The sequence below is a fragment of the Nicotiana sylvestris genome, chromosome 4 (genome assembly GCF_000393655.2).
Source record: "Nicotiana sylvestris chromosome 4, ASM39365v2, whole genome shotgun sequence".
NCBI classification, from domain to species: Eukaryota; Viridiplantae; Streptophyta; class Magnoliopsida; order Solanales; family Solanaceae; genus Nicotiana; species Nicotiana sylvestris.
The window spans coordinates 20,865,249-20,937,337 of NC_091060.1; the positions used below are offsets into that span (position 1 = coordinate 20,865,249).

The 72,089-nt window shown below is 39.4% G+C and overlaps 3 protein-coding genes across 3 annotated transcripts; 2 read left to right on the forward strand and 1 right to left on the reverse strand.

Moving 5' to 3' along the window:
- Nucleotides 1-18,899: 18,899 nt before the first annotated feature.
- Nucleotides 18,900-23,048, reverse strand: LOC104235716 (disease resistance protein RPP13-like). Its single transcript, XM_009789528.2, has 2 exons — nucleotides 20,196-23,048; nucleotides 18,900-19,188 (listed from the first exon to the last, which is right to left on the reverse strand). The coding sequence occupies exons 1-2, from the start codon at nucleotides 22,767-22,769 to the stop codon at nucleotides 19,177-19,179; spliced, it is 2,586 nt and encodes an 861-aa protein (XP_009787830.2). The 5' UTR covers nucleotides 22,770-23,048; the 3' UTR covers nucleotides 18,900-19,176.
- A 4,788-nt stretch (nucleotides 23,049-27,836) lies between these two features.
- On the forward strand, nucleotides 27,837-28,831 carry LOC138889316 (uncharacterized). The gene is made up of 2 exons (XM_070172610.1): nucleotides 27,837-27,992; nucleotides 28,085-28,831. The coding sequence occupies exons 1-2, from the start codon at nucleotides 27,837-27,839 to the stop codon at nucleotides 28,829-28,831; spliced, it is 903 nt and encodes a 300-aa protein (XP_070028711.1).
- A 3,395-nt stretch (nucleotides 28,832-32,226) lies between these two features.
- LOC138889317 (secreted RxLR effector protein 161-like) lies at nucleotides 32,227-32,775 on the forward strand. Its single transcript, XM_070172611.1, has one exon. It carries the CDS (start codon nucleotides 32,227-32,229, stop codon nucleotides 32,773-32,775), a length of 549 nt encoding a protein of 182 aa, XP_070028712.1.
- Nucleotides 32,776-72,089: the final 39,314 nt, after the last annotated feature.

Here is a 72,089-nt window from a genome sequence, read left to right on the forward strand (position 1 = left end):
TGTTATACATTGATATAGTGAAAAATAAAAAAATAAAAACAGAAGAGAATACGTATGCTAAGATACTCAAGCAAAAAATTTAATGAAAATGAAACCTAATTTCTAGGAACATGGAGTTCTAAATATTTTTTGCTATAATTAAGGAAAATAATTTTGGTTATTGGGTGTCAATTTTTTTATGCTTATGTTGTAAAACCTAATGTAAGGCTAAAAGCTTGTCAATTCTCTGTACGCATTGTCATACAATGCCATTTTCTCTTCTTCTTTTTTTTTTGGCTGTGAAAGAACTCGGATTAGAGTTCATGCCCGAAATATCGTAAAGTTAATTTTAATTTTGTTAGGCCCAACTTACCTGAAAACTTAAAATTGAAATGGAGTATTCTTCAGGATAATGTTGCGTTAATTATCATGACTAAATGTTCAGCTTAACTTGTACGTGGTAACAATATAAATTCTTACTTAGAACGTCATGATTTTTACTTACAATGTCAAGTTAATTAAAATAGTCATGCATAAGTTCTTAGGAAACGCTACCTACGGTCTAAAATAAGTGTTACTTAAAATTGTTGCACTCCCCTTAAAAAAATCATTTAGTATTAATAATATAAGAGTTACTTTAACTTATTTTTTGTTATATCTTTTAAATTACTCTTTATATATTCTCATAAAATTGAAATGGAGCTTTCTTTATGATAATGTTGCATTAATTAGCATAAGTAAATGTTCAGATTAACTTATTCATGTTAACAATATAAATTCTAACTTATAAAGTCATTAATTTTACTTACAATATCAAGTTAATTAAAATAGGAATACACATATAGTTAATGCTATCTCATCTAAATCATGTCAGTATCGTTTAAAATTTTTGCATACTCATTAAGAAAATTATTTAGTATTAGTAATATAAGATTTATTTAAAAATAATTCGTTGTATCTTCTCAAATTACTCTTTATATATTCTCATATTTTATAGATTATTTATTGGATTAAGGATAGATTTGAAAAAACATAATAAATTCGTTCTTGCTTTTTCAAACGAACATTTATTTTTGCCAAATTAATTAAGCTGAAATAACACTTATTCTCTACTAAAGAAGTTCATAGCTATTTGAATATGAATAAGGAAAATAATATCTTTAAGACCTAAGCGTTTGATTACATGGGCTACATTCCTTCCCATTTTTTTGTTTATATCAATTTATGCAAATAGAACAACATATATATATATATATTTATTAAAGGAATACATACTCAAATAAAATAGTTATGCCAACTTTTTTAAGGTTTTGAGAGTGCTTTTGAGAAGTTTACATAATAGTTTTCGGGAAGCTCCTTTTTATCTGTTAACTAAATACTAATCCTTAAATTGTTATATATATGTTTTTTTTATCCAAACAATGGCAGTGAGTAAAGAGCTGCCTCAGTATTACTCAAAATTTTGAAGTATATAATACATCATTAGGACGTACATTGATTACAGGTGATAGTATGCTTTTGTTTAAACTAATAGTATTATCATATATCTATTTTTATTTTCAGGGAAAGATCTTCATAATTATCTCAGCCATCGCACTTCATATTATGTGATTCTTTTTTTCAATTTCTAATTAAGTTTCCCATTTGTGCAATATTTATACTATATTAAAAGCACGAAGGCCCTTAGCGAAATGTCGCTCGCCGTTTATACCCCTTAAAACTAGATCTTACATTGGACAACATTGTCATTTAAACTAGATTTTACATCGGATAACATTGTCATTTAATAATTTTCCTAATATTTAAGACTTTGAAATCAAATAAAATTTAGTTTATTGAATCTTTCCTTATTTGCATTATTTAGACCTTTAAAATCCATTAAAAGAAATTTAAAACTAAAAAAGACATAGAACGTGAAATTAAAAAAACTTACCTTATGTTAATTATTATGTGTGTTTAAACATGGAAACTTGAATTATTCTAATTTATTGCTTTCGACATAAGGTCCCAAATAGTTGTTTTGCAATTAATGTGTCAAATTGTAAAATATTCCGCCGACGTAAACAGAGATTCCGCCTGGGTTTACGATTTAATGAGATTTGAACTTATTTGCTATAATCATCTAGAGAAAAGGGAAGCCAAACACTTCTATAAAGTTATTATTCTACATTCTCCATCAACATTTCTTTAAAGAGTATTAATCAAAATCTATGTGGACGGCTGCAGAATAAAAGAGCAAAATTTAGCAAATCTAAAAAAAAAGGTATTATTAGTTCTCTATTGATTTTCTAGCCATACGCATAGAGTATACATTGATTATATACAATTATATACATATAATATATAAGTTATGCATATATTATACATTTATTGGCTATTTTTAGTTTAAGCAGTTGGGCGGTCGGCTATTTCGGTTAATTCTTCTACTCTTTTTTTAAAAAAAATATATCCAATGTTATTTTTATTAATTTCAACTGATTCTATTCTATTTTGTCCGTTTTTAGTTCATTGGTGAAGATAGTAACTTTAAAATATGGCCTTGTATCTCTGTATATTGTAGTTCACTTATAAATAAAACACATCTTTTAAAGAGTTCGCTACAGGATTCATTATGATTCCAAATTTAACAAGATACACATAAATAGTTTATAGTTTAAAGTTTTATTCTTCTCTTGATGTTATGGATTTTGCAGTAATTACAATTTTGTTTTTCAGTATGATTAGTTTAGATCTTTTATGTGCTCTTCAGGAAACACTTATATTTTGAGTTTTTTTTTATGAGCCAACGAGGTCAGATTTTACTATAAATCGTGAATTCTATAAAAAAAATTGTATGTTAAGATTAGATATTATTTTGTAGTTTTTTCTTATTTATTACAGATTCTTTGATCATGACAATGCAATCAGATTTGAAGGAATAATGTGTCCCAATAACTAAAACTTTTGAATTTTATTATTTTCTTTTTTATACTTAAACAAATTTGTATTTTTTTTTTAAAAAATTGACAGTAAAGAATTTATAATTTGTAAAGATAAAAATTTGTAATAATTGAAATGGGATAACACATAAAATTATTTAAATTGCATTCCTAATATTTAGAATTTTAAAATTAACTAAAATTTTAGTCGGTACGTCTTTCCTTGTTAAAATTATGTAGGAATTCATAAATAAATCGACTAAGATTCTACCTAATATAAAATTCTTTTCTTATTACAAAAAACTTAAAAATATATTTCATATTGAAGAAGGGATGTTACAAACCAAAAAAAAAGAGATTTTTTCTTTCCTATACCATATATGAAACCTTATTACCAAAAAATGTGCATAGTTTCTAATAATCCCGCCCTGTCCATATTTTTTCTACAGTTATTATACCAATCATTAAATACTAATTAATAGTAGCTGAATATTCCTAATTTGTAAAGCTAAAATTGAGGAACAGAATATTCTAAAAAGATTTGGTGTAAATCAGATCAAATCATATTCTTCCAGATATTCCTATTTAGGCGCACTACAATTATGGAAGTAAATATTCTTCCACATATTTTCCACCATTGATAGCCATTAAAAAACTTGAAAGCTTTGAATTCAAATTTGGATTTTCAAAAATCATTATTTGTTTGGATTGGGTGTTGTTGAAAATAATCGGGAATATGGTTTGGAGTTTATATCTCAATTTTGAGGGATTTTGGTGAAGAATAGACTTGGTTTTGACTGAATTTCAGATTGAAACTTGAAGAAGAAGACATATTGCAGAAATTGTAGATAAATTATAAATTATTTGTATTCTGATTGTAGATGCTTTATTTTCCGTTTTCACAAATAAAAAACGGCTAAAACTCCTACAAATCTTCTGAAAAAACGCAATTATGTCAAAAATCACAATTATGCTACAATTGGATGGGAATTGGGATATAAAAATTCAATGTACCCAGTTTGTAGATATTTTGTAGATAAATTGTAGATTATTTGTATTCTGATTGTAGATGCTTTGTTTTTTGTTTTCACAAATCAAAAACGACTAAAATTTCTATTAATCTTCTGCACAAAACGTAATTACGTCGAAAATGCCAATTATGCTACAATCGAATGGGAATTGTGACATTAAAATTCAATGTACCTAGTTTGTAGATATTTTGTAGATAAATTGTAGATTATTTGTATTCTGATTGTAGATGCATTTTTTCTGTTTTCACAAATCCAAAACGACTAAAACTCCTACAAAATCTTCTGTAAAAAATGCAATTATGTCGAAAATACCAATTAAGCTACAATTGAATGAGAATTAGGATATTAAAATTCAATGTACCCAGTTTGTAGATAAATTATAAATTATTTGTATTCTGATTGTAGATGCTTTATTTTCTGTTTTCACAAATCAAAAACGATTAAAACTTCTACAAATCTTCTGCAAAAAATAGTCTACAATTTATCTATAATTTTTCTACAATTGCTGCAATTCTTCTTCTTCTTCTTCGAGTTTCAATCTGAAATTCAGCCAAAACCAAGTCTAGATCTTCACCAAAACCCCTCAAAATTGAGATATAAACTCCAAAAAATATTCCCAATTATTTACAACAACACACAATCAAAACAAATAATGATTTTTGAAAATCCAAATTTGAATTCAAAGCTTTTTAATAGCTGTCAATGGTGGAATTGCTGCTCTCTTGTCTCTTTGAAGGTTTGTTCTTCTTCATTGAGAAAATTTGAAGCTGGAGGTAAATGTGTATATGAACTTTGAAGATTTGACTTCAATTTTGATGAACTTTGTTGTTCTTCATTGATGAACTTCAACTGGAGTAAAATAGGGAACCAACTTTGTTGAAGGGTTTCTTTAATTTTCTTTGAATTTAGAGGGAGAATTTGGTTTCAGAAGATGGAAAATAGTAAAAAGAACGTGGGTATGGGTAAAACGTGGGTGTGACTGAGGGGTTAGAAGAGAGAAACGTGCAGATTCTTTTATTTAAGGAGTAAAAAATGTACAATTAATTATACCCTTAATTAATTATAGTATAGAATTGGTAATTTGGTATACTAAGTGTAATTAAATCAAACCTTAAACATTGAGGGTAATAAGGTTTCCTATGTGGCATAGGAATGTAAAAATACGACTAAGAATATTAATTAGTCCGTTGAAATATTAGTCCATGCCGACACCAACTTATAGCCTGTCTGGCCAAGCTTTTTTTTGGGGCCAAAAGTGGTTTTTTTTTTACTAAAAGCAATTTTGGCCAAAAATTGAGGCGTTTGCCCAAGCTTTTGGAAGGAAAAAAAGTGTTTTTGAGGAGAAGCAGAAGCAGTTTTGAGGAAGCAAAAAAAAATAGTTTCTCTCCAAAAGCACTTTTCTGAGAAGTACTTTAAAGAAAAATATACTTAAAAGCAGTTTTCAAAAGCTTGGCCAAACACTAATTACTGCTCAAAAGTGTTTTTCAAATTAATTAGCCAAACACAAACTACTTCTCAACAGAAACACTTTTAAAAAAGCACTTCTCAAAATAAGCTAATTTTAGAAGCTTGGCTATTAGTCTCATAAAGAATACGCGATGATTACAGAATACTAACATCCATTGTTGGAGATTAGTCCATGAAAATATAAATGTTTATACGAAATGATTTAAAGTAGAGTTATTTCATAAATAATTACAACTTAAATAGAACATAACATTTTATTGGATAAGAATATGAGATTCAAAAGTTACGGTTTTATCTCCCTTTTCTAATGACTATTCTAGAAAGTATTTTTTTGGAGTTTGTTTTTAGGTAATGGCTCCAAGAAAATATTTTTGTCATACCAATACATTTTACTACGTTTTTTTTTGTGTGTGTTGTTGAATTCGCACAGAACAAATACCTTGAATTTTGTAATATTTTGAGGAGGATTTACGGAACGAATGAGATGAAAGAATGCATGGCGATGTACCAACGATAAACTATGATATAAACATGATGGATCGGCTTTGTTGCTTCTAATTCGAGGACTTTTGTCGTTTTAATATTCATCAATTTTAGAAACTTTATTTTTTTTAAACTTTACTTTATAACTTAAATCCATTTTAATATAGTACTATCTAACAATATAATTTTAAGAAATTTATATTCACTAATATAAGGTACACGTGCAATGCGTGTACCCTAAAACTAGTATATATAAATAATAGTAAATATGTATTTTGAGAACCAAACTATGCTAACAACCATGACTAAGTTTAAGTGCAACGTGATATCTAAACTTACTTAAACATTAATTAAAATATGATCTGCTCCTTTTATAGAAATAATATTCTTTTTATACTGCACTAATTAATTTTCTTCCACAAGGGTTTCTCACTACCATTAAAGCTATTACCTTTTTATTTTGGTACAAAATAAGTGTCCATTTATATAATCAAGAAGGAATTAATTTTATTTTTCCAAAATTTGCCTTTATTTACATATTCTAATGTGTCAAGGTAACAATTAATTAAGGTTAATTTAGTGAATACATTTTTTTTTCTCTAGGAGTTCGTATTTCCTTAATGAGTGTGTCAAAGATAAAATTGTCACTTATTGTGGAACGGAGAAAGTACGGTATAAAAATATAATGTGGTAGAAAAAAGTATACACATTGATAACTTGTCAAAGAAGTGGATCATTGAAACATGAAACAACATGTAAAGGGAAAATAGTAATTAAGACAAAGTTTTTCAATACTTCCATAAACAAATTTGATACACACGACATTTCTTGCACTTTCTAAAATATTTTATACTCCATGAATGTCCTGTCATCTATTTCAACTAAATTTTCTCAACAATCAGGTGTAAGCGATGGCATTTTATTTTGTTCATCATCTTACAACCTGCTCATTGGGAAAGTAATTCTTATTAACTCGTCATTGCGAGAAAGAATATATTCCACTAACATACTTGAAACATGGGAAATACATCACATAATAAGCAGAAAGTGAGCTACCTATTATCGGCCATACAATCAAAATAATTTGTAAAGTTCTTTTTTCTTTTTGTGGTGCATTATGTTAAAATTTCTTATAAGATTTTAAAGTACCAAATAATTCAAATAGATTTTCAAATAGAATCAATTTTAATAGCAAAAGAAAATAAAATCTTAATGTTATGCTCCACTTTGCACAAGAAAGTTTTGGAGAGAAAAAAAATTAATCTCAAATATTTTATTATTTAATTATTAACTAACCTTAAAATATTTTATCATCTTTCTTTTCTCCAACGTTGAGAAGTAAATTAAGTCGAAGTTGATGCAGGTAAAATACAAAATTCTAAAAAGAGCCAGGCATAGTAATTCTTTACAAAGCTAGACACGTACCTCGACAACCTAAAAGCTTAATGAAGGTAGAGAAGTTATTGTAGAGCCATCATTTTTGTGGACCCCGTGTAAAGCAGCTACTGCCACGTGCAGAAGCTTTAAATTAATGGATTCCAACAGATGGGCAAAATAGTCCGGACATGCATAAGTTAATGAAAAAGTTACTTTACCAACACAGAGTAAACCAATCAAAATTAGACAAGAAAGTCACTTGTCGACTTTGTCCCTGAATGACAAGAAGCATACATGACGACCCTAAGCTCCTCTAACTCCCCCTTATTAATAGTAGGAAAATAATAATAATAATAATAATAAAAATAATTTCCTCACCACTTCTCCTCGCTTTTCCATTTCTGTACAAACATATGTAAATCCCTCAATTTCACTCTCAATCTCAACTCCAATGGACGACATATCGATCATTTCTCCATCTCTCCACCAGAATCCGAAGAACTCCCCCGTGACCACCCAAGGGTATCACTGTAATTTTTCCTTGTTCCGTGTTTCCGAGGCCTTGAAAACCTCGCTTTTAGTTACCTCGATTTGCGTGCGCAGTCCGGGCGCGTAGCCGGAAAGCTTTTATGTTGAAATATGCGAATTATGTGAGAAATTTGATGAATTTTGATATTAATATGCATAATATTGACTTCGGTCAACATTTTGGGTAAACGGACCCGGACCTGTGATTCGACGGTCCCGGAGGGTCCGTAGAAAATATGGGACTTGGGCGTGTGCCCGGAATTAAATTTCGAGGTCCCAAACCCGAGAAATGAATTTTTGTGTGAAATTGTTTTCTGAAATTAATTAAGGAAAATGAAGAAGGAAATTGATCAGAAAACTGTGGTATCGGGCTTGTATTTTGGTTCCGACGCCCGGTACGAGTCTTAAATATGTTTTAAGCACTATCTGTAAAGTTTGACTAAAAACGGACGTCATATGACGTGTTTCGAACTTAAAATGCGGAATTTGAGTTTTATGAAAGTTGAAAGAAAATCATGTGTTTCGAGTCTTGATCCTATGTATATGATGTTGTTTTGGCGATTTGATCGCACGAGTAAGTCCGTAAGGTATTTTCGAGATCATATGAATGTTTGGTTTGGAGCCCCGAGGGCTCGGGTGAGTTTTGAGTGGGGCCCGAGAGGTCTTAGACATTAAAAATGCAGGTTCAGATATTGCAGGCCTTAGTGGGGCCGCGGCCATTTCCGCGCGGTCCACGCTGGCAGCCACGCGGCCGCGGTGCTTTTCTGTGCGGTCCGCGTGGTGGGGTTCAGAGGGTCGACCAGCGCGGCCGCGCACCAAATCAGCGCGGTCCGCGCTGGGTGGGTTCAGAGAAAGCCCACTTCTTTCCTCCCTCGGCGCGGCCGCGGTACATTTCTGCGCGGTCCGCGTCAGCCCCTGCAAAGTATATAAACTCGGGATTTTCAGTCATTTTTCCACTTTTCAAAAACCCAAAACCTAAGAGGCGATTTTCCAAATAACTTTTCTTCTCCAAAACGATTGGTAAGTGATTTCTAACTTAATTTCTTTATTCCTTGACATCTTTTAACATGATTTCAAATTCAAATCAAAGATTTTCATGGGGGAAATTGGGTGTTTTGGGTAGAACCTAGGTTTTCTACAAATTGAGAAGTTGGACCTCAATTTGAGGTCCGATTTCAAAACAAATCATATATTTGGATTCGTGGGAGAATGGGTAACCGGGTTTTGGTCCGAACCTCGAGTTTCGACCACGTGGGTCCGGAGGTATTTTTGATCATTTTGGGAAAAACCTTGTAAAATTTATTTTCATGCATGGGGAGTGATTCATTTAGTAATTATTAATGTGATTAAGTAACTTATGACTAGATTCGAGCGGATTGGTGGTGGAATCAAGAGGTAAAGCTATACTAGAAGCGTGAGTTGAGTTTGGAGCATTCGAGGTAAGTGTTTGTTCTAACTTTGGCTTGAGGGAATAGGATTAGGATGATATTTGCTACTTGCTAATGTGGAGTACGGTGTATAGGCATGGTGACGGTTATCTATGCACCGGAGTCTAGCATGACCGTGAGTCTTGATTGCTTTTAATTCGAATAATGTGACACAAGCTCCTTGTTTATTTGATGAGTTTCATATAATGTGAACGGTTGAGGTAAAATTGTGATTGGTGTACTTTTGGAGCGTTAGCTCGAACATGAATGTGTTAGTTGAGGAAGAATGGATTTAAAAAGGAGAATGTGTTGTGAATACTCCCTTGCCGGGATGTGTAGACTGATATATATATTCTCCCTTGTCGGGATATTTTGGGCTGTTAGCTGTACCCTTGCCGGGTTAAAGGTATTGAGTTGTTATTCTCCCCTGAAGGGGTCTACTACTTACAAAATCAGATGTTTCGAATTATATTATGGGATCGTGCGGCACGCTGTCCACTTATATATGATATTATGGGATCGTGTGGCACGCCGTCCACTTATATAAGTCCACTTATATATGATATTATGGGATCATGTGGCACGCCGTCCACTTATATATGATATTATGGGATCGTGTGGCACGCCATCCACTTATATATGATATTATGGGATCTTGTGACACGCCGTCCACTTATATATGATATTATGGGATCGTGTGGCACGCCGTCCACTTATATATGATATTATGGGATCGTGTGGCACACCATCCACTTATATATGATATTATGGGATCGTGTGGCACGCCGTCCATGTATGATTTTACGAAATGGGATCGAGTGGTACGCCTACCACAAATTAGAGTGATTATTGGTTATTGGCCTCCGTTGCCGGTGACATATTGCGCACTGTGATAAAGATTCGACTGGTAGGCTTTATGGAGGGCATTTCTAGAGCGGGTTTGCTTCCCGTAGCTCCAGCCACATCTCAGGCTGGGGGAGGAGTTCAGACTCCCGATACTCGTACTCCAAAGCCGGTAGCTCCTCAGGCTCAGGTTCCGGTAGTTCAGCCAGCCGTGGCAGTTCAGCCAGCTATGGCAGCCCAGCTAGGTATTGCGGCTCAGTCCAGCGATGGTGCGGCTATGTCCGCGGATACTTTGTGGAGGCTTGATCGTTTCACCAAGCTCTTCACAACCACATATAGTGGCACCCCCTCAGAGGATGCTCAGGATTTCATATTCAGCTGTCATGAGGTTCTACGGACTATGGGCATTGTAGAGACCAATGGGGTCGACTTCGCCACTTTTCGCCTGGCAGGATCCGCCAAGACTTGGTGGAGGGATTTCTGTTTAGCCAGGCCAGCAGGGTCGCCATCATTGACCTGGGATCAGTTTTCAGAGTTATTTCTGGGGAAGTTTCTTCCAGTTACTCAGCGAGATGCTCTTCGCAGGCAGTTTGAGCATCTCCAGCAGGGTCCTATGATGGTCACCCAGTATGAGACTCGGTTCATTGATCTTGCTCATCATGCCATTGTGATACTCCCCACCGATAGAGAGAGGGTGCGGAGGTTTATTAATGGGTTGGCCCAGCCGATCCGTGTTCAGATGGCCATGAGTGTCGGTAGTGAGATTTCATTTCAGGAGGCGACAGATGGTGCCCGCCGGATAGAGATGGCACTTGCTCAGGGAGGTGGTCATGGGTCTGATAAGAGGCCCCGTCATTCTAGTAGATTCAGTGGTACCTCATCTGGAGGGAGGGATTCTTATGGTAGAGGCCATCCTTCGAGGCCCTTTCAGTCAGCTCTCCAGGCTTCTCATGGTACACCAGGTGGTCGTGGTTCTCAACTGCAGTATTCTGACCAGCAACTCTTCAGTTCACCATCAGCACCTATCAGTGCACCACCACTTCGTTATTCTCAACAGCCAAAGGCTTGTTATACTTGCGGCGATGTGAGTCACATTGCCAGATATTGCCCTCGCGCTTCCAGCAGCTCGCAGCAGCAAGGTTCTCGCCTGATGATCCAAGCACCAATTGCCCCACAGCCTGCCCAGCCAGCTAGAGGCGGGGTAGAGGACATAGAGGTGGAGGTAGAGGTCTTAGAGGTGGAGCTCAGACCGCTAGAGGTAGGGGTCAGCCAACAGCAGATCATCCCAGGGATATGATTCAGGGAGGTGGGGCCCAACCCCGTTGTTATGCCTTGCCAGCCAGGCCAGAGGCTGAGTCATCAAATGCTGTGATTACAGGTACTATTCTGGTCTGTGATAGGGATGCTTCTGTGCTATTTGATCCCGGATGTACGTATTCATATGTGTCGTCCTATTTTGCACCCTATTTGGTTATGCCTAGTGAGGCCTTGAGTATTCCTGTATATGTGTCTACGCCAGTGGGGGATTCTATAGTGGTGGACCGGGTTCATCGTTCATGTGTTGTGGTATTCAGGGGTCTTGAGACCCGTGTTGACTTGTTGCTCTTGGATATGGTGGATTTCGACGTCATATTAGGGATGGATTGGTTGTCCCCGTATCATGCGATCTTGGATTGTCATGCCAAGACCGTGACCTTAGCCTTACCGGATTTGCCCCGTTTAGAATGGAGAGGGACTCCTGGTCATTCTTCTCGTAACGTTATTTCTTATGTGAAGGCTCGACGCATGGTCGAGAAGGGGTGTCTAGCTTATCTGGCTTATGTTCGCGACTCCAGCGCTGAGGTCCCGTTTATTGAATCTGTTCCTATTGTTCGGGAGTTTCCTGAGGTCTTCCCTTCAGACCTGCCGGGCATGCCGCCCGACAGGGATATTGATTTTTGTATTGATCTGGCTCCAGACACTCAGCCCATTTCCATTCCACCGTATCGTATGGCGCCGCCCGAGTTGAAAGAGTTAAAGGACCAGCTTCAGGATTTGTTTGAGAAGGGTTTCATTAGACCTAGTGTTTCGCCATGGGGCGTACCAATGCTATTTGTGAAGAAAAAGGATGGTTCGATGAGGATGTGCATTGACTAAGGGCAATTGAACAAGGTGACGATCAAGAACAAGTACCCACTGCCAAGGATCGATGATTTATTCGACCAGCTTCAGGGTGCGAGGGTGTTTTCAAAGATAGATTTGAGATCTAGCTACCACCAGCTGAGGATTAGGGCGTCTGATGTCCCTAAGACAGCATTTCGCACTCAGTATGGGCACTATGAGTTTTTAGTCATGTCATTTGGATTGACTAATGCCCCAACATCGTTCATGGAGTTGATGAACCGAGTGTTCAAACCTTATTTGGACTTGTTCGTGATAGTCTTCATTGACGATATTCTTATATACTCCCGCAGTCAGGAGGAGCAGAAACAGCACCTCAGAGCGGTTCTTCAGACCCTGAAGGATAGTCAGTTGTATGCTAAGTTCTCGAAGTGCGAGTTTTGGTTGAGTTCGGTCACATTCCTGTGTCATGTCGTATCAGCAGAAGGTATTCAGGTAGACCCCAAGAAGATAGAGGCAGTCAAGAACTGGCCTCGACCAGCTTCAGCTATGGAGATTCGGAGTTTTCTGGGGTTAGCAGGTTACTACCGTCGGTTCGTGGAGGGGTTTTCATCCATTGCAGCCCCTATGACCAGATTGACCCAGAAAGGTGCCCAGTTCAGATGGTCAGACGAGTGTGAGGCGAGCTTTCAGAGGCTCAAGGTAGCTCTGACCACGGCACCGGTGTTGGTTTTGCCCACAGGTTCAGGGCCCTATACAGTCTTTTGTGATGCATCTCGTATTGGACTTGGTGCAGTGTTGATGCATGATGGAAAGGTCATTGCCTATGCTTCGAGGCAGTTGAAGGTTCATGAGAAGAACTATCCAGTACATGATTTGGAGTTGGCAGCCATTGTTCACGCATTGAAGATTTGGAGGCACTATCTGTATGGTGTGGCGTGTGAGGTGTTCACGGATCATAAGAGTCTTCAGTATTTGTTCAAGGAAAAGGAGTTGAATTTGAGGTAGAGGAGGTGGTTGGAATTGTTGAAATATTATGACATCACTATCTTATATCACCCGGGAAAGGCCAATGTGGTGGCCGATGCCTTGAGTAGGAAGTCAGCCAGTATGGGCAGTCTTGTTTATATTCCGATCGGTGAGAGACCGCTTGCTTTGGACGTTCAGGATTTGGCCAATCAGTTTGTGAGGTTGGACATTTCTGAGCCTAGTCGAGTATTAGCTTGCACGGTCGCTCGTTCTTCATTATTGGAGCGTATCCGTGATCGGCAATTCGATGATCCCCATTTGTGTGTCTTGAGAGACACAGTGCAGCGTGGAGGTGCTAAGAAAGTAACCTTAGATGATGATGGCGTATTGAGATTGCAGGGGCGAGTTTGTGTGCCCAATGTTGATGGGATTCGAGAGTTGATCTTAGCGGAGGTCCACAGTTCTCGGTATTCTATTACCCCGGGTGCCGCGAAGATGTATCAGGATCTGAGGCAGCACTATTGGTGGTGTAAGATGAAGAAAAACATCGTTGCGCATGTGGATCGGTGTTTGAATTGTCTGCAGGTTAAGTACGAGCATCAAAGACCTGGTGGTCTATTTCAGAGGATTGCACTTCCCGAGTGGAAGTGGAAAAGGATTACGATGGATTTCGTTACTAGACTTTCGATGACTCGGAAAATTTTTGATGCAGTTTGGGTCATTGTTGATAGGCTGACCAAGTCAGCGCATTTTGTTCCTGTTGCAGCCACCTTTTCGTCTGAAAGGTTAGCTGAGATTTATATCTGGGAGATTGTTCGCCTTCATGGGGTGCCGCTATCTATCATTTCGGATCGGGGTATGCAGTTTACCTCACATTTTTGGAGAGCGGTTCAGCGAGAGTTGGGCACCCAGGTTGAGTTGAGTACAACAATTCATCCCCAGATGGACGGTCAGTCCGAGAGGACTATTCAGATTCTTGAGGACATGCTCCGAGCCTGTGTCATTGATTTTGGAGGCTCGTGGGACCAGTTTTTGCCTTTAGCAGAGTTCGCCTACAACAACAGCTACCAGTCCAGCATTCAGATGGCTCCGTATGAGGCGTTGTATGGTAGGCGATGTCGGTCTCCAGTTGGATGGTTTGAGCCGGGAGAGGCTCGATTATTGGGTACGGATCTGGTTCAGGAGGCCTTGGACAAGGTCAGGATTATTCAGGATAGACTTCGTACAGCTCAGTCCAGACAAAAGAGTTATGCAGACCGCAAGGTCAGAGATGTTGCTTTCATGGTTGGGGAGCGGGTATTGCTTCCGTGTATCGCCTATGAAGGGCGTGATGAGATTTGGGAAGAAGGGCAAGCTCAGCCCTAGGTTCATCGGTCCATTTGAGATTCTTGATCGTGTGGGAGAGGTGGCTTATAGACTTGCCTTGCCACCTAGCTTGTCAGCTGTGCATCCCGTGTTTCATGTATCTATGCTCTGGAAGTATCACGGAGATCCATCGCACGTGCTAGATTTCAGCACTGTCCAATTGGACAAGGATTTGTCATATGAGGAGGAGCCGGTGGCTATTCTAGACCGGCAGGTTCGACAGTTGAGGTCGAAGAGTTTTCCTTCGGTGCGTGTTCAGTGGAGAGGTCAGCCTCCTAAGGCATCGACCTGGGAGTCCGAGTCCGATATGCGGAGCCGTTATCCTAATTTATTTCCTGACTCAGGTACTTCTTTCTTTTGTCCGTTCGAGGACGAACGATTGTTTTAGAGGTGAAGAATGTGATGACCCAAAACCGTAATTCTTCCTTGTTCCGGGCTTCCGAGGCCTTGGAAACCTTGCTTTTAGTTGCCTCGATTTGCGTGCACAGTCCGGGCGCGTAGCCGGAAAGCTTTTATGTTGAAATATGCGAATTATGTGAGAAATTTGATGAATTTTGATATTAATATGTATAATATTGACTTCAGTCAACATTTTGGGTAAACAGATCCGGACCTGTGATTCGACAGTCCCGGAGGGTCCGTAGAAAATATGGGACTTGGGCGTGTGCCCGGAATTAAATTCCGAGGTCCCAAGCCCGAGAAATGAATTTTTGTGTGAAATTGTTTTCTGAAATTAATTAAGGAAAATGAAGAAGGAAATTGATCAAAAAATTATGGTATCGGGCTCGTATTTTGGTTCCGATGCCCGGTACGAGTCTTAAATATGTTTTAAGCACTATCTGTAAAGTTTGGCTTCGGACTTAAAATGGGGAATTTGAGTTTTATGAAAGTTGAAAGAAAATCATGTGTTTCGAGGCTTGATCCTATGTATATGATGTCGTTTTGGCGATTTGATCGCACGAGTAAGTCCGTAAGGTGTTTTCGAGATCATATGAATGTTTGGTTTGGAGCCCCGAGGGCTCGGGTGAGTTTTGAGTGGGGCCCGGGAGGTCTTAGACATTAAAAATGCAGGTTCATATATTGCAGGCCTCAGTGGGGCCGCGACCATTTCCGCGCGGTCCGCGCTGGCAGCCACGCGGCCGCGGTGCTTTTCTGTACGGTCCGCGTGGTGGGGTTCAGAGGGTCGACCAGCGCGGCCGCGCACCAAATCAGTGCGGTCCGCGCTGGGTGGGTTCAGAGAAAGCCCACTTCTTCCCTCCCTCGGCGCGGCCGCGGTACATTTATGCGCGGTTCGCGCCAGCCCCATCAAAGTATATAAACTCGGGATTTTCAGTCATTTTTCCACTTTTCAAAAACCCAAGACCTAAGAGGCGATTTTCCAAACAACTTTTCTTCTCCAAAACGACTGGTAAGTGATTTCTAACTTAATTTCTTTATTCTTTGACATCTTTTAACATGATTTCAAATTCAAACCAAAGATTTTCATGGGGGAAATTAGGTGTTTTGGGTAGAACCTAGGTTTTCTACAAATTGAGAAGTTGGACCTCAATTTGAGGTCCGATTTCAAAACAAATCATATATTTGGATTCGTGGGAGAATGAGTAACCGGATTTTGGTCCGAACCTCGAGTTTCGACCACGTGGGTCCGGGGGTGTTTTTGATCATTTTGGGAAAAACCTTGTAAAATTTATTTTCATGCATGGGGAGTGATTCATTTAGTAATTATTAATGTGATTAAGTAACTTATGACTAGATTCGAGCGGATTGGTGGTGGAATCAAGAGGTAAAGCTATACTAGAAGCGTGAGTTGAGTTTGGAGCATTCGAGGTAAGTGTTTGTTCTAACTTTGGCTTGAGGGAATAGGATTAGGATGATATTTGCTACTTGCTAATGTGGAGTACGGTGTATAGGCATGGTGACGGTTATCTATGCACCGGAGTCTAGCATGACCGTGAGTCTTGATTGCTTTTAATTCGAATAATGTGACACAAGCTCCTTGTTTATTTGATGAGTTTCATATAATGTGAACGGTTGAGGTAAAATTGTGATTGGTGTACTTTTGGAGCGTTAGCTCGAATATGAATGTGTTAGTTGAGGAAGAAGGGATTTAAAAAGAGAATGTGTTGTGATTACTCTCTTGCCGGGATGTGTAGACCGTTATATATACTCTCCCTTGTCGGGATATTTTTGGGCTGTTAGTTGTACCCTTACCGGGTTAGAGTGATATGTTGTTGATTTCCCCTAATGGGACTCTCCTTACAAAATCAGATGTTTCGAATTATATTATGGGATCGTGTGGCACGCCGTCCACTTTTATATGATATTATGGGATCATGTGGCACGCCGTCCACTTATATATGATATTATGGGATCGTGTGGCACGCCGTCCACTTATATATGATATTATGGGATCGTGTGACACGCCGTCCACTTATATATGATATTATGGGATCGTGTGGCACGCCGTCCACTTATATATGATATTATGGGATCGTGTGGCACGCCGTCCACGTATGATTTTACGAAATGGGATCGAGTAGTACGCCTACCACAAATTAGAGTGATTATTGGTTATTGGCCTCCGTTGCCGGTGACATATTGCGCACTGTGATAAAGATGAAATGGGAACGAGTGGTACGCCTACCACGTGGTATATGAAAATTGGGATAGTGTGGCACGACGTCCACTTATATATGATATTATGGGATCGTGTGGCACGCCGTCCACTATATATATATATATCATGGGAACCGGAGTTTCTCCTGTTTATTTCCGATATTTCATTTTTATCTGTTACTCCCCGATAGCATGTCCCCTCCTAGCTTTACTTTGTATTATCTTGTTATTGTTTTCTTGCACTTGTATATATATCTGTACAGGTTAATTGTGGTAGGTCCTGTCTAGCCTCGTCACTACTTCGCCGGGGTTAGGCCAGACACTTACCAGCACATGGGGTCGGTTGTGCTGATGCTACACTCTGTGCATTTTTGTGCACAGATCAGGGAGCAGCTTACTGACCACAGCAGTAGGACTTCTGGGAGCTATCTTCAGTCCAGGGACTCTCGAGGTAGCCTAGCTGGCGTTCGCAGGCCGAAGTCCCTTTCCATGTTTTTCGTTTGTTCATCTTGTATCAGACAAACATGATGTATTTCCTTTCAGACATTGTTTGTAGTATTCTGTAGTAGTCCGTGAGCTAGTGACACCAGACCTTGGGTAGTGATGTGTATTAAACTTCCGCACTTTTGGTTTTCAGTTGCTTTAGATTTAAAGTCTTCCGCTTAAATTTTGTCTCGTTTATTATATTGTTTGAAAGAAAGCAGGAAAGGTGTTTTAAATATTTGGCTTGCCTAGCTCCGATAGTAGGCGCCATCACGACACCTTATGGTGGGAAATCCGGGTCGTGACATCCCTCCGCCTTCTTCAACGCCACCCTCCTCCGCCGTCATTCTCCGGTGCTCTGATCTGGGAACCCAATAACCTTCCAAATTTGAAAATAATAGTCTAAACTGTTTACTGGAATACTGAAAAAGTATTTTTCTCTTCCCTACCTTCGTCTCTCAACAGCGTTAAACCCCCTCCAAATCTCGCTCTGTACAAATCTATGCCAATCCAAACATGCGTCCAATGTTGGAAAGTCTAGAGCTTTTTTTTTTTTAAAATAATTATAGTTGACGAATTATTATGATGAAATGATCTATTGATGATTGACCTATGGATTGAATATGCAGAAATGCTAAGGAATTGGTTGAGAATATCTATGAAAAGCATAATTGAGGGAACCTTGTATTAGCCAATACATTAGGTAAAGTGCATTGTGCCTTTCCATTACTTGAATTAATTAAAACAATGAAGTTGATAGGTTGTAACTCTAAACTATTTGTTGCTTTATAGATTCGTTGACGAATTGAGTAACATGGTTGATCGGAAGTTGGACCTGAGTAATTGGCATCTGGAGGTGAGTGATGACTTGAACTATGATTTTTTCCCCCATAAAAGAGCATGATTTGGACATATAATTTTTAATTGAGCTTCTATGTTCGACAGAATTGAGTTTTTCTGTAAAGATATATGCATCTGATATACTTTGGCATGTTGGGACAAGTTTGAGATTCGTAAGTTGATACTTGAAATATGTATAAAGTATGTCTTACGAGATTGTTGATATGATATGAACTTATCTTATTTGAGATTACTATAGTAATTTTTTTCATATTTCATTGAGTTACATTAAGCTGATGTTAACTGCATATTAACTTTTGGATTGCGACTTGTGATGAGATTGGCCTCCAAGCTGAGTCGCTATATATGTGTCATGGTATATTTATCTGAACTTATGATCCAAATGTTATGTTCAGAAATGCTGAAATGTTTATACAGATGCTGAAACATATTACAGAAAGCCTTGCCTTATATGTGGATAAGCAAGATAACAGTTGAACAATTAAAACAATAGAAAATAATTTTTCGAGTATAATCCCAAAAACAATTGTCTTCAAACCAATTTCAAACATTCAAAAAGAAACTAAACAGAGAACACTGAAAGTTGAGATAAGCTCTCATTGACAGTGCTGAAATACTCTGTATAGACAACTTCGATTAGTACTTCTAAAATCCAACTGCGAATGTGTCAAAGTACTTGGCAAAAATTCCGAATCTAAAATCCATTAATAGCTGCTTCTCCTGTTTCACCTAAATCCAAAGCTATTTAATATTCATAATTAGTCTTCAAGAAAATACAAAAAACTATGAATTACCTGAAATGACTAATTATAATCTTCATGACAGTATCAAGTGTCAACCAAATAATAGTTTTCCAATAAAACTGATTACCAAAATAAAAAGGATTTCCAAAAAACTCGGGTTGCTTTTTCACGAGATGTTTTTCACTAGGAGTAATTTTCTAGTGTTTGCCTATCAGAACATTTTCCAACAAAATGGGGAAAATGACTTTCTCCTTAAAACTATCTTAAATTTTACCTTCTTATTAGTTGCTCCAATTACTCAGACATTTTTATTAATCTTAATTAGCATATAAATATGTCATTAAACAGTTTTCAATTTGATAATATTATTATTAATTTTTAATATATACGAAAAATACTTTGCATTCACCAACCAACAACAACCCAGTAAAATCGCACAAGTGGGGTTTGGGGAGGGTAGAGTGTACGTAGACCTTACCCCTACCCCAAGGGGATAGAGAGGCTGTTTTCGATAGACCCTCCTCAAGTACACGAAAAAGACAATATATCAGTACCAACAACAGAAAACATAGAAATAATAACAGCATATCATAAGTACCAGAAAATAGATGAAAAACAATAACAGTAACACGTAAGAAAGGCTCGGTACTATGAAAAGTAAAAGAAAAGTGTGGACACAATAATAACCACTAGCAGTCTAGAACACAACCCTATCAAACTAGCAGACTAGCTCCACTACCTTCACTAACCAACCGGCGAAAAACATATTTTAGGAAAATGACTTATGTTATACCAAGCACAGTCTCAGTCTTAATTAATTTATTTATAAACAATTACTTATAGTTGATATTTTAGTAAGTTGATAATATAAAAATTCTTTGAATTGTCATGGATATACAAGTAAATGTTTATAAAAATGTCAAACAAAACATTTTGTTGGATCATTTTTATTCATTAAATTTAATGGTCATTATGGATAAGAATTAATTTGTAAATAAAATATACCTCAACAGGAATTGACTTCAACCTCTCCAGGATAGCAACGTCTTTCATTCTCTTGGGAATCTCCTTGAGCTTTGGACAGTCATGGATACCAAAGCCTTTAATCAGAGGCATAGCATTTGTGGCTAAATGCCATCTTTCTAGGTTCCAAAGACTATCAAGACGAAGGAACTCCAGTTGACTAAAGCTGTTACCTTTGCAAGTTATTTCTTTTCCTTCATAAGCTTCCACTAGATCGAGATTCCTTAGGCTTGGCAACATTCCCAGCATAGGCATCGGATCTTCCATGAGTTTCGAATACAAAAGGACCACCATTGTGATGGAATTTGGAAACTGAGGCAGTATTTCTATTCTCCCATCTAACCACAATTCGTGTAGATTTTGACAAGTAGTAAGATATTCAAGGGCTGGGAATGATTCACCACTTGCACAACCCAATATGAGAGTGCTAAGGTTTTTCAAGCTGCTAATGTTATTCAAGGAGTAAGATTTCTTAATATTACGCATGTCTAATTCTCCAAGATTGACTAAATCTACAGGGTCAAAATCTTTCCACTGATCACAACAAATGTATTTAAGAACTTGAAGGCTAGTGAGTTTGCTAAGTTGCAGAGGTGGTGAATAGAAAGCAATTAAATGTCTCAGCTTAATTAGGTTAGATGTCTCGGGAGGTAGTGAGCCGTAGGCTTTTGAACCACTTCCATCATCAAAGAGATTGATGAGTGTCTGTAAATTCTTGAGATTGCCAATGGAGGAGGGGAGATTAATCGGATCGGGAGCTATCAAGCTTAAGAACTTGAGGTGGTACAAACTTCCTATGGCATCAGGTAGTTTAGTGCAATGACAAATCGTCAGATCCAAGTTCAACACATATAAATGTTGGAACACATTACGAAACTTTAAAAGATCCAGCTTACCAAAATCTCGATCTAGAAACATAATTGACCTTAATTTCAAGTTGGAGAAATCAAGTGAGAGATACCTTTGTGCTTGACCATGAATGACATGTCTTAGAGATAAGGAGGATATGGAGTGCTTTCTTCGATCATAAATGTCAAAAAAGTTCACCTCCAATGCCTTTTGCACGGCAAGATCCCGAACTAGATCATGAATCTTGCATTTAATAACTTTTTCCCAAAATGTATCTACGACTTGAATCAAGCTTCGTCTTATAAGCTCATGTAGGAAGCATTCAGCAACATCCTCCATTCTTTCTTCTCCTCTTGGTATGAATCCTTCGGCCATCCACAACCACATTATCTTTTCAACACCGACCATACTATCTTCTGGAAAAATACCAAAGTAAAGAAAACACTGTTTGAGTGAAGTTGACAAATCGTTGTAGCTCAATGAGAGTATATAGGAGATTTCAATCGAGTCATCTTTCATATGCTGCCAAAGGTGGTCCTTCACCTTTTGCCATTCTTCTCGCCCCCTTTTATGAGAAAGTAGCCCGCTTAATACAACAATTGCAAGAGGTAAGCCTCCACACTTGTCCACCATATCTTTAGCTAACCTTCCCATTGCTGGGACCATTGCCTGAACATCAAGTAGTTTCCTGCAAAAGAGGTCCCAACTCTCTTCTTCGCTAAGGAAACGAAGTTTATAGACAAAACCTTTGTCATCTGCTCTTTTAGCAACATCCTCCTTGCGTGTGGTAATAATAACTTTGCTGCCATTCTTGCTATCTGGGAAGGCTCTTTTCAAACTTTCCCATGCCTCTCTCTGCCATACATCATCAACCACCACAAGATATTTGCGAACTTTCAAGAGGTCACGAAGGTGAATTTCTAGATCCGTCTCTGTCATCTTTTCCAACAAATCCAGACTTTCCTTTGTGCGACCTTGGATGGATTTTATGATATTCCTAAGGAGATCCATGGTGTTGTACTCTTGAGAAACACATATCCAAGTGCGTGTTTGGAAGCTAGAGACTACATTAGGAGAGTTGTAGAGGTTTCTTGCAAGAGTAGTCTTGCCTAAACCACCCATACCATAAATGGAGATGACACTTCGACGAGGCTCTTCTTTGAGAAGTTCAGCTAGCAAGCTTTCTACAACATCCCGAAAGCCAACAAAAATATGATCGTCATCTATATACGAGGTAGTTCTCCTCAATGTTCTAACCATAGCGGACTGATTACTTGGCCCTTCTCGTGTATTGTTGATGTCTCTAATACCATATGTCTCCCGTTTGCGAGATATATCCATGATTCGCTGCTTGAATGATTGGATCTCCTTGACGACTTTGTAGAATTTGGTCTCCTTCCTACATATGCAGGCGCAAGCCATCAGACGGCTAGCAAATCCAGGGTCACTACCTTTATCAGACTCAAAGGTGTAAGTCTCGAGTATAGCGACAGCGTCATTAGCAATAGAGTTGATCTCAAACACCCATTGTTCAACTTTTTGATCTTCATTTTGTTTTTGTTCTGCATCTTTGAGGAAAGATTGCATGAAGAGCAGCTCATTTCTCAGCCACTGCACATCCTCTCTCAGACTTCTAAACAGGGCAACTTCTTGTATGAGGAAATCGCCCAGTTTTTGAACAGCAAATGATACAATGGCATCAACCATCTTCAGGTGTCTTGGTTTTCTCTTTAGTCAGAGCTGGAAAAAGAGGTCTGTCTATTGGAAGAAAGCTGGTGTTCAATTGATATTGTATTATTGATGGAGTATTGAAGATATTTGAAGGAAGATGGAGAATGAGATATATAGACATGAAGCAGTAAAGAGAATAAATTATTAACAAGCAAAAAGAAGGAAAAGGTCAAGTTGACTAAACTGAAGCTGTTTATTGTAAGTTTGGTTGCATAATCCAGGCAAGAACAAGTACGCGGTGACATTTATTATTGAGTAGAAGTATGTTCTTGTTCTAACCAATCAAAATTGTTACAAGTTTCTTTATCAATTTATATTGTTATAGACTAATTTTCTCTCTCTACGCAAAATTTAATTTACTTTAATTTAATAAAAGTCTATGTTTTCTTCTTGATAATTTTTAAGTATATACTTGGCGCGGTGCATCACTCTGTATTTTGCACGATCACACATTTTTTGCGTTTTTTAGTGTATTTCGTGCCTTTAGTAAAATGTACCTTCCATCGTTACACCATACATAATGTTAGAAACTCTTTAATTAATACGGAAAATTTTATTTTGTGTCTCATACAACTGACACTAGTTGTATGAGACAACTTTTTTGTCTCACAGTTTTGTGGACCCAGAAGTGTAAGATTGGGGTCCACAAATTTGTGAGACAAAAAGAAGCCTCATACAACTAGTGTAAGTTGTACGAGACACAAAATAAAACTTCTCAATTAATACCAATAGATTCTTTCACAATTTCAACCAACTTATTGCCAGGAGTCTCTCCAAGGATGTTCAAACTTGAAAGAACTTAAAATTATTTTTGATAAAGGGTGTGCAATATAAGTTATATATTGTAAAACTTAATATTTTACTTGTAGTTTTTCGACGAAGGATGGTTGGCCACCCTAAGGACTTAATATTTTACTTGTCTAATGGACCACTTGGTCCTACAATTTAAAACGCTACAATGTATGCAGAACGATTTTATGTTTTTCGTTAATTTTTTCTCCTTATTAATCAATTGTCAACGTAATACAAAATATTATTATATAAAACTAAGAATAAGGCGATATAGGCCTATAGATACCATATATGGCGGACCAAAACACTTATCGATTTGGATTGTTTTGGTTTTTGTCGGTATGTACATGAGATAGGTTGGTAAAATCGAACCAAACAAACTATATCGATTTGGATTGGTTTAGTTTTATCATTATTTTTGGGATTTTCGGTGTTTTTTATTATATGAATATTATTTCAATCTTACTTTGTTAAAGTTATAGATAAAGTTTTTATAATCTAATATATATTTAGTGAAAATTGAAAAAGCTGACAAATATAAGATCTATTAAAATATCTTATGGGAGAATTTTTTAGTTACACATGATAGTATTTTCTTAGTCGTCTAACAATAATTTTTCATTGAAGTAGGCGTTGTAGGTTAAAAGAATTTAATAATTAGACAAAAAAAGCAATATGAAAACCTGAAAAATGATATATTTTATTTAATTTAAAATAATCGATAAAATACCATTTCAAATTCGAAAAAAATATAAGAGTTTAATAGATCTTGACATATGAATATGGAAGATTAAAGAGATTGACACATTTCAATAATACTTAATAAGAAAGTGATGACACATACTATTATTTAAAGTAAATAAAACTGGATGCACTTCATTGTTCTATTAAACATTACACCCCATGAGAGGATCACAAATAATTTTTAGACATTTTAAAGAAAATTCCATCTAAAGCCCTAAAAGTATGTATAAAAATTATATATTTATACATCGGTTTGGTTCAGATTTTTTACTCAATATCAAATCAAATAAAATAAAATAGGGATGACAATAGGTAGAGCTGTCAATATGGGTCGTGCCAGGTTAGCCCAGTCCAGGCCACATGGGCTTTAGCAATTGAGGGTTGGGCTGGGCTAGCCCACCATTTTGGTGGTCTTATGATGATCAGCCCACCCCAGCTCTATGTGGGCCGCGGGTAAGGGTATCTAACGGGTGGACCGAGCCGGGTTGGGTAGGCAAAATTAGGAACCGGACGGGTTGAGAACCGGGTCGATTACGAGTTAGTGCTTACTGGGTTTAACAGGTTCAGGTTTATCCGGGTAAAAATTGAACCGTACGGATTACGGGTACAAGGGGCCGGGCCGCCGGGTTAGTGTATTTTTTTTTATTTTTTTATTTTGTATAACTATTGTAAGTTATATTAATATAAAGTAAAAATATAAAGAATACAATGAAGATGGACAAAATTGCACTTATAAATTGCAAGTGCCACATTTATTTCAAAATTACAAAATTGAAGTTTGCGTTTAACAAGTAAATTAACGAAAAAAAGGTAAAACTAAATTTTCATGCATAATACTACTTCAAATTAATCTAACAAACTAAAACATTAAGCATAAATACGTCTAATAATTTTAAAATAACACAAATTGTCTCAAATCAACTTAAATATGAATTTTTGGAGGACGCTCAAGACAACTTTCCATATGCCTCCTTAAACTGCATGGGACATACTTTGTCGAAGATTTAAGACTCGACCACAGTTTTTGCATTTTACTTTCTGAACTTCTTCATTTTCTTCTACCACCTCAAAGTGTTCCCAAACATATGAGCGCACTCTAGAAGTATGGGACATGATTTAACTTGAATTGAGAATTTGAGTTTGAGAAATGAGAGATGAGTGAAGAAATGAAGAAGAGGGGGGGGGTGTATTTATAGTTTTTCAAAGGGCTAAATTAGTAATTACGAAAAGGGTTAAATTTAAAAAAAATTGGCCCAAAAAGGGCTAAATGTGCTAAACAGCCGTTGAGCCAACGGTCAGAAAGTAGAAACATTTGAAAAAGAGAGTTGAAAGTAGCCGTTATATCGGTCTGGGCAGGTCCGGTCCGGGCCAATTAACCGGTTCTACAGTAAAAATCGTTGACCGGGCCGATTAACCGGTAGCCCCAACGTAAACGGACCAAGCCCCTTACCCCTTTAACCCAGCCCCACCCGGCCCCCTTGTACCGGTCCGGGCCGGTTCCGATTTTAACCGGTCTGGTTACGGTTAAACCCGGCCCGTTAGACACCCTTAGACGCGAGCCTCCATGGGCTGGCCCATTATTTTTTAAAATATAATTTTATATTTTTCTTTAAGTTCTGACCTAAAAAAAGAAATTATTTAAAAGTTAAAAAATATCTTATTGAAAAAAATTCGCAAAATTTAATAACTTTTTATATTGTTCCAATATATCACATAAACACTAAAAAAAGTAAAAGGCAAGATTATATTATTTACTAAAAATCAAAACTCAAAACAAACTACAAGAGAACGTCCATAATGCTTATGAGATATTCAACACATCATCTTCATCAAACACATTTGAATTCGCTTGTGACAAAGTTGTCTTAACATCTTCTCTTTCATCTACATCTATAATTCATATGCAATATTAATTAGTTAAATATTTAATTTTTTAAAAAAACTAATAATATTTAAATTCACATAAAAAATATTACCAATATGAGTTTGGGAAAATCCGTGTAACCAATTTTGAGTAGTAATAAGTGTTTGCACATTTTTATGATGGATGCAACTTATGTACTTTGTAAGAACACGCCCACTGATGCTAAATGTTGATTCCGATACACTGGTAATAGGAATACTAAGTACATCATGTGCCATCACTGAAAGATCGGGATATTTTCTAGAATGGTCCTTCCAATACATGACAACATCCATCTTTTGAAACTTCTCAAGACCAAGCTTCGGTTCGTCTAAGTAAAGATCCAATTCTGACTTTCCATCGCTAGAGGCAGTATACTTTCATATTTTATATATTTTAATAATATATACTTTTATTAGGTCCACGGGCCGACCCAGCCAGCCTCAGTCAAGCCTCACTGGCCACGGGCTTACTCGGACCGGACTTAAAAGCCTTGTTTTTAAATGGGCTCCAAAAATTCTAGCCCAACCTTGCTAAATCACGGGTTGGGCTAGCCCAACGGGCCAAGACTGTATTGACGCTCTAGCAATAGGGCGTGGCAGGTGAAGCATTGCCCTGCCACAAATTCAACCTGCCCTTGCTCTGCCCCATTTAGTAGTTTTTCTCTTTTTCAATCTGCCTTGCCCCGTCCTATTTAACCTCGTCCCGCCCTGTTTAGATTTTCTTTTTCTTTCTTTTAAGTTTGGAACTGTAAATATCCATGTTATTATAAAAAGAAAGATGAATATGGTTTCATGATAAATCTGATAACAATATGGCTTTGGTTTTACCTGACGTAAAATTACTTTGTTAATTCTTTTCTAATGCTTGTTTTAAATTGTTAAATAATTTAGTAAATATGCTACACCAAATGGAAAAAGCTTTTTTCTTTATGAGTGCAAGTCATATCTGCTAGCTTTCGTTATACTACTACTGCAAATTACTTGCTCCAACCAATTTATAATTTTTTTTTTCATTATTTGTGAGGGGCGTAAAGCAGAATTGTTAATAAACAATTTGATATTTTATAAAATTATTATATTTGCAAGTATGCTACTAATTAACAAACGTTAGCAAGCAAACAAAACCCAGTTTTTTTAAAAAAGAAAACAATACGACACAAATTCATAAAATAGATATTCATTCTCTATTAAGTTTATTCTAATTTTTTAACATTATATTAATACCCATTTCTCACTCTCACATACTCTAGGCAGAAAGAAAATAAACTGAAAAACAATAGGAAAAGAATCTAAAAACTAAAATAGCTACGCACACACAAGTGAAAGAAAATTCTAGTGGTTAGGAATAGAATTCTATTTAGAGTGAATGTCTATCTTGTTGAGAGTTTTACTTTGTGGTTAAGTTATTTTCTCTCCTATAAATAGAAGGGTCTTACCCCATTGTAAATCATCCCAAAATTCAATAAGAATTTTCTCTCTCTCTTTCTCTGCAATATTGTTCTTCTACTTTTATTGTTTTATAACACGTTATCAGCACGAGACTCTACCGTCTCAAGAAGCTCTTTGAGAAGATTAAGGTATAACTTTTCTCCTCTTTTAATTATGACTGACATTATGAAAAGAAAGTTCGTTGCCCTTGAAATTTCGGGCAAGAACTATATGACATGGGTGTTGAATGCTGAAATCCATTTAGATGCAATGGGTCTTGGAGACGCCATTAAAGACAAAACTAAAGCATCCACCCAAGACTGTGCTAAGGCCTTAATTTCTTGCATCATCACCTTGATGAAGAGTTGAAAATAGAATATCTCACAGTCAAAGATCCACTTGTTTTGTGGAATGGCTTAAAGGAAAGATATGGCAACTTAAAGTTGATCACTCTTCCACAAGCACAATATGATTGGGTTCATCTGAGGCTCCAAGACTTTAAGTCTATTTCTGAATATAATTCTGCAATGTTCAGAATTACTTCTAAATTGAAACTTTGTGGAGATACTATCACTGATTATGATATGCTTGAAAAAATGTTCACAACGTTTCATGCCTCCAATATGGTCTTGCAACAGCAATACAGAGAGAAAAGTTTCAAGAAGTACTCTGAGTTGATTTCTCTTCTCCTTGTGGCTGAGCAAAATAACGACTTGCTCATGAGAAATCACGAAAATCGACCCACTGGGTCTACACCATTGCCTGAAGTGGATGAGGTGTATTCCCATTATGCTAAGCGTGGAAAAGGTCGTGACTCTATTCGTGGTCATGGTCGTAGACAAGGAAGAAATTTTCCTGGTGTTAATCATCCCCCAAAGAGAAATAACCACCAAAAGTGGAAAGGAAAAGATGAGGAGCCAAAAGCAAATGGTTCAGAAACTGAATGCTATCGTTGCGGTGGAAAAGGGCATTGGACAAATATTTGTCGTATACCAAGACATTTGGTTGAGCTTTATCAAGCATCTCTAAAGAATAAAGGACCTGAAGCCAATTTTGTCTCTGACAATGATTTTGACATCACCCACTTGGATGTGGCAGACTTCTTTGAGCGCCCTGATGGAAAAATAGACTACTTGATCGGTGATGGATCCGTGGTTAAAGATGATTGAGTAGTTCAATTTTTATTTGTGCCTGTTCGTAGTAGTTAATGAATAAAAATCATGTAATTATAGTTCTTTACATGAGTAGTAGTCATAAGTATCAGTTAGTATTATTTAATTTTTGAAATGTGTTAGTTTGTTTTGATTAAATATAGTTCTAATATTTGTTTTATACAATCAATTGAGTGTTTTAAAGTATTTACTCTTATATGTAGTCTCCCTTTAACAAACTCTCTTCATGAAAATTTGCTTCTGTTGCACATCTATCGATTTCTTAACGTGGAGTTAAAACAGAAAGTAAAATTCAGAGTTGAATTGGACAATGTATGTATATGATTGAAGTCACGAGCGATCATGTCCATGTGGTCAGAATAATGGACAGGCAAATATGGTTATCCTTGTTTCCATGTTATTGTATAATGACAATTAGCTTATCCAATTCTCTCTTTGTTTTATACAATGCGTGCTCGGAAAACTAATTTTTAAATTAGTTTATTTTCTTTTCTTCCACAATTGCAATTTCACACTGTGTTAATCGTATTATTTAGATGTATGGTATTTAATTCTACTAAATGTCCTTATCTTTCTCATTATTATCTCCCTTGTTAAATGCTTGAATAAATTCACGAATATATTTAATTGACAAGAATATACTAATGTTTATTCGTATATTTCTTTTGTATGTCAAACCATGGGAAGCAAATATGGATATCTCACAAAGCAAACTTGGATCAATGTCCAATTGTAAAAATATTTGTTTAGTTGATTCATGTACGACACATACAATATTCAAAGAGAAGAAATATTTCTCCCATTTAAGTATGTGTAAGGCAGATATTACTATAATTTCTGGTAGTAGTAAATTAATTGAAGGCTCTGGAAGAGCTACTATAACTCTGCCTAAAGGAACAATACTTATCATAGAGAATGCAATGTTCTCCTCCAAGTCCAAGAGGAACTTGTTGAGTTTTAAAGATATCCGTCGAAATGGATATCATATTGAGACAATAGATGAGAATAATCTTGAATATCTCATCATTACCAAGAATGTCTCTGGCCAAAAGAGGGTTATTGAGAAGCTCCCATCTTTATCTTGTGGCCTGTATTGGACAAGAATTAGTGTAATTGAGGCACATTCTACCGTAAACCAAAAGGTTACTGATTCCAATACTTTTGTACTTTGGCATGATTGATTGGGACACCCTGGATCAATTATGGTGAGACGAATTATAGAAAACTCAAATGGGCATTCATTAAAGAATTTAAAGATTCTTTTAAATAATGAATTTTCTTGCACTCTTGTTATCAAGGCAAGTTAATTATTAGACCATCACCAACAAAGGTTGGAATTGAGTCCCCTGCGTTTTTGGAACGTATACAAGGGGACATTTGTGGACCTATTCACCTACCTAGTGGGTCGTTTAGATATTTTATGGTCTTAATAGATGCATCTTCTAGATGGTCCCATGTGTGCTTATTGTCATCTCGCAACCTCGCGTTTGCAAAATTAATGGCACAAATAATTCGATTAGGGGCACAATTTCCCGATAATCCAATTAAGTCTATTAAACTTGATAATGTTGCTGAGTTTTCATCCCAAACATTTAATGATTATTGCTTATCAATTGGGATAAAAGTGGAACATCCGGTAGCTCATGTTCACACTCAAAATGGTCTTGCAGAGTCTTTAATTAAACGTCTGCAATTGATAGCAAGACCTTTACTCATGAAAACGATGCTGCCCACTTCTGTTTGGGGTCATGCCATTTTGCATGCATCAATGCTAATTCATCTCAGACCGACAAATTATCATAAATATTTCCCGTTGCAACTAGTTTTGGGTCATGAACCTAATATATCCCATTTAAGAATTTTTGGATGCGCAGTATATGTGCCTGTAGCACCGCCATATCGCACCAAATTGGGTCCGCAAAGAAGGTTACGAATATATGTTGGGTTTGAATCACCCTCCATCATTCGCTACCTAGAAACATTGATGTGGGATTTGTTTACTGCACGATTTGCAGAATGTCGATTCGATGAGACACTTTTCCCAAAATTAGGGGGAGAAGTTGGTGAAACCAAACGGAAAATTTTGTGGAAAAATCTATCATTATCTCATATTGATCCACGTGCCTCTATTTGTGAAAAATAGGTGCAAAAGATTATCCATTTGCAAAGAATCGCAAATCAAATGCCAGACGCATTTACGGATTTGAAAATGATAACAAAATCACATATCCATGCAGAGAATGTTCCAATCCGTATTGATGTCTCTATTGGACAATCTTTTAGTGTCATAGCTAATAAGTCAAAAGCACGCCTAAAACGTGGCAGACCATTAGGTTCCAAAGATCGAAATCCTAGAAAAAGGAAAACAAATGATCAAAATGACACTACGAAAGAATCTCATGAAGAAATCCACGATTTAATAAATTGTGAGATTCATGAGGAATCCACTGAGCCCGAGACTCAAGAAAATAAGGAACTATCAATAAACCCAATCGATATTGAGACAAATTTTAATCGAGTGGATATAGTGGTGGATTATGTCTTTGCATATAATGTTGCATCTAGCATTATGCAAGAAAGTGAGGATCTTGAACCTCAATCTGTTGGAGAATGTCGACAAAGACTTGATTGGCCAAAATGGCAAGAAGCAATCCAATCAGAGTTAAATTCACTTGCAAAACATGAAGTTTTTGGGCCTGTAGTCCAAACACCTAATGGTGTTAAGCCTGTTGGCTATAAATGAGTCTTTGTACGTAAGAGAAATGAGAAAAACGAGGTACAAAGATATAAGGCACGCCTTGTTGCACAAGGATTTTCACAAAGGCCTGGTGTCGATTATAAAGAGACATATTCACCCGTTATGGATGCTATAACTTTCCGTTATCTCATTAGTTTTGCTGTCCATGAAAAGCTTGACATGCATTTAATGGATGTGGTTAACCTACCTTTATGACTCACTTGATAATGAGATATACATGAAAATTCCTGATGGATTTAAAATGCCAAACGCGCATAATTCAAAGTCTTAGGAAATGTTTTCAATCAAATTGCAAAGATCTTTGTATGGTCTAAAGCAATCAGGACGAATGTGGTATAATTGTCTTAGTGAGTATTTATTAAAGGAAGGCTATATAAATGATGCAATTTGCCCATGTGTTTTTATAAAGAAAACAACATCGAAATTTGTTGTACTTACCGTATATGTTGATGACATAAACCTTATTGGAACTCCTATAGAACTCCAAAAGGCAATTGATTATTTAAAGAAGGAATTCGAGATGAAAGATCTCGGAAAGACAAAATTATGTCTTGGTTTACAAATTGAACATTTGACAAACGGAATTTTTGTTCATCAATCTGCCTACATAGAAAAGGTATTGAAACGGTTTTACATGGATGGAGCACATCCATTAAGTACTCCGATGGTTGTTCGATCACTTGATGTGAATAAGGATCTATTCCGACCCCAAGAAGAGAATGAAGAGCTACTTGGTCCTGAAGTACCATATCTTAGTGCAATTGGTGCACTAATGTATCTTGCTAACACTACAAGGCCTGACATAACTTTTTTAGTTAATGTCTTAGCAAGATATAGCTCTCCTCCCACAATGAGACACTGGAATGGAATCAAACACATATTGCGGTATCTAAAAGGGACTATCGATATGGGCTTATTTTATGCCAATAATTGCAGTCCTGATCTTGTTGGTTATGTCGATGCTGGGTATTTATCCGATCCACACAAGGCTCGATCTCAAATATGTTATGTGTTTACCTATGGAGGCACTGCCATATCTTGGCGATCGACTAAGCAATCAATTGTGGCTACTTCATCTAATCATGCCGAGATAATTGCTATTCGTGAAGCAAGTCAAGAGTGTGTATGGTTGAGGTCTATAATATATCTTATTCGAGACAAATGTGGTTTGAGATGTGACTAACTACCCACGATTTTATATGAAGACAATGCAGCATGCATAGCTCAATTGAAGGAGGATTCATAAAAGGAGATAGGACAAATCACATTTCACCAAAGTTATTTTTCACACATGATCTTCAAAAGAATGGTGATATCAATGTGCAACAGATTCGTTCAAGTGATAATATGACTGATTTGTTCACCAAGTCTCTACCGACGTCAACCTTCAAGAAGCTAATACACAAGATTGGGATGCGAAGGCTCAAGGATGTGAAATGATGCTCTCATCAGAAGGAGTTTAATGCGCGTTGCACTCTTTTTTCCTTACAAGGTTTTGTCCCATTGGGTTTTCCTTGCAAGGTTTTTAACGAGGCAACCAAAGGGCGTATAGTTAGATATGTGTACTCCTTTTCCTTTTCTAGAATTTTTTTTCCCATTGAGTTTTATTTTAGTTAAGGTTTTAACAAGACACATTACTTATTGAGTAAACATTCAAGGGGGAGTGTTATGAATAGAATTCTATTTAGAGTGAATGTCTATCTTGTAGAGAGTTTTACTTTGTGACTAAGTCATTTTCCCTCCTATAAATAGAGGGGTCTTACCCCATTGTAAATCATCCCAAAATTCAATAAGAATTTCCTCTCACTCTTTCTCTGCAATATTGTTCTTCTACTTTTATTGTTTTATAACACTAATCTGTTTGTTGACTTTGCAGCAAAAATCATGCCCTACCCCTGCCCTGGCCCATTAACTATTTTTTGAAAATGTGTTTTGATCTGCCCCGCTTGGCCCTGTCCATTAAGACTTTGCCCGGCCTCATTAAGGTTTTATTTTGCCCTGACTCGTCCCATTTGTCATCTCTAACCAATCAAGAGGTTTTTACCTAGCTATACTATAATAGAAACCTATTTACTATCTTTATTTAGGTTCTTTGTCAATTACTTTATATACATATATTTACTAGTTTTATACAAAACCATAAAAAAAGAGAAAGTGCAACATACCTTAAATATAGCGTATCAGTTACACATAATTCCCCCACATTTAAGATTCTCTTCCTTTTCCAAAAGGATTACAAAAACATTTTCCAATTTTGTACTTACCAACCGTAAGAATTCTCCCTTGCCCACCGATACCCAAAATCTTGCTTACTCACTCCTCTTCCAAAGCTTTTGATATCTGATTTTTCTCTTTCAATCATCCATTGTTATCCCACCAAAATTGCAGATTCTTTCTTTTTCCAAAGCTTTTGATATCCGATTTCTCTCTTTTAATTATCCAAAATCTCAAGAAGAAATTCGAAATTTTGCTCTACAATCAAGTTGTGGGTAAGTTGTGGATACAATACTAATACAATTATAATAATATTATATTAAATTTTTAGCGTAGTTGTGAGTGAAACTTGAGGAAAATAAATATCATAATTGTATCAGAATTTTTCATAAATGTATCACGATTGTATTATAATTGTATATGTATCATAATTGTTGCAGGAATTATACCACAAATGTATGATAATTGTATATTCATTATATATTGTTATGAGCAGTTGTGAATTTGTGACGAATTTCACAATTTGTATCTCAAATATGATAATTGTATATTAATTTATTAGTATTGTATCTGGTATTATTTTGGTATTAATGTACCACATACAAATTGGATACAATTGTGATATGAGTATGATACATCTATGTTTTAGGCATTGATGTATCTTATACAATTCAACTATAATTATGATACAATTATCATACAATTTCTGAATATTTTTTATAATATAAAGCTTAGGCAATGGTGAAGAGAGAAGATGGAGATTCTGGACGTAGATTAAGGGATTTTGATTTTTTTAAAAAGGAGAGAGAAGATGAGAAGGGAAAAAAAAGGAAAGGATATAATTGAATCCCTTAATTGAAGGCACTAATAATGGGGTGAGAGCCTTTTAAGAAGCAATGTATACAAGTTGTAAGAAAAATCTAGATACTTATTAAAAAGTGCAAAACATAGAAAACATAAGTAAATAAGTTTCTAATATAGCATAACTAGGTAAAAATCCATCAAATCTTTAATCAATTTTATTTGACTTTTTAATTTGGTGCGATTTTTCGATTCCGTTTGAACATTCTTAATAGACAGAATCAGAGAAGCAGTAACAATAAATAATATGTTTGGAGGGTAATAGATTTTGGTAAGATATAAATACTGTTAGAGAAACGGAGACATAAGCATATGGTCTTTGACAAAAGTATGATAAAGTGAATGAGAATAAATGCTCTTATTCTACATGAGGGTTGTGAATGGTCAAAGTGGACTACTACTATTGTATAATGGTCCATCTAATAAATTTATGTTTCATGGTAGGGAGCTATGGGTATGGAAAATCTTTGGCCGGGAACGCTACTCCCTGAATGGGGTTTTATGCTTCGCAAGTTCAAATTTAGTCGGGCTCCAATACGGGTACCGAATACCAAAAAAAAACTCTTCTTGTCCATGTTAGTATTATATTTTTAAACAATCATATCACGTAAAAATTGATTTTAAATAGATGTATATACGTACTATCCATTGCTTGGGATACACAGTTTCGATCATTATTTTTTTCGGTTAAAAGGAGAAACATTTTATTGCATACTAAAAGGTTACAGAAGAGTTAATGGTTACATGATCACTATCGTGGGTAGTGATTGTACTAAGATTACCAAGATTTGCCAACTTATTACAAACAGACACTGATACTATTCTAGTAGTGGTTAGGTCTCCTTCCGCCTGGATCGTTGTCAAAACAGAAACTGGAGGGGTTTCCATAACTAACAAGTGGTTACACATGGCTTGCTTGGAACCTTATTTTGCCAAAAGGTGTGCTGCCTTGTTTCCCTCAGGGAAACTGTGCCGGACCGCTGGACTCCACAACCTCCTCAACTGGTACCTGCATGAATCAATAGTTGATTGATAAGTTACGTGGTTTTGCTGTAATAATTCTATGGCTTCAACTGAATCAGTTTCCACTTCAATAGGGAACAAGCTATGCTGAGTTGCTAGTTGGAGCCCATATTCTAAAGCCAACAGTTCTGCATGGGTATGAGTCATAGCAACAACCTTTACATGAAAATCAAGGATCTATTCATCAGCCGAGTTCCTTACGATCCCCCCTAGGCCTCCCATACCCTCTTTATCCGTGTAGGAGCCATCCGTGTTTAACTTATAGAAGCTCGTGGCAGGTGGATACCACTTGATGTGAATGATGTTATTGGGGGGGGGGGCTATTAGATGATCCCGTGCAAAACTTGTATTTCATTGATCTAGTAAAGACCACTCGGGCATCCAGAAAAGTGGATGTATTGTTAAAAATATTGTGATTTCGATTTAACCAGATTTGCCATAAAGCAAAAGGGAGAAAATCAGCCCAATCTAAAGGATAGTTGTGGAGGGGAGAGTTAGTATCCCTCAATAGATGAAGCCAGTGGTGCTCATGGTAGGGCAATGCATGGGTATTGAGCCCTATATCCATCCAAAACTTTTTGGATATGTGGCATTACATGAAAATATAGTGGATAGTTTCATCAGTGGTGGTGCATGGGTTGGAGGAAATGCCAATGTGATGCAGATACGCATTGGTGGGTAACCTATTGTAGGAGCAAAGCCAAAGGAAGAACTTTATTTTATTAGGGGTGTTTAAGGACCAAATCCAATTAAAGGTAAAGTTGTTGTGAGAGGGAGTAGGTAGTAAGGAGTAGACAGAGTTCGTGGAAAAAATACCATTTTTGTTTAAGGACCAAAAAACAGTGTCTTTCCTGTATGGGGAAAGGTTGGTGGACGAGGTTCTATGCATAATGTCTTCAGGGATTTGCATGGAAACCCTAGACTAGTCCCAAGTTTGGCCATTCCATATGTGGGAGAGTTTGAGCCCCATATCATTTTGGTTCATTGGTCCATGGACTAGGGTTCTGAGTGGTGGAGAGTTGGAGATCCATCTATCGTTCCAGAAGTCTATGTTGTTCCCTGGACTAGGGGACCAAGCAATGACTTTGGAGCAGTATATACCGCCCTTTAAAGTGTTTATCCAAATGAAGGAGTGGGTAGAAGGACACTACTTGATGCCATATTTATTGATAAGAGTTATGGCCCATAGGGAATTAGTATGGAAGAACACCCTCCAGGAGAGACTGGTGAGCAGTGCAATGTTTTTATCATAAGCTTTACGTAGGCCTAGTCCACCTTGTTCCTTAGGCTGGGTCACAATGACCCAGTTGACATAGTGAATTTTCTTTTTTAAGGGTAGAGAACCCCAAATGAAATCATGTTGGATTTTATCAATATCACTGAGAATTTTTTTGGGCAGAAGAAAATCTTGCATCGCGTATGAAGGAATGGAATTAAGAGTAGATTTAGCAAGTGTGAGTCGACCTGCCGGTGTCAAGAAGTTCGTTTTCCAGCTAGTAAGCTTATTCTTCATATTGTCTAAGATGAACTGGAAGTCGGAAGGTTTTGGTTTATGGTTTAGTATAGAAAAACCCAAGTATTTTCCTAAGTTGTCTGTTGCTTTAATGTGGAAAAGTTGCCGAACAGTAAGATGGATATTATTAGTGCAGTGCTTGGAGAAGAAGACCTTGGACTTATCACAATTTATTTTTTGGTCTGAGAGTTGGCAAAAATAGTTAAGGTTGTGATGGATTGAGTACAAGGAATAGTATTGGTTCTGGACATTAGAGTGAGTTCATCGGTGAAGAATAAATGAAAAAAATATAGACCCTTAGGACTAATCTTTATGGGATCCCATGTTTTGATATCTACTTGGTGGCTAATGTAAGTAGAGAGAAGTTCCATACAAAGGATGAAGATGTATGAGGACATGGGATCCCCTTGGCGGATACCTCTTGATGGTGAGAAGTAGTTAGTTTTTGAGCCATTTACTAGAATAGCAATATTACTAGAGCTGATACAGTTCATTATTAGTCTGGTAATTTTTGGGAGTAAGAGTTCTATAGACAAAAGACCACTCAATGCAGTCAAAAGTCTTTTCTAGATCGATTTTAAGCACGAGGTTTCCTGACCCCCCTTTTAGACTTGTTGATGTAGTTAATAATTTCCTGCACAAGAATAGCATTGTCACATGCCCGACGCCCTTTGAGAAAACTGGCTTGGAATGGTCCTATAAAATTTGGAAGGAAGGGTTTGATACAGTTGACAATGATTTTCGTGACAACTTTGTAGATAGTGTTACACAAACCTATGGGACACAATTTTTTTGAGGTTGTTGGCATTATGGAATTTTGGTATAAGGCAGAAGTAAGTATTATTAAGAGATTGAGGCACTATTTGAGTGGTAAAAATGTGGTTACACAATTTTAGAACAAAGTTTCCTACTAGGTGCCAATATTTTTGGTAAAAGTAAGGGTGTAGACCATCCGATACCGGTGCCTTAAAAGCTTTAAATGAGAATAGAGCGTCTAGGACTTCACGATCCTAAAGAGGGCTGTCTAGTGAAGAAAGATTTATATTATGAAAATTGGTAGGGGTGGGGTGGATACCTAACAGTCTGAGTAATAGTGTTCCGTGGTGTACATGGATTTGAAAAATTGGAGAGCATGGTTTAATAGAGTGTCAGGATCAGTAATCCAACCCCCTTGCTCATTTTTAAAATAGAAAATTTTATTCCTTCGTCTTCTATTTATAACAGAAAGATGGTAGTACTTAGTATTCGCATCACCATGATTTAACCAATTAATTCTAGCTCTAATTTTTCAGAAATCTTCTTCAGCTCGAAGGACATTATTATACTCAAGGGTTAGGTCTTTCTAAAGGGAGTGGAGGAAAGAGCTAGTAGGGTAATTGGGGGAAAGTTGGATACCCTCCGGTCTAGCCAACAAAAGTTTCTTTTTATAGAAGATGTTACCACAAGTGAGCCTACTCCAAGAAGATATATTCTGTTGAAAGTGGGTAGTAGCATCTAGAAGGTCTCTTTGATTCCAACTATCTTCCACAATAGTGCTAAATTCTAGGTGGGAGCACCAAAAAGCTTCTAGGCAGAAATATTTACCTATAGAGGGTCTAGTGAGATTAGTGGATTTGATGAGTAACGGATAGTGGTTAGAGTATGCTTTTGGAAGATATGTGATGGAAGCATTTGGGTAAAGCTCTAGCCATTCTTTGTTGGCATTACGCCTACGACAATGATTAGACTAAGTATAAAGGCAACCCTTAAAACCTAGATCAATTAAATTACAGCGATTGATACAAGACCAGAAATTATTAGATCTATTACAATTTATAAGACGACCCCCATGGTTATCCTCTTGGCTAAGGATGTCATTAAAATCCCCGGTTACAAGCCAAGGTACTTATAGGTGGTACACATGTTTTTTAAATTATCCCAAAGGATTTTACGTTTGACCACTTTAGTACTAGCGTAAATAATACTAAATAACCATGATTTAGGGTATGGGTGTACCTGAATCATTGCATGCAGCTCTTGGTCAGATTGCCTAAGGTGGGTAACTCTGACCATACTAGTGATCTACAGAAGAACAATGCCCCCTGCTCTACCCTGGGCTGGCACCTCAATCATATCGTCGAAATGGAACTCATCCCTAAGACGTTCATGATTTTGCATTTTGGTTTCCAACAACGCAACTATGCAGGGAGTGTGGGTAAAAATTAGTTCCCTAATGTTTCTGCTAAACGTATCATTATTAGCTCCTCTAGTATTCCAAACTATGATGCTTGTAGGTTTATTCATTGGGATAGAGTGATGGAGTGGGTGCAGAGTGACATGAGTCTCCTGTGGGGTGAATTGGCTCCCACTCAGGGTCGGAGTTAGCAACACAGTGTACTTTACTGCATTCATGTTCGCTGTTGGGTGTAGGTCGAAGGAACATTTCATTAGGGCCATCGGGCACATGTGAATGTATTTTTTGCCCTCTCTCTCCAAGAACAACATATGGACTGCTTCTCTGTGGCTTGATATTTCTGTGAACGAGCCCCTGGCAAGCGGTATCTCTTCTATTTCCATGACCTGCCGAGGTAGTTCCTCCATTTCCCCGACCCTCTACTCCATTTCTATTTCTTCCTGCTCTAGTAGAGGTGGAGCAGCCTGATGTTGGACCTGCTGAGGTTGCCAAGGGAAGAAGAGAATGTTCTCCATGACTGATAGGTAGAAAGGAATATCGTAGATTTGATTCATGTTGAGCAGTGGGTTGAAGTGGGGTGGGAGGTTCCAGTGAGAATGCATGTTGTGGTACAGTGCTGGTGCAACAGCTGGGGCCAGTAGATCCAACACGTTGGTCAACCACATGTGATTTATGTAGTTGTCTATCGCTAGCTTCATGCCCTCTGAGATCATCTGGGCAAGGAACCTTGGGTTCTGAAGTATGATAAGGACCTCCCTGCCATTGATGTCCATGGTAAAGAACACTGTCTGGCCTTGCAAACCCTGCTCGATCCATGAGAGGGGCTGTTCAAGAGGGTGAAGAGGTTGGGCTGCATATATCAGTTGATACTGACCTAGCTGGGGTGGAAGTGGAGGGAAATTGTTCATCGTTACCGAGGGTGGTGGAATTAAGAGTGCAGGCCTTCTGTTCAAGGGGAACAAGGGTCTTGCCATGGTGAAGGCCCAAAGGCAGATTAAAAAGAGGAGAAGTGGAAGAGTGTGGAGAGGTACCTAATGATTGAGGATCTATAAAGGAGGATTTATTTTGCATGGGATTGGGTAGGCTTTGCGTGTGAAGGTTTGTAGCCGGATTCACAGTTTTTATCTGCATGGCCAGTTAGCCATCTTCATGTGCCAAGTGTAGAGGAAGCGTGGAGGAAGAGTCTTGATCAGGGTTGGTATTTGCAATTAAGGGGTTAGTATTTGTAGGAGAGGGGTTTAATGGCAATAAAAAATTCTGAAGGTTTTTTTTGGGGGGGGGGGGAACCTTGGTCGACACGTGTTAGTGACTCCACAATAGAAACCGTTGGTTGTAACGAAAGGGATGGGGAATTGGAAGAGTTGCCTGCAAAGTATATGCATTCTTGGGAGGTAGTAGAAGTGATCAATGGATTTTCCATGTATTTATCAATAAGAAGCGAAAGAGGAGCGAATTTATTGGGGGATTCAAAGCTTTTTTTATGGTTAGAGTTAGTGGTTTTTTTGTCGTTACTGTCAATAGCATTAAAGAGCAGTTTCTTAGAGTTAATGGGAGGAGCATTAATACTGTGATCAGGCAAAAAAGCTATTTTTGGCTTATTCTGGCTATTATTCCTATTATTTGAGGGGGGCAGGGATCACCTGATTCGCCTCGAACTAACCTTTCCGCATACCTTCCACCGTCATACACTTTACGCAGTCACATAGTCTTCCTGAGTCTGAACTCATACCGCAACATGAAGTTTACTTCACTTTCAACTAGGAAACATGAAAAGATTCTTCACACGCCCATAACTCGGGGCTATACCTCGGATCAAGATAGAAATCAAGTACCTAATAATTCTTCTATCCTCCAGCAGACCCTTCTTATCGCTTCCAATCATATGGATACATCTCGCAGTACTAACATACTCATCACATAGCCATCCAGCCGTCACTTCCACTAATAGGGACACTACCAAACATATAAGTTCAAAAACACTTGCTCACACAATCAGCACCTCGGTGCTCAAGCTATAGGCAAAAATCCGGCCTCAAGTCCTCTAGACTAGCCCAATATCAACTCACAGAGATCACATCTAGCCCCTCGATCAGGGAATCTCAAGCCATCGATGCAAATCTGATACTGAGCGCTCATACGCGCACACGAACGCGTGGAATGAATTCAAAGAGTTACATTTCAAGCTGAATCAAAGGATGCTAAGAATTCAAGAATATGAAGATTTTCCTAAAGGTTCTGCAGCCTCTCGATGATAAATACAGACATCTCCGTATCGATCCGCGAGACTCTACTAAACCTGCTCATGACTCGTGAGACCTATGTAACCTAGGATCTGATACCAACTTGTCACGACCTTAAACCCACACCCGGTCGTGATGGCACCTCTCGTGAAGACAAGGCCAGCCAACTTGTCCCAATTCAATTTTTAAACAGTTAAACATTAATAGACAGTCTAAGTATGAGTAAATAAACCAAAGACTAAGCAAAAGAGTTTATAATGTGCGGAATATAGCCCAAACACAGCCCAATACCGGGGTGTCACAAGTCACGAGCATCTACTAGGGCCTAAATACAACTGAAAAGTCTAAAATGTACAAAATACAGGCTAATGAAATAAAAAGGGAGAAAAGCAGTGTTGTGAACACCGACAACTACCTTTCTAGACCCCGATGACTCTGCCTTCGATCAGCCATTACCCGCTACTGGGTTCAGGAATACCTGAATCTGCACACAAGGTGCAGGGAGTAAAGTGAGCACTCCAACTCAGTGAGTAATAATCACAACTAAAGTCTAAATGGTAAGAAATCACGAAAAGTGCATCAACATGTTGTATAGAAGCAGTTCAAAAACCAGTAAGAAAGCAATGAAGCTGTAAAATCTCTTTAAGCATCTTAGCTCAGTTTAAACTTCTTTGAAAATGACTTTTTCAACAGTTGCGCAAATGAATGCAAAACAATTAGTGCATATAAGCACAGAAATCCTCCCTTCGGGCACAAATACACAATTAAATATGTACATGACAAGTAAATAAGAAAGATAAGCACATAAGGTTTGCCCCTCGGGTACGATGTCAACAAATCCGCCCCTCAGGCAATATCTCAGAACAATACCAGCCCCTCGGGCAATCAAATAGAACAATACCAACCCCTCGGGCTATATCTCACATCACAATGGGTACCCGCGCTCACTGTGGGTGTGCAGACTCCTGGAGGGGCCCCTTACGACCCAAGCACAATATCAAGCCACCTCGTGGCATCATCTCTAGGCTCTCGACCTCATATCAACAAGCCACCTCGTGGCGTACATATCTCAGGCCCTTGGCCTCACAATCAAAATCAGTGTATCATCGCTGTGGCGTGCAGCCCGACCCCAAAAGTATCCTCACAACACAGGCCCTCGGCCTTACTTAGTCACATAAGCCACTCGGGCAACAGTAAAACATGATGCTCAGCCCAAAATATGATTTAAAATATCATTTCGAGTGTTAAAGCAATGTAAACATGGTTGAGTTTTGAAAATAGTAGAATATAGCATGACTGAATACAAGTTTAAAGTCAAAACAGTGAGGAATATCAATAAAAATCCCTGAAGGGTTCAAATAGTTGGCATGAAGCCCAAATGTAGCATTCATCCCAAATAATGATGATAGCAAATAGATTTCAGTCAAATATACGGTAAAATCATCAATCGGGATGAACCAAGTCACAATCCCCAATAGTGCACGACCCCACGCTCGTCATCCAGCATGTGCCTCACCTCAATGTAGCACTACGATGTGTAATCCGGGGTTTCAAACCCTCAGAACATCATTTACAATCATTACTCACCTCGAACCGGGTAAATCTCTAGCTCGCGACGCCTTTTCCCCTCGAATCGGCCTCCACGCGCGTCAAATCTATCCAAAATCAGAACGAGGACGTCAAAATATGCTAAGGGAACGAAGCCCAAGTGAAAACAATCGAAAAATATCAAAAATTCTGAAATTGGCCAAAACTCGAGCCCCCGGGCACACTTCTCGAAATCTAATAAAATTAACATCAATGGAATCCTCATCCTCTCACGAGTTCATACATATCAAATTTACCAAAATCCGACCTCATATGGTCACTCAAATTCTAAAAATTCACTCTCCAATTTCAAGCCCTAAATTCCCAACTCTTCCTCTAATTTCCCAAAATTTTCATGATTAAACAATGATATAATCACCATAAACACAAGGTATAAAGCCCAAGTAGCTTATACCTTCTGCCTAGCTCTTTCGCACCTGCGATCCTATAAGCGCATCTGCGCTTTCGCTTCTGCGGACAAACATCCGCTTCTGCGGATTTCATTAATGACACTAGGACCCACATTTGCAGTCAATCCATGCACCTGCGGTACCGCATTTGCGGTCTCTCGTCTGCTTCCACGGAACTCACTTAACAGTCGAAATTACGCATCTGCGATCATACTTCCGCATCCGCGGCTCTGCAAATGTGGTCTACATAGCTGCTTCTGCAGTTCCTGCTCCTCAATCCCTTTTCTGCTTCTGCGACTAAAATTCCGCTTATGCGGTGCCGCACCTGCGGTCCCCAATCCGCAGGTGCGAAAATACCAGAAGCATCAAATTCAACAGCTGCAACAAAATCCAAACTTCTCTGTTAGCCATCCAAAATCACCCCGAGGCCCACGGGACCTCAACCAAAAGCACAAATATATTCTAATACCTTATTCAAACTTGTTCCAATCATCGAAACACCTCAAACAACATGAAATCACCCATAACACATCGGATTCAAGCCAAACTTTCTAAAATCTTTCGAATTCTACTTTTGGATCAATAATCCAACCAAACCACGTCCGAATAATCTGAAATTTTGCACATACATCCCAAATGACACAACGAAGCTACTACCACTCTCGAAATTCCATTCCGACCCCTATATCCAAATCTCGCCTACCAACCGGAAATCGCCAAAATCTCAATTTCGCCAATTCAATCCTAAATCTTCCATGGACTTCCAAAATGCATTACGATCTCGTTCCTTAGTCCCAAATAACCTAAAGTAGCTAACCAAATCATAAAAATTCCTATCTGCGATCATATACAAGCAAGTCAAATATTGGTCAAACCTTTCAAATTTCAAGCTTCAAACTGGGAACTGTTCTTCCAAATTCATTCTGATTATCCTAAAAACCAAAACCAACGATTTACATGAGTCGTAAAACATCACACGGGGCAAGTCATGCCCAGGAACTGACGAACAAAGTGCAAAAGCTCAAAACAACCGGTCGGGTCGTTACAGCTCCTCTCTGCGGGTCAGTGACACATGCTTCTCTAGCAAGAGAACGGAGAACTGCTTCTAGGTAAGGGGTGCTGCACCAATAAGCCTACGCCTCTCATAAGCCTCCAACCAAGTGAAGGCAGTTCCCGAGAACTGAAAGGTAGTGAATGAGACCCCACTGGTCTCCAAAATACCTGCTGTACGGAAAATCCTCTGATACTTATCCAAGAAAACCTGGGCATCCTCGCCCTCTGCACCACTGAAAGTCAGTGGCTAAAGTCTACCAAACCTCTCCAATCTACACTGCTTATCATCAGGCATGACTGGAACCACATAGTCCTAAGCAGGTGCAACCGGCTGGGCTGGTAGTGCCCCGAAGTGTAAAAGTCCATGAACGACCTGCTCGGGTGTGCGGGCAGTGGGAATCTGAGTGCCTCCCCCGGCCTGGGAAGTAGCTGTTGTAGTAGAAATAGAGATCGAGTGATCAAGACTAGTACACACGGTAAGAATCTGAGCTAAGGTCTCCTGAAGACTTGGAATCACGAGGGGAACAGCTGGTGCCTGAGTTGGTCCCGCTGATACATCCACAACTAGGACCTGATCCTGTACTGGGGCAACTGGCGGATCTGCAGGTGCTGCCCTAGTTGCTGTGCGGGCTACACACCTGCTTCTACCACGACCTCGACCTCTTGCGGCCCCAACTAGTGGTACTGGTGGCTATCCGTCCTGACTGGTAGCACGTATCCTTACCATCTGTGAGAAAATAAAATAACAAAATTGTAGTTACCGGTATCAACATATTCACACGATAAGAATTCAAGAATGTGAAGTTTTCCTAAGGGTTCTGCAGTCTCTTGAAGATAAGTACAGACGTTTCCTTACCAATTCACAAGACTCTATTAAACATGTTCATGACTCGTGAGACCTATGTAACCTAGGCTCTGATACCAACTTGTCACGACCCGTCATGATGGCACCTATCGAAGATACTAGGCCAGCCAAAATTACCAAAACACGCTTTCCACAATAACTAGAAATAAAACAAGACTTTAAAAATAACTGAAATCTTTGACACAAAACGGGGTGAACCCTAAAACATAAGTGTGAAAATAAAATCTGACATCGGGGTGTCACTAGTCAGGAGCATCTAACACAACTAATCATATGCTGTCCCTCAGGCAATCATCTCTCAGTCTTTCCAATCACTCCAACCTCAATATCACTCATTCCTCACAATCACTCAGCACTTGGCACCTGGCACTCAGCACTCGCACTTAGTAGGTACCTGCTCTCACCGGTGGTGTGCAGACTCCGGAGGGGCTCCTTCAGCCCAAGCGCTATAACAAGCCACTCATGACATAAATCAATCAGGCCCTCGGCCTTACTCAGTCATGAATCAATAAAACATGTTGCGGCGTGCAGCCCGATCCCATAAGTATCCTCATAATCAGGCCCGCGACCTTACTCAGTCATCAATCTCTCCAGTCTCTCGGGGTTTCAGAAATCAGAAAAAATCAGCCCAAACAGCAATAACATGAAGTATCAGCTAGAATACAATGACTGAGATATGATATACGAGTAAAAACTATGACTTAGTACAAATAGCATTTAACAGACAATTCAACATGTAACGCAACCCCTATGAGACCCAACAGTGCCAACATATAGCCTAAGTATGGTTTCTAACATGATTTACAGTTAATCTTTCATAACACGTAGAGAGCATAAAGCTAACAACATGTTGTTTAAGTTTACAGTTTCTATGAGACAAACCAAGTCACAATCTCCTCGGTGCATGCCCACACGCCTGTCACCTAGCATGTGCGTCACCTCCAAAATAGTCACAAGACACAACGTCCGGGGTTTCATACCCTCAAGACCAGATTTACAACTGTTACTTACCTCAATCTGAGCAAAATCCTACTCTGCGATGCCTTTCCCTCTCGAATCGGCCTGCAAACGTCCCAAATCTATCCAAAAGTAATACAACACAATCAATGCATGCCAAAGGAACCAATTCCACAAGAAAACTACTAAATTGGGCTCAAATCTTGAAATTGGTTCAAACCCAGCCCCCGGGCCCACGTCTCAAAATTTGACAAAAGTCACAAAACTAGAATGTTCATTCACTCACGAGTCTACCCATACAAATTTCATCAAAATTCAACATCATTTGGTCCCTCAAATCCCCAAATTACTCTCTTCTAAATTTCAAGACCTAACCCCCAATTTTCACTTCAAAACTCAACTAATTAGGTGAGAAATCAATGGAAAAACACCATAGCTAATGATAATAGAGCTCAAGCAACTTACCTTAGTGAATATCCTTGAATCCCCTTCAACTATCCTCCCAAAAGCTCCAAGTCCGTGTGTAAAAATGGTGGAAATGAGCAAAAATTCGCGAAGTCTCCTTTTTATACTTTCTGCCCAATGGAACCGCACCTGCGGTCCACATCCCGCTTCTGCGATGCCGCACTTGCGGAATTCTCATCGCAGGTGTGGAACTCACTTAAAATGCCAAGCTCCGCATCTTTTTCGGTTCCAACCCTGTACCACTATAGAATGGCAAGAGTGGTCGATGTAGCTTTTACCCGAAAGATCGGGATCAAATCCACAGAGAGATAATATTGATTTGGAATTGGGTTTTTATCTAATCTAGCTATGTGCGATGTTCATAATTGCACTTTCAATCATGCTTTGTTTTGGTTGTTATTCTACTTTTACTACAAATGAAGAATGAAATTAAGCTAAGTATGATATTTTTGTAAGGGTTTTCTCAATTGGTAAAAAGGCACTAGGGAAGTGACTTATACCTTTGTGGGTATCTAACGGGGTCTAAAACTTAGGGCAAACTTGTTATAATTGGGATCATGATATAACCATTGCACATAATTACTCACTCTATGCCTCTCGGCAGTTTGAGTGACTTTGCCCTAATTAGCTTTCCCAAGCCCAATTGGGTGTTTAAACAATGCAAGCAAAATTGGTTCAAATCGGGTATTACTATCTCTAGGTTTAACCCTTTAATTGGGGCTATCAATATCTTGATGCACCCTAATTCCTTGTTAGCTTGAATTTCCTAGACTTAGTCTTTCTTTCTCAAGAAGAGCCTAAGTCAAAAAGGCACAAATCAGTATTTGCAACCACCAATTCAACAATTAAAGCGTGAATCAAGCTAAATATCATTGACTCATTAACATTTAAGCCCTAAAATTGAAGACCCATTAAATACCCACACTAGGGTTGGGCCACAACCCTAACTAATGGGTTTAACTACTCATAATCAAAGAAGAAATCAAAGATAGAGATGAAAGATAAGCCATAAAAAGTAATTACAAGAGTAAAATCTAAGATTAATTGCTAAAGATGTTCTAAAATCACTCTAAAAAGCTAAAAATGGCGGTTCACGTGCTCTACCAAACAGCAGATGCCCTAAAAATCTGAAAAAGAACTATTTATACATAGCTAAATTTTTCAGACAATATTTTCCCTACGGAGATTTCGCTGACAGTGAAAAATGGGTTGCCTCAGCACTTGAACTTTCGCGGCCGAGCAAAAGCAAGTGCGGACCGTGATTCTTCTTTTCTGAACTTGGTCTGAACTCTGAGTTTGCTGAGAGCAGAAAATCTACTACCTTAGCGAACCTCCAACCGTGGTCGCGAAATATGTGCATGGACCGCAATCTTCAATTTGGGCTCCAAACATAGTTCTTTGATTCTCACTTCCGCTGAGGGCGAGTATTGGACCTCGGCCGCGTCAGATGACACCGTTGCCGCACAATTTCACCGTGGACAGAGGTAACTTGTTAAACTTCAAGAACACTCTCTGAATCCTCAATCCGCTGAGAGCGGCATCAGGACCGCCTCAGCGGTATACCCTCCACGTTCGCTGCTAATTCTCGTTGTCAGCGCCCTTTGATTTCAACTTTGAACTTGTGCAGGTTTCACTCCTTTTTGAGCTGATTATGACTTCCTTGTCTCTTTTTGACCAAACACTGTAAACAATCATAATAAGTTAGTTTTTGGGAATACTTGTACATACTTTTAATCCAAAACTTAAGCAAAAAGGAGCATAAAATAGGCGAGAATCTCTAGTTATCAACTCCCCCAAACTTAAGCTTTTGCTTGTCCTCAAGCAAACAAAGTAATTCCCACCTCCTCAAGATAAAAGAAAGGAAAATTTCAGCTGTCCTAAAGTAACCTCATCAAGAATCAATTTGGACTAACAATTGCCCTCAACTCAAATGCATTATTAATAATACACAACATTTTTAACACCATGGCTTTAATGCAACACAAAAGCATCAAGAGGTGACTCAACTCATCAAGGAAACTCTTTCTACTACTTTGGTCATTGTGGAGCCCAAAATACTCCTCGACTCTCCATATGCAAACCTCACTTTTAGATTGTCGTACTCAGAACGAGGATTATGAAAAACACACTCATCTCTCTCAAAGGAAGGTCACAAGTTCGGCTCTAAGTATCATAAGCTTGCCCCTCATGTGAGTCACCATTAATGAAAGCTCACTCAACTCAAGATCATATAGGGATTTTGCGAGAATGTAATGAAGGCTTTCAAGGTAGGATATATTGGTATGTGAAGATTTCATCTTTCCTTAAGCACTTCATTTTCTTCATTTTGGCTCACATTTTCTTGACTCTTTGAGTCATTTACTTCTTCCTTAGGGACTAGAGATACACACTGTCACTCTTTCTTGTTCATTTCAATCATTTTTATCATTTCTAATCTTTCCAAGCCTTTCATCTTTGCTTTTATTGAATCCTTCATTTCTTCCACATTGTTCACTTTCTTTTTGACTTTTTGGCTTTTCTTTCTTTTTCTTTTTGCCTTTCCTTTTCTTCATTTGTACCCTTTATCACTTTTGCATTTCTCGTCTCTCCCCCAAACTTATGTTTTTTCCTTGTGCTAAGGAAAGATCGGGTGCCAAGAGAGGATCATTTTATAACGGATAAAGGCTTGTATCATGGTTATTGAAATAACAAGGGCTATGGCTCAACGGGGTTGACTAGGGATATCATTCTTGGTGGGCTATGGATGTTTTCAAGTCTCAATTTGGATCAAGGAGAGCCTATAATCACTTCTCAAGTCGAGCTACACTTAGGATTTCGCCTAGACAAATATTCAGGGCAAGTTCTAGACTTATTGGCACGGGACTTGGACTTGCAAATTAAAACCTCACCACACAAGCTATAGGATTGCCAAAAAGATAGAGTCGAGGGCCCACAACAACCTTAGCTAAGATTTGAGCAACACAAATATTTTTGAAAAACCACTCGATGATTGTTTAGTCAACACAAGAGTCTCAAGGTCACAACTAGCACCATCCTATACACACCAATTTGTTTTTAGCCATAAGGTCAAAGGTAAATGTGTTAGGCCCAAGTGATGCTTTGCCTGAGGCACTATTGTTCACTAGCTACTATTTACACAAAAACAAAAAAAAACAGACTCAAACCCTTAAGAAGGTTGTCATGCCATCCATCATCGGGAAGAGCCACCCGGTTTACACAAACTCCACCTTTGGAAAGAACCGTGGCACTAAGAAAACCAAAGGCTTATTGATTACGAAAACTTGTAAAAATAAGAAGCTACAAACTGAAAAAGAAGCTATTAAATGAAATAAGAAGCTATGCTATTGAGGAAAATTGCAAAGGAAGTTATGAAGTAAAATATGGAAAGTAAACTGAATATGTACAATAGGGGATTTAGACGAATATACATAACGGGGAATGAATATATACATGAGAAAGTAACTTTATTTACAAATCGAGATTGAAAAATAACGAAAAGTGAAATAAATGGTAAAGTTATATACAAACCAAAAGTGAAAAATAACAATAAAAGAAAAATAAGTATTATTATTACAATCCAATTGTCAAATCATCAAATTAGAATATGACTACCCCCTCAAATGAAAACTAGCATTGCCCTTAATGCTAAATAGCAAAAATTAAGATCAAAAAGGGGTTAGAGACTAAAGAAAACTCCCTATGGGTCCTATGTCTGCATGGGATCCTGTGGCTGGGTCCCTGGATCACCTCCCTCGGGGCCGTATGGCTGGCCTGAGGCACCTCCCTCAGGGTCCTCCAGCTTGATCTCCAAGTCATCAGCTTGGGGAATCAGTCTCCTCCTCCTAGGCTCTGCCTCATCCTCATGCTCCTGTCCTTGCTTTGCCTGAACTACTAGCAATAGATCCTCCAATAATAGCTCCAATTGTATGTTACCAGCTGTCTTCATCTTCTCCACCTCTCCTCTCAACAGCTTCACTGACTCCTTTGAGGCCCGAGTCTTTTTCAGCTTTTTCATTTGCTTGCTCAGCTCTTTAATTGATTTCCCTTGAAATGCAAGAGCATCCATGATGAGCTTCTGGTTGTCCAGGAGCTTCTTCTATTTGTCCAGAAGCTCCTTGAGAGATTCGTCCACTGAAGCTGGCACCTGGGGCTGTGTGGGAACTGACTGGGTTGCCACTGAGATAGATAGTACAGACAGCTTTGATGTTGCTGCCTGAATCCAGTTGTTGATGCTGGAGAGAGTTTGGTTCAGCCTATGTGCAATCAAAGGATATGCTGACGAGGAGGGCACTGAGGAAGGCATAGAAGTAGATGGTCCGGGAGAAGGATCTGGTATGGCTATAGGAGGCTTAGAAGCAGTGACCACCACCGCTGGCTCTTCAGACTGGCTAGTGGAAGTAGTCGTTTAACCCTTGGATTTGGGGTTTCCTGGACCCTGAAGGCTGTACCATGAGAAGGGTTTCTTGGGTTTCACCTTGATATCGAAATCCCTTTTCTCAACCTCCTGATCCTCCAAGTACATTGTAAGGAAGTTTGGAAAGGGGTAGGATCTCTCACCCTTATTAACCACTCTAGTGATGACCCTAGACATGATATTCCCAACATTGATCGGGAACCCCGCCATAATAGTCGCCACTATAATCACCCGGGAAATCGGCATGTCACTGTCATGAGTAGTGAGGTCTAATCTGTTGCACACAAATGTCTTCCAACCTTTCGCCTTGAAGTTCAGGGTGTTCCTGTAGATAGGGACCCCTGCTATTAACCAAGCTGGAGTAGTACCAGGGAGAGCAAGGATTGATGCCAACCACGGGCGGGTCGCCTCATCCATGGCCACCTTCTCTAAGTACAACGACTCATCTTCATCATTGAAACCAATATAGTCATTTATAGTCTTCCCATCAAACTTGATCTTCAGATTCCGCACCTTAGACACAAATGTGCCTTTTTTGATGTGGGCGACATTGGCATAAAATTCCTTAACTAGGTGCTCATTAACATCCGACAGCTGATCGATGCCAACCCTGCACTACTATTGAGTAGCAAGAGAGGTCGAAGCAGTTTTTACCCGATTAAGGTCTGGATCAATTTCCACAGGGAACTAGATATTGGAGTCGGGTGTCTATCTAAAGCGGAGTTGTGTATTTGATCTTAATTGCACTTCTACACATTTTTGTTTTGATTTATAATGCTAATTTTATAAAACTTCAATGCCCAATTAAACTAAATTAAACTAAGTTTTAAACTATTGTGAGTTGTTCAAATGATTAAAAGGCACTAGGGTAGTGACTTTTACCTAGGTGGTCAATTGACAGATTCTTGAGTCTAAAGCTAGATTGTCACATTTGGGGAGTATGATATAACCATTGCATGATTCTACTCACTCTATACCTCTCGGTAGTTCGAGTGATTTTGCCCAAATTGACTTTCTCAAGACCAATTGGGTATGCAAATTTGTGCAAGGAATCAAGGTTCAAGTCAGGTATTACTATCTATAGGTTTAACCCTTTAATTTGGGATATTAATCTCTTGAGTACGCCCCAATTCCTTGTTGGACTAATTTCATGGACTTAGGCTCTCTTTCTCAAGAAGAGCCAAAGTCTACTAGGCATAAACTAGTGTTTGCAACCACTACTTCACAATTAAAATCCTAAATTAGCCAAAATATCAAACACCCATAGACAATCAAGCATCAAAACACAAGACCCATCAATTACCCACACTAAGGTTGAGCCACAACCCTAGCTTATGGGTCTAGCGACTCATAATTAGAGAAGAATACAAAGAAATAGATGAAGAAAAACCTATAATAATTAATTGCTAAATTAAACATGAAGATTCAATGTTGAAATCAAGCTAAAATTACTCAAAATAGGCAAAAAGGAACGAAGTCACGAGTGCAGCTCAGCACAAAAACTATCTGATGACCTAAAAATGGGAAAAGAATCTATTTATACTAGGTGTCACACCTCCTTTTTCCGCACCCGAGAGGGCGCAAGGGAGTTTTTTCCAATTAAAGGACAATCGAAACGGGATTAGTTTATTTATTTCAGAGTCGCCACTTGGGAGATTTAGGGTGTCCCAAGTCACCAATTTTAATCCCGAATCGAGGAAAAGAATGACTCTACATTACAGTCTGCGTACCAGAAATCCGGATAAGGAATTCTGTTAACCCGGGAGAAGGTGTTAGGCATTCCCGAATTCCGTGGTTCTAGCACGGTCGCTCAACTGTTATATTCGGCTTGATTATCTGATTTTAAATACAATACGAACTTATGTGCAAATTTTATCTTTCAACCGCTTTTATCGTTCACTGTTATTTTTATAGGACTTGCAACGTCGTGAAAACATATCTCGAACCACGTTACATCAATGCACCCGTGGTTATTGATATATCTCGACTCGGTTGAGATTTGGATTTGGGTCACATAAATGTGCACCCGAATTAAGGAAAATAAATTATTTAAGGCGCGCCTAAAGCAACTAACGCATGGTTGTTTTGGGGAGGGCCGTAAAATTCGCTAAATGACCTGTCCCGAATTCTAAGTGTTTTAATATATATATAGTTGGAGAGCCCCGTGGCTGTGTACATTTTTTATTTTTGACGAGGCTCGTCTCGTTCTACTTTTAAAAGGAATTAGCGACGTCATGGATATGCCTCTCGGATCACGTCACAATCAATGTACCCGTGATTAGAAATACATTTCGAATCCGTCGAGATTTGGATTTGGGTCACATAAATGTGCACCCGAGTTTTTAAGAAGGTAAGGCTTATTAAAGCGCATCCTAAAGAGACTAACGTATTGTTATTTTAGGAGGGTTGTGAGATTTGCTAAACAACCCGTCCCGGAAACTAAATGCTTCAATAATATACATTTAACAAGGGCCCCGCATCTGCGCGTTTTGTTTATTTTCGTCGAGGCTCATCTCGTTCTTATTTTTTAAAAGGATATCCTATAGCAACTACGTTTCTTGTCGTATTCGTCTCTATCAATTGAAAACAGTAGATAGTCCTAATTAATTACATGCTTGCAAGTTGTTTGTAATGTGATTAGGAAATGCTTCAAAATCAGGACCGAAGCTGCGTGCACAGTCGGCCAAACGAATAATCATGGGCCCAAATCCAGCCCACGCGCGGTTGGCCAGACCTGGGCCACTGCTCGTTCGATGCGGGCCTGCCTAGTCTGTCTTCGACCTGGGCTCGACCCTTGTGAGGTTGAGGCCGTGAACTCGTTCTGGGTTCTATTGGCGTGGTATAAAGGGATCGCCTATTAAAGGGAAAGAAATTAACTAGTAGGGGATAGTTTTCATGCTTGGCCTACATTAAAGAATATACTACACAGTTAAACTAAGTCTAAGATACAACCTATTATATTGGGAATATTTCCAATCAACATACATATATAAACTAACATTCAACTAATCCACATTGATATATACTGGGCATACAGGCTACTTCCATTGTCCAAACAAAAATGAAAATCATTATACAGTACATGATATCTAATGTAACAATTTATGTATAAAAGTCACTCTTCAGGTCTTTTCTTTTGTATTCATGCTCAACTTTCCAATTACATTTGACAGAGTATTAGTCATGTACCTGGTATAGAGAGACAAAAGAAGAAGGAAATGATCAGCTGGGCAGTATGCAGTAAATACAGCAGCAACACAAGACACGCAGCAACAACACAGCAATAACCAACTAGACCAAGTGTTTTCCACAGCCACAGATAACCAACAATATCTCCCAGAATACAAGGACTAACAGATAGTCGAAACCAAGCCAGCAATCCCAGGAAAGAATAATGAAACAACAGCAATAACTGAGTGTTCAATGCAGCAAAACCACCAGTTCAACAACCCCAAACAGCTCAGTCAATGCAAACAATAGAACTTGGCCAAGACAGCTTGACCAATATGCACTCTTGTACAACTTTCAGGCAGTGTTTGGTTACAATGTTTATTGGAAACTGCCTTATACTTTTCAGTTTTCTTTAAGCTCACTAGACCTCTCTTTAGACTAAGAGTTCCAGCCTCAAGACTAAAATTCCAACCTTTCGTTTTCTCTTTTTCTCCAGACTAAAAGTCCAGCCCCCTTTAAGTCATCAAATGGCCTATTTATAGGCCAAATGCACCAGTACAGCTGAGCTGCCCTGCCTGCCAATTGGCAGAATGCCCATACCCTTTAAGCCCATCCTAAGCATGCTTGGTGCCAGCCCCTTTTGTTCCCCACGCCTGATTTATTCTTTAATCCAGGATTATGGGCTTATTTTAGTATTCCTTTTAAACCCATACTCTTGTGTCTTGTCCCCCCATTGGCATTAGTTTAATCCTAATTTAGTACCCCATTTGTCAGCTCACTTAAACTAATTACTTTTGTTCTTTTTAACACCCCAGAATACCCCTGTCAACCTTGATTATTACTGCCCCTGCCTATTGCAGCATCATGGCATTTTGGGCTTTGAACATTCGATCTCAGAACTGCCCCGACCTGGCCTTTAATTGTTTACAATGTAGTTACAAACTACCATTCATGGGTAATGCCCAACATTCAAATCACAATACAGGCTCATTAGTCATGCGACATTATTAGCTCATTCGATTCATTAGTTATAGAAAACTAATCGACGACATTTATCGAGTCGACTATACTAATTATAGCAGGTAATAATCGATCGCTCACATAAACAATACATTTAGGGACCTAAAGGGCATCGGACAATTTTTGTTCAATTACTGGGGCCTATATGAGTCAACTTATCTGACGATTAAACTAATCGACGATCATGTTTACTCACAGAGTACATTCAGAGTCATACACAGAATACAATCGACCAAATAAAAAGGCCTTTACAGGGAAGAAAGAAATCCGGATGAAAATAACAGAAATAACAAACAAACACAACGAAACATGCTGACCACTTAATCAAAACTAACACAAAAGAAAGGAAAAACTTACCGAAAATGTTTAAATCAAACAGACCCAAACTTGATTCAACGTCGACCTTCTGAGGCCGAACAAACTTTAATCAGGGTGTTCTCACACGAGAACACCTTGATTAAGGTCTATTAGACCTCAAACCCATGTCAAAACTGGCCGGGTTCCCCAGGTGCATGTGTTTCAAAAGTCTGGATTTCCAGATCTGGATTTTTGGGAGTTGTGGGTAGATTCGGACCAAACCAAGTTTGGTTTGGTCACGAGGAAGGTCAAGGGAGTGTCTGGTATGAAGATGGGATGATTTGGCATGGATCCGGGTTCGACTCAAATCTTCAAACGAAGATTCGAGACGAACGGAAGTGATTCGAGGCTCGTGGTTAGTGGATTCGTGTTCAGGACAGTGAGGTGGTCCTAGGGTGTTCAGGAGGTGGCCACCGGCGTCCATGCCGCCGGCTTTAATGGCAAGGGAGACGAGGGCGGCTAGGGTTTCTAATGGGAGGTCTGGGTTTGAACTTGGGGACGAAGGGGTGGGGTGTTGGTATAGGGGGCGTGGGTGTAAGGGAAGGTTTATATACGGAGTAGGGGATTGGATCTGAGCCGTTAGATCAAATGATCTCAACGGCTTGGATCTGATGGTGAGAAATGAGACGGGGTCGTTTGGTAGTTAAACGAGGTCGTTTGGTTTAAGTGAGGGGTTGGGTCGGATTGGTTATTGGGTCGGGTTTGAACACGGGTTGTTGAAAAAGGTCCTGAGCCGTTGGATTGGCCTGGACGGACGGCTCAGATCGAACGCCCTATACGGCGTCGTTTTGGGGGCGTGCCTGGGCAGGCCTGGTTTGGACTGGGTCTTGCCTTGGCTTTGGGCCTCATTTTGGGGCCCAATCCGATTTTCCCTTTTCTCCTCTTCTTTTTTCTCTTTTTCAAATCAACAAATTAAACTAAAAATTCCTAAAAATTGTAAAAATTAAAATAAACTTACACACATATTGGTTAGCACCTATAACAATTAACATAAAATAAAATAAATAAAAATAAAAATAGTTAGCTCACAGCTGAGAATGAACGATGCACACATACACATTTTTTGAATTTTCTTTTAACGACAGGCCCCTTTTTTTTTTGTATTTTTGTTTGATAATGACTAGATGCGAAACGGACAGACTCACAAACGATTAACAAAACATGTCACGGAAAGACCGAAAAATTGTACAGCGAAGCCCTTTGCCGCTATTTTTATTTTCTTTTGGAGCAATTGTCCGTGAAGCAAAAATCACGTGCTTACAGCTGCCCCTCTTTGCACGAAGACACGAAGGGTTTTTGCGCAAAGATAAAGCGAGCGATTTTTGCCCGTCCGAATACTCCGTGTGAAGCATTTTTTGAAAATGATTTGACCGAACCTTTGCTTCAGAGGTTTCCTACATATCCTGGGCTGAAACAGGAATCAGGTCAATGTAGTTCGGGAAATTTTGGTAGCTGGGACTACCGTGCGACCACACTAAATCGAATGCGGCCACAATGATCCCAATGCAGACCGCACAAAACCCCTTGCGATCGCATTGCCTTTTGGCCTGAATAACAACCTCTCTGAACTTCACTTGTGCGGACCGCACAGAATGGTGTGCGGCCGCACCGGCCCTGTTTGACTGAGCTTTGTCTTGTCTTGGTACTTGTGCAAGTTTCACTCTTTTTTGAGCTAGTTTTTGACAGCTTGTCACTTTGTTGATCAAACATGCAATCAAGCACAACTTGTGAGCCTTTGGGACTATTTTGTACACATTTCTAATCAAAACTTGAGCATGAAAGAGTGTAAAATGCATTATAATTCCTAGTTATCAACTCCCCCAAACTTAAGCTTTTGCTTGTCCTCAAGTAAACAAAATAAGACCCACCCCTTAAGAGAAAATCCAAGAAAATTCAGCTGTCTTAAAGTGGCCTCATCTAGCATCAATTGGGACGAACAATTGCTCTCAATACAAATGAATCATTAACAACCTTTACTCTTTTAAACACCCTGTATTAAGTGCGACACAAGAGCATCAAGAGTTGACTCAACACATCAAAGAACTCTTTCTATTACTTTGGTCATTGTGGAACCCAAACTCACACATCCTCAACTCTCCCTAAGCAAACCTCACCTTTGGGGTAGTGGCACTCAGAACGAGGTTAACGGAAACTCACTCATCTCTCTCAAGGAAAAGTCACAAGTCTGACTCTAAGTACCATATACTTGCCCCTTATGTGAGTCACCACTAATGTAATCTTCATTCAACTCAAGATCATATGGGGCTTTTGTGGAGATATAGTGAAGGCTTTTGGTTTATGGTAGGAAATGTTTGGTCTAAGTAGGTTCCATCTTCCCTTAAGCACTTCTTTTGTTTCATTTTGGCACACATTCACTTAACTTTTTAAGTCATTTGACTTCTTTCTAAGGGGTTAAAGAGACACACTGTCACTCTTTCTTGTTCATTTCAAATCTTTTCACCTTTCTCATCTTTCCACACCTTTCATTCTTTGCTTTTCTTGAATCCCTTTATTCATTTCTATATTGAACATTCTTTTTTTTTTTGCTTTTCTTTCTTTTTCATTTCCTTTCCTTTTCTTCATTTTGTACCTTTTTACCACTTTGTTGCAATCCTCATCTCTCCCCCCAAACTTATATTTTTGCCATGTTCTAAGGAAAGATCGGGTGCCAAGAGAGGGTATCTTTCAAAACGGGTAAAGGTTTGTATTATGGTTCTTGAAGGGAAAAGGTCTAAGGCTCAAAAGGGTTGACTAGGGATTTTATCATTGGTAGGATATAGAAGTGTTCAAACTATTATTTGGATCAAGGAGAGCCTATAATCATGTCTCAAGTCAAAATTTACTTAGGATTTCACCTCAACAAACATTTAGGGCAAGTTCTAGACCAATGGCTTGGGACTTGGACTTGCAATGCAAATTTCCCACCACACAAGCTATGGGATCGCTAAAGACACACAGTTGGGGGCCCACAACACCCTTAAATAAGATTTTAGCACACAATGGTTCCGAAAAACCACTTGATGATTATCGGCCAACACAAGAGTCTCAAGGTCACCACTTTCACCATTCTATACACAACGATTTATTTTTGACCATAAGATCAAAGACAAATGTGCTAGGCCCAAGTGAAGTTTTGCTTGAGGCACTCTTAACCACTAACTATTAAAAAGCAAAAAGAAAGGAAAAACAGACTCAAACCATTAAGAAGGTAGTCATGTCATCCATCATCGGGAAGAGCCACCCCGTTCACATAAATTTCACCTTTGGAAAGAACCGTGGCATTAAGAAAACCAAAGGCTTATTACAAAAATCCAAAACAAAAAGCTACGAACACAAATAAGAAGCTAAGAAAGAAAATTGCGGAAAGTAAAATGAATATATACAAGAGGGGTTTGATCGAATATACAATAGGGGGATGAATATATACAATGTAACATAACTTTTATATACAAACCCAAAGTAAAAAGTACGAAAAATGTAATAAAGTGCTGAAATTATATACATACCAAAGATAAAAAAGAAAGAAATCATAAAATCTGTCAAATATATCCAGTAATCCAAATCAAATCAGAGTAGGGCCTACCCCCTCAAATGAAAGTTGGCATTGTCCTCAATGCCAACTAAGCAAAATAAGTACCAAAAATAAAAGGAAGAGGATACAGAAAGTCCCTATGGCCCATCTGTCTACATGGGATCCTGAGTGGTCCCTGGGTCCTCTATAAGCTCGGGAACCTGAGACTGGCTCCCTATGACCTGCTGCTCTGCTGAGACCTGGACCTGGACCGAGGCCTGGGCTAACTCTTGGGGCTAGCTGGAGGAATCTCCCTGTGGGTCCTCCAACTGTATAACTGCATCATCTGCACGGGGAATCACCCTCTTCCTCTTGGGAGGCCTCTCTGACTACACTGGCTAGGGATGGGTTGCTGGCACCGATTCATCTAAAAATAAATCCAAAGGCAGGTGGTCTGCCTTCAACATATCAATCTCAACCCGCAACTCCTTCACGGACTCTTTGGAAGCTCGAGTCTTCCTTATCTTTTTGGCCTCCCTAGCAAGCTCCTTGAGAGCTTTCCCATGAGAATCTACAGCGTCCATAAGCACTTTCTGAGTGTCAAGGAATTTCTTCTGGTGTTCCAGAATATCCTTGAGGGTGTCCTCAATAGACTGTGGGACCTGTGGAGGCGGAGGTGCCGACTGAGCTACCACTGTAGTAGTAAGGACAAACAACTTAGAGGAAGCTGTCTACATCTAGTTGTTGATGCTGAGAAGGGCCTGGCTCAGATGGTGGGCAGTAACTGGGTAGGCCTGGGTGGAGGGTATGTCTGGAACTGCCGAAGCAGATGGACCAGGGGACATGTCCGCTGAGGTGGAAGAAGGCTGAGTAGGAGCCACTACCACTACTGCTCTTCAGACTGGCCAGTTGAAGCAGCGGCTATTCCCTTGAAGTTCTTGCCTTTAGGGTTGTCATCACCGTGCATGTTGTACCATGAGAACGATGCCTTTGCTTTCACTTTGACATCAAATTTCTGCTTTTCTACCTTTAGGTCCCTGAAGTACATGGTTAAGAAGCTGGGGAAGGGGTAGTTTCTGTCACCTTCACTCACTACCTGTGAAATAACCCGAGACATCACATTCCCGACGTTAATCGGGTACCCCGCCATAATTGATTCTACCAGTACCGCCCAGTGAAGAGGGAGTGAGTTATTGTGGGTAGTAGGGTCCAGTCTGCTGCACATGAATGTCTCCCACCCTAGCCTCGAAATTCAAACTTCTCCTTAAGATCTTCACTCCCGCATTCAACCAGGTGTGGTACCTGGGATTGCCAAGTACTGTGCCAACCAAGGATGGGCCTCCTCACGTGATGCCATCTTCTTTAGATACAGTGATTCATCCTCCTCATCTAAGCCCAAGTAGTCATTTATTGCTTTCCCATCAAATAGCACTTTCAAATTCCGCACCTTGGTCATTTTAGTGCCCTTCTTGATGTGGGCAGCATTGGTGTAGAATTCCTTGACCAGGTGCTCGTTTGCATCCACACAGTCGCTTAAGAAGTACTCCCAGTTCACTCTCTCTCTAAATTATCTTCTCATATTGGGGTTGTAAGGAAATATGTCTCTATCCACAAACTTTGCTCTGGAATCAACTTCCTCACATGCCACCATTCTCTGAACTTATGGTAGGCCAACTCACTCACAAAATGGTCTTGCCACACCTCCGGTTTTCTAGTTCTCGCTACTCCTCCCACCTGAGGTTTACCCCCTTCTCCTACTGCCTCCTCTTCTCCTACTGCCTCTTCTTCTCCTTCTGCACCCTCTCCGGATAATGAAGGTATAGGAGAGGTGGAGTATTCATTTCCACTACCGGCAGCTGAGCCCTCAGATGACTCAAAAAATACACGCACTGAAGCTTGGGCAGTGGGGAAGGTGGAGGAGTGTCTCTCAATCTGTTTCTTTCTAGCCAGCCAACAATGTACTCTGGCACTGAATCTGATGATGCCTCCCATAGGGCTCGTACTCACTCCCCGACTGATCAATAGCCCTATCAGCAACTCTGATGAGTTTCCTTGTGTTTTTATGTTTTGTCGGGCTTGGGGGTTCAATTTTATCATCTTTTGTTTCCCACCCCAGGAGGACTCTCCTCTACCTGCTTGTTTAGCACCCTTGCCTCTTTGTTTCACCATTGTCTGCAAACAAATTCAATCATGTTTTGTTAGTATCAATATAATCAATGTAATTCAGAGTTGCAGGAAAAATAGCCGTAGACAGTAAAACATTGCAGAATGCGATCCAGACAAAATGTAGTGCGGCCGCACAGAGGCCAATGCGGACCGTACTAAATGGTACCGCGGTCCACACAGAGGTAGGGTTCAGACTACTCACGCTCTGAATAAATGCACCGCGGACCACACAAAATGGCAATGCGGTCCGCATTAAGGCACCGCGGACCGCACAAAATATAATGCGACCGCGGTCCTCAATGATAAGGTTTCATAACTTCTTCAATGTGGTCTGCACAAAATGCCATTGCGGACCGCACAGGAGCACCGCGGACTGCACAATTTCCACCGCGGTCCGCACTGAGTATCCATTAGCAGCACTAACTTAGGGTTCACGGGTTAATCATATTTAGTCCAAATTTTCACTAATCAAAGAGTCCCTAAGTGTTTGCCCAATGTTTTAACTACCTCATCCAAATTTAAATAAGAAATGAACTAACTTAAGCTACCAATTCAAAAGAAATACGGGAAAGGCAAGAAGAAGACAGAAGAAAAACAAAAACTAAAAGAAAATAAATAAATTAAACAACTAAAAAGAAGTTAAAGTTACTAGATGTGAGAAGTACTGATGATTAATCGAGACTATGTAGATGAATTCGTGCAATTTTACTGATGAACAATGACTTTTAGGGCTTTGAGAGTAAATGAATCGAAAATTTCAACCGGTGGGCCTCAAGTACTATTTATAGAAAAAGTCCTGGGGCCCAGCTTACCTACCCACCGCGGACCGCACAAAATGCAGTGCGGTCCGCACCACACGGAATTATACAAGTTTGAGAAGGCAACCACTGCGGTCCGCAAAAAATGGTTTCGCGCCCGCAGTGGTCCACCGCGGACCACACAAAATGTAATGCGGCGGCGGTGGCAAACTTTAGAGAGTTGGTTTTTACAACCATCATCAGTACGGTCCGCACTGGTTTTTGTGCCCCCGTACTAAGTTCTTTGCGGCCGCACAAAATGTAGTGCGGTCGGCATTGCAAACTTCAGAGACTTGAACAATTTCTTTCCACTTTGTCCTGCACTGCATCAACACAATCATGTAGCATCTCACAACCAGTCAGTCCAAGAATAAATCCTATACTACAATGAAAATCAAAGAAAAATAAGAAGAAGAACACATGGGTTGCCTCCCAAGAAGGGCCTGATTTAACGTTGCGGCACGGCGCAGGTTACCATCAAATCATTTGAGATGAAGAAGTGCCACCACGTGGCTGTCATCAATTTTTCCCAAGTAGTGCTTGACCCTATGCCCATTCACTCTGAAAACTTCCCCATTTTTATTCTTTAAATCAAGTGCACCGAACGGGGTCACACACACCATTTCAAAAGGTTCCACTCCATTTTGACTTAAACTTTCCCAGAAATAGACGTAACCGAGAGTTGAACAAGAGAACCAAATCACCCACTTTGAACTCCTTGCTATAAGCATATTTATTATGAAGGTACTTCATCTTGTCCTTGTACAAGGAAGAACTGGAGTAGGCATGGAATCGGAATTCATCAAGTTCATTAAGCTGCTCCACATGAAGATTGGCTGCAACATCCCATTCAAGATTTAGCTTCCTCAAAGCCCACATGGCCTTGTGTTCTAACTCAACCGGTAGATGGCAAGCTTTCCCAAACATCAACCGATACGGAGACATACCAATCAGAGTCTTGTAAGCAGTCCTATAAGCCCATAGAGCGTCATCCAACTTCTTTGACCAATCAGTCCTATTTGCATTGACCGTCTTTGACAATATGCTATTGATTTCCCTATTGGAGACTTCAACTTGCCCACTTGCTTGAAGATGATAGGGAGTAGAAACCTTGTGATTGACACCACACTTTGCAAGCAAAGTGTCAAAAACTCTATTGCAAAAATGAGACCCCCAATCACTTATGATTGCACGAGGAGTACCAAACCTTGCAAAAATTCTCTACTTGAGAAATGCAACAACACTCCGGGCCTCATTGTTGGGCAAAGCCACGGCTTCAACCCACTTTGAAACATAGTCCACCGCCACAAGAATGTATGTGTTCCCACACGAGCTAACAAATGGGCCCATAAAATCAATTCCCCATACATCAAAAGTATCAACCTCAAGAATGGTATTGAGAGGCATCTCATCTTTCTTCGAAATGCCACCCGCTCTTTGATATTCATCACACCTTTTCACTTGTTCACTTGCATCTTTGTACAAAGTTGGCCAATAAAACCCACAACTAAGAATTTTGGAAGCCGTCCTCACCCCGCCATGATGGCCACCATAGGGAGAGGAATGACAAGCCTCTAAGATACTCAATTGCTCTTCCTCCGGGACACACCTTCGAATCACACCATCCGTGAAAATCTTGAACAAGTACGGCTCATCCCAATAGAAATCCAAACTATCCCGCTTGAGCTTCTTCCTTTGGTTAGAAGAGAGCTCACACGGGATTATACCAGTCACAAGGAAATTAGCAACATCCGCAAACCATGGCATACCGTTCATCGACACCGAAAGGAGTTGTTTATCAAGAAATGAATCATTGATCTCTAGGCCATCACCAGGCCTCCTCTCCTCCTCCAAACGGGACAAGTGGTCCGCCACTTGGTTTTCACTACCCTTCCGGTCCACAATCTCCAAATCAAACTCTTGAAGTAACAAGACCCACGCATCAGTCTAGCTTTGGAATCCTTCTTTGTCATCAAGTACTGGAGTGCAGCATGGTCGGTATGAATTATGACCTTGGCACCCATAAGATACGGCCGAAATTTCTCCATTGCTAATACAATAGCCAAAAGTTCTTTCTCGGTCACCGTGTAATTCACTTGAGCATCATTCATTGTCTTGCTCGCATAGTACACCGGATGAAACATTTTGTTCACTCTTTGACCCAAAACTGCCCCAACTGAAACATTGCTCGCATCACACATGAGCTTAAAGGGCAAGCTCCAATTAGGTGCGGTAATGATAGGAGTGGTGGTCAACTTATGCTTGAGTTGCATACATTTGTAATCAAACAAGAACTTGGCATCTTTTTCCAACAACTTGCACAAAGGATTCACTACCTTCAAAAAGTCTTTGATAAATCTCCGTTAGAACCCCGCATGCCCAAGAAAACTTCAAACTCCCTTGACAGAGGTAGGGGGAGAGAGCCTTGAAATCACATCAATTTTTGCTTTGTCTACCTCAATACCATGCGTTGAAATTTTATGCCCAAGAACTATGCCCTCTTCCACCATAAAATGGCATTTCTCCCAATTGAGAACAAGATTGGTTTCTTCACAACGGGCCAAAACTCTATCAAGATTCTTCAAGCACTCATCAAATGAATCACCCACAACACTAAAGTCGTCCATGAACACCTCCAAAATGTCTTCCACCATATCGGTGAAAATGACCATCATACACCGTTGAAATGTAGCTGGTGCATTACACAACCCAAAAGGCATCCGAGAAAAGGCAAAGGTGCCATATGGACAAGTGAATGTGGTCTTCTCCTGATCTTCCGAAGCAATCAAGATTTGGTTGTACCCAGAATATCCATCCAAGAAATAGTAGAAGGCACACCCAGCAAGTCGGTCTAACATCTGATCAAGAAAAGGCAAAAGGAAAGTGATCCTTGCGGGTCACTTTATTCAACTTGTGGTAATCCATGCATACCCTCCAACAGGTGACGGTTCTAGTAGGAATCAACTCATTTTGTAAATTTGCAACCATGGTCATGCCACCCTTCTTCGGTACACATTGCACTGGTGAAGTTCAAGAGCTATCAAAGATGGGGTACACAACCCTGACATCCAACCACTTGATCATCTCTTTTTTCACAACTTCTTGCATTGCCTTGTTCAACCTCCTTTGATGTTCCAAGGAGGGCTTTGCATCATCTTCCAGAATAATCTTGTGCATACAAAATGTGGGGATTATCCCCCGAATATCAGCTAAAGTCCATCTAATTGCCTTTTTACGCTTTTGAAGCACCGGCAATATGGCATCAACCTGCATGTTAGTAAGACAAGAAAAAAGAATAACTGGCAAAGTAGAACTAGGGCCTAAGAACTCATACTTGAGGTGTGGAGGCAACGGTTTCAACTCCAACACCGGAGGCTCCTCAATTGAAGGTTTTGTTGGTGGAGTCTTCCTATTCTCGAGATCCAAAGAGAGCTTCCTAGGCTCATAAAAGTAAGAGACCATTCCATGTAAAACATTCACACATTCCACTCGGCCCTCATCATCATTGACATCAAGATTCAACAATACGACCTCCAAAGGGTCCTCCACATTGATCATTGCACTGGTATCATCAACTATCACTGCCGTGACAAGATCCACAAAAGAGCACACCTCGGAACTATTGGGTTGCTTCATTGACTTGCATACATGAAAGACCACTTTTTCATCACCCACCCCGAAGGTGAGTTCCCCTGCTTCCACATCAACTAAGGCCTTCCTCGTAGCAAGGAAAGGTCTCCCCAATATGATAGGAACTTCATAATCCACCTCACAATCCAAGATCACAAAGTCAGTTGGCAAGATAAATTTGTCCACCCGGACGAGCACATCATCAATAATACCCAATGGCCTCTTCATCGTTCTATCCACCATTTATAATCTCATGGAGGTCGGCCTCGGTTACCCAATACCCAAAGTCTTGAAAACTTAATAGGGCATCAAATTGATTCTAGCCCCCAAATCACATAGAGCCTTAGCAAAATCCGCACTCCCAATAGTGCAAGGAATGGTGAAAGCACCGGGATCTTCAAGCTTCGGGGCCATTGAATGAACTATTGCACTAACTTGGTGAGTCATCTTTATAGTTTTACAATCCATAGACCGCTTCTTTGTCACCAAGTCCTTCATGAATTTAGCATAGCCCGACATTTGTTCAAGAGCCTCCACCAAAGGCACATTAATGGATAAGCTCTTCATTATATCAATGAACTTTTTAAATTGATTCTCATTTTTTCTTCTTTGCGAGCCTTTAAGGATAAGGCGGAGGTGGCCTTGGCAAAGGTACCTTGGCTTTAGGTACTACCGGCTCCGGCATGTCTATTACGTGTTCCCTAAACGGGTTCACATCATTTTGAGTTTCCACCTCAGCATCTTTAATATCAATCCTCACTTCTTCATTCACATTGTCATCAATCACATTTTCAACCACCAAAAGAACTCCATCTTCTTGCAACTCAACTTCATCACTCAAAATTTGCTTTTGTTTGGAGGCATTCACATCACCGCCTCGTCCACTCCTTGTAGTTACCACCATAAAATGATTGTTCCTACTTTTTGGGTTCACTACCATATCACTTGGTAGATCACCTTTAGGGGGAGTATTCAAGGACTGTCAGATTTGGCCCAACTGAACCTCCAAATTCCGAATCGAAGTATTGTGGGAAGACAACTAAGCATTAGAATCTGCACTATTTTTCATCATGTGTTCGAACATCATTTCAATTCTCCCCATATCATTGCTAGAAAAACTAGGACCTTGAAATGGAAATGGGGGTGGATTGTTCGGTTGTTGGTACATTGGGGGCCTTTGAAAGCCTTGCCCCCGGTTTCTTTGGTTGCCATTGTTCCATCCACCTTGATTGTTGTTACCACCCCAATTGTTGTTATTACCATTCCAATTTCCTTGATTGTTTTGATTGTTGTTCTGATTACCCCAGTTGTTGTTTTGATTGTTGTTCCCCCAATTACTATTGCCTTGTTGTTGTTAATTGCCCCAATTGCCTTGGGGTCTCCATTGTTGTTGGTTGGAAGAATTGCTCTTTTGGCCTTGATAATTATTCACGTATTGCACCTCTTCACTCTATCCATCAAAGCCATCATCTTGAAATCCACCTTAATCATTGTCAAATTGCTCTGAAATCCCTTTGTTCTGTTGACCTCTTTGTCTTCTTTTGTTGACAAGCATGTTAACATCCTCCATGGCATTCACTTGGAAAGGATTTTGAACTTGTTGCAATTATTCCTTTGCTAGTTGGTTCATAGTAGTTGTCAACTGAGCTATAGCCTGCCCATGATCATGTAACTCTTTGTGCAAATGAGTGACCGTGGGGTCACCCTGGGGCATGTTGGCTCTACTTTGCCATGCAGAGGAAGTGTCAGCCATCTCGTCAAGAATGTCACAAGCCTCATCATAAGACAGCTTCAAAAAATTACCCCCAGTATGTTGGTTCACTATGCATTGGTTTGTTATATTAATGCCCCAGTAGAAAGTCTGTTGGATCATCGCCTCAATCATATCATTGTTAGGGCATTCCTTCGCCATTGTTCTATAACGCTCTCAAATCTCACGCAAAGGTTCGGTGGGCTCCTGCTTGAAGGCTAATATCTCATCTCTCGATGCAGCCATATGCCCCGGTGAGAAAATTTTTGCAATGAACTTGTCCGCTCACTCATCCGAAGTAGTGATGGAATGGTTGAAAAGTCACTCAAGCCAATCCAACGCATTCCCTTTAAGTGAAAATGGGAAGAGTCTCCACCGCAGTGCATCGTCGGACACATTAGTTTGCTTGCTCCCCCAACAGGTATCCACGAACCCCTTGAGATGTTTGTAATCATTTTGATTCGCAGCACCCGTGAAATACCCACGCTGCTCCAGCAAAGTCAGCATCACATTAGTTATTTGAAAATTTCCTGCCCGGATCCGCGGTGGGACAATTGCACTTGGATAGCCTTGGTTTGGAAGCACTCTCGGAGCCACTCTTGGAGGTGGCGGAGGAGGGTCTGGAATATTGTCATTGACATTAGCATTGGCCTGGCGGCCTCTACCTTGTCTTTGAGGTACAAGAGGCACCTCATCATTTTCAACATTATCTACCTCCTCCCCCGTAATCACATTTCCAAGAGGGTCATTAGCATTCACTGCCATTTTGTACCTGAAGTTGTTACACAAACAAGTTAGTAACAAAGAAGGAAAGAAGAACAATATACAAAACTATTTAGATAGATAGCCAAGATCGTTAGCTTCCCCGACAACGGCACCAAAAAGTGATCGATGCCAACCCTGCACTACTATTGAGTAGCGAGAGAGGTCGAAGCATCTTTTACCCAATTAAGGTCGGGATCAATTTTCACAGGGAGCTAGATATTGGAGTCGGGTGTATATCTAAAGAGGAGTTGTGTATTTGCTCTTAATTGTACTTCTACACATTTTTGGTTTGATTTATAATGCTAATTTTATAAAACTACAATGCCCAATTAAACTAAATTAAGCTAAGGTTTAAACTATTGCGAGTTGTTCAAATGATTAAAAAGCACTAGAGTAGTGACTTTCGCCTAAGTGGTCAATTGATCGATTCTTGAGTCTAAAGCTATATTGTCAAATTTGGGGAGTATGATATAACCATTGCACGATTCTACTCACTCTACACCTCTCGGTAGTTCGAGTGATTTTGCCCGAATTGACTTTCTCAAGACCAATTGGGTATGTAAATTTGTGCAAGCAATCAAGGTTCAAGTCGGGTATTACTATCTCTAGGTTTAACCCTTTAATTGGGGTTATCAATCTCTTGAGTACGCCCCAATTCCTTGTTGGACTAATTTCATGGACTTAGGCTCTCTTTCTCAAGAAGAGCCAAAGTCTACTAGGCATAAACTAATGTTTGCAACCACTAATTCACAATTAAAATCCTAAATTAGCCCAAATATCAAACACCCATGGACAATCAAGCATCAAAACACAAGACCCATCAATTACCCACACTAGGATTGAGCCACAACCCTAGCTTATGGGTCTAGCTACTCATAATTAGAGAAAAATACAAAGAAATAAATGAAGAAAAACACATAATAATTAATTGCTAAATTAAACTTGAAGATTCAATGTTGAAATCAAGCTAAAATTACTCAAAATAGGCAAAAAGGAATGAAGTCACGAGCGTAGCTCGACACAAAAACTATCTGATGATCTAAAAATGGGAAAAGAATTTATTTATACTAGGCTGAAAAATTTATACAAAAATACCCTTACGGGGCTAGTGCGGACTGCACAAAAATGACTGCGGCCGCACTAAGGCTCTGAACTTGAATATCCAGCTCTCTGAACTTGGGCAATGCGGACCATATGAAATCAAGTGCGGCCGCGGTGGCTTCCATTGCGGTCCACACAAAAAGGACTGCGTACCACATTGAACTTTAACCTCCAAAACACCACCTCTCTGAACCTTGGCTCCGCGGACCATATTAAATCGAGTGCGACCGCAATGATCCCAATATGGACCGCACAAAACCCCTTGTGGCCACATTGCCTTTTGGCCCAAATAACAACCTCTCTGAACTTCACTTGTGCGGACCGCACAGAATGGTGTGCGGCCGCACTAGCCTTGTTTGACTGAGCTTTGTCTTATCTTGGTACTTGTGCAAGTGTCACTCCTTTTTTAGCTGGTTTTTGACATCTTGTCACTTTGTTGATCAAACCTGCAATCAAACACAACTTGTGAGCCTTTGGGACTATTTTGTACACATTTCTAATCAAAACTTGAGCATGAAGAAGTGTAAAATGCATTATAATTCCTAGTTATAAGTAGCCTGCTTGTGAAGTGTTTCCACCCCACTCTTTCATCAAAGTATCGCTTTACGTTGGGGTTGTGGGGTAGAAGGTCCTTTTCTATAAACTGACACTCAAGTATGAGTGACCTTTGAGGCCACCACTCCCTGAATTTGTGATATGCCTGCTCACAGACAAATCTCTGTTGCCACACCTTCGGGTTTCTTGTTCTTGCCAACCCTCCAGTCTGGGTGCCACCCCCTCTCCCGTCAACCGGTGTCTCAGCATCTACATCAATAGGCTCCGATCTATGTGGGGAGGCAGTAGGAGAGGCCATTGCTGAGGACTCACTATTATCTGCTGAGCCATCAGACGACTTAGAAGAAGTAGGAGAAGTAGGAGAAGCTTGGGGTGTAGGCACGTCTCTCAGTCGAAATCTCTCTGGGAAGTCTGGTACATATGTGGGCACAGACTCACTCTCTGAGGCCTCATAGGAGGGAACATACTCACTCCCCTCGGAGTGGGATGCAGCTCTGTTTGCAGCTTTGATATCTTTCTACATTTTTCCAATAGATTGCCGCACTGCTAGAGGTAACTTGATTTGTCCTCGTCCCCTAACCCGGGAGGACTCTGCTTTCCCTTTTTGTTTGTCATTGCCACCTTTTGTTTTAACCATTGTCTGCATGCATAATCAGTAGAAGATTGTTAGTACTGGTGCTAGAAGAAGCAGTAAAGAAAAGCTGATGAACAATTAACAGTGCTTGAAAAAGTTGCAGGACCGCTGACAACAGATAAAGAAGCGCGGCAGCGGAATGCATACCGCTGAGAGCGGAAAAAGGGCTGCAGTCGCGAAGGTATGGGGATCAGACTACCCATCCTCTAATACTACAGTCCCGCTAACCGCGAAAAATTGGGCGCTATCGCGTAAGTTGTACCGCTGTCCGCAAAAAAACAACCGCAATCGAAGACTAATATTTGCACTTCTCTGAACATATACGCCGCTGACAGCGAAAAATACAACGTGACCGCGTAAAAAAGGGCCACTGTCAGCGGAATTTTCCACCACTGACCGCGGTAATCAAGACTTCCAAACTCAGATTTATCTCATCAATGCTGACCGCGGAAAAACCTCTACGGCCGCGGAATTCAAAAACGACCTGAGCAATCCCAGGGTTTCAATTTTTCATGCATTTAGCGGATATCATCTACATTGTTAACCCCACTAGGTATTCATTAATCAATCCTAGCTATTTAAGCCTAATTTAGTTACATTAATGAACCCTAAGTTAAAGTTAAAAGAAAAAGAGGAAGAAGAAGCAAAATCTAATAAACAAAAGAAACACAAGAACAAATTGAACAACAATTCTAAATTGAAATTACCAGTTGAGTGGTGAGTGATGGGAGTGGACTTCTAATTCGTTGTGTGTGCGGACTAGGGCTTGGGTGAACAGTAAAAAAAATTTGCTTGAGAGTGGAGAGAGCGAAAAGGATAAAAGGTATCATGACCTCCTATTTATAGAAAGCACCTTGGGACCCACAGAACTCACCTGCGGAATATCACCGCGGTCCGCGCTTTTGACAAACAGAAGGGCTGCCTATTAGAAACATCCGCTAATAGCGAAAAATGGCACGCGATCGTGGAAAGGTACCGCTGACCGCGGAAAATGCACCGCAGATGCGGATGAAACTTTAGAGAAGTCTCATTTTGGATTGTTCAAGCCCACGTCCGCTACTAAATTACGCCTCCTTGATATGGCCACTACCGACCGCGAAAAGTGGAACGCTGTCAGCGGTCCAACTTCAGACTGTGCCATAATTTTTCCAGCTTAGTCCTACACTGCATCAAACATTCCTACACACATCCCACAACCAGTTAGTCAAAAATAAATCCTACACTAAGAAGAAAATCAAAAAGAAGAAAAACACATGGGTTGCCTC

What these genes read in the sequence shown, in the direction of transcription:
- LOC138889317 (XM_070172611.1), top strand. Translation starts at nt 32,227, where the DNA reads ATGGATGGAGCACATCCATTAAGTACTCCGATGGTTGTTCGATCACTT.
- LOC138889316 (XM_070172610.1), top strand. Translation starts at nt 27,837, where the DNA reads ATGACTGACATTATGAAAAGAAAGTTCGTTGCCCTTGAAATTTCGGGC. An exon ending in CCACCCAAGACTGTGCTAAG is followed by an intron (nt 27,993 to 28,084) that starts GCCTTAATTTCT and finishes AATGGCTTAAAG; the next exon opens with GAAAGATATGGCAACTTAAA.
- LOC104235716 (XM_009789528.2), bottom strand. Translation starts at nt 22,769, where the DNA reads ATGGTTGATGCCATTGTATCATTTGCTGTTCAAAAACTGGGCGATTTC.